The sequence below is a fragment of the Triturus cristatus genome, chromosome 10 (assembly GCF_964204655.1).
Source record: "Triturus cristatus chromosome 10, aTriCri1.1, whole genome shotgun sequence".
Classification (NCBI taxonomy): domain Eukaryota; kingdom Metazoa; phylum Chordata; class Amphibia; order Caudata; family Salamandridae; genus Triturus; species Triturus cristatus.
Window position 1 is genome coordinate 769,787,276 of NC_140593.1, and position 72,089 is coordinate 769,859,364.

General features: G+C 43.6%; 1 pseudogene; it reads right to left on the minus strand.

The window, feature by feature from the left end:
- Positions 1–38,249: 38,249 nt before the first annotated feature.
- LOC146789986 (28S ribosomal RNA) lies at positions 38,250–45,202 on the minus strand (annotated as a pseudogene).
- Positions 45,203–72,089: the final 26,887 nt, after the last annotated feature.

Sequence of the window (72,089 nt, forward strand, 5' to 3'; positions counted from 1 at the left end):
AGATATGTCGCACCAATGTTAGGCGATAAAGAGATTGCCCTTGATGCACCCACCGGGCCAGAAGGCCTGCATCAGGCCCCGGTCAGCCGCAATACATACTCACTAGCCTCCACTCCTGCAAGCAGAAAGAAATCATTAGGAACGCTCATTTGAGGGTCTGCAGGTGGGCAGTCATCAAGACCTCTCCCCACTCATTCTACAACAATGTAAGGCCCTGAAGCCGGCCACCGCCTATCTTCGAGCAAAAGGGGTTCGCTACCGCTGGGGACACCCCATTTGGCTGATCTTTTTCTGGAATAAGGAGATGCAGGCAGTGCAATCCCTGAAAGAAGCACAAGAAGTGCTGGTAACTGACTTCAAAGAAGGGAAGAACCTGGACCACCCACCTGGAGAAACAATGACATTGAGGAATCTGAAACCAGGAAAGAGACACAGGACTGGGAAGGATGCACGCTTACGGCTTCTGAACTGCAAAGGCAGAAGGAAAGAGAGGCTCTCCTCTGACAGCTGCAAGGCCGAGATGATAGTGGGGAGACATCCAAGGAATGACCCCAGGGCTGCACGACTCAGACCGTGTTCTCCCCTAGCTGATCGTTGCCTGTAACCACTGGGATGGAACACGAGCCCGGCCATGGTGGGTGGAGTTCACCCCTATGCCACTATCCCTTGACCAAGATGATACTTAACCATCGGCCTCATGGACTCTTGCACCATGGTGATCTTGGCGCCCGTTGGTGGGCTGTTTTTTTGTTGCTCATGTCTATCTTGCTGTACTATTGCCACCGTGATCCCTTTCTCTTTTCTATCTTGTGTCTCTTTGACGCACTCTTTCTACAGATAAGGAACGGGAGCCATCTGACCTTTCCGGTGCAATGGGGGAGGATGCATTGTGCAGTAGCTACAGAACGCACAGAGGGCATTTAGAGGGGTACTCTGGAACTTAAATTTATTATTGGGCAGACTTCACCTGTGGGAGGTCCCGGAGGCTCTGCTGGGGCTCAACATGGGGCTCTGCTCACTTGGGAATACTACAGAGACCACTGGTGGACCCAATCCTTTTCAACATACATTACATTTTTGGATCTTACAGGGTGGAAACGCGTTAGGCATCCCCCTTTTTCCTTTTTTTCCTTTCTAGTAGATATTGCTGTCCATTAATGGAGTGGGACACGATCAGTTATGATTTGATCCTCCCATTGAGAAGGCCTGACACACTGCATGGCCATATCCCGCCCTTCTTTTATGGCTTCCCTTAAGGTCGTGTTACTGAGCCTCAATGTACAAGGCTTGAACTCACCTACTAAAAGGAGTGTGCTCCTCACTCTGCTTAGGGATTTCCATTGTGACATTTGCCTCCTACAGGAGACACACTTAATGTGGGCTGATTGGAAACGCATTCGGTCAAGATGGTTTGACCGCCAATACTTCTCTTCCATGGCAGGGAAGAGGGTGGGGTGGTCATTCGACTCGCAACGCACTTCCCTGGAAAGGTGCTAGATACTCATGCAGAGATACCTGGGAGAATAATTGCGCTGCGGGTGGCTATGGGAGGGGGGCATACCTACACACTTGCATCCTTATATAGCCCAAATGAGCACAAGGAGACATTCCTTAGAGAGGCACTGAACCCTATTCTTGAATCCCAAGATGAGGACCTTATACTTGGAGGAGATTTCAACATAGTGCCCGACACCCAGCAGGACAGATCGATCCAAAGGGTGGGACACTCTGGGGCACTCTCGGAATCCATGAAGCAGCAGCTGATAGAGGTGGGCTTGGTGGATGTCTGGTGGCAGCGCAATCTCACAGCTTGGGAATACATATTTTTCTCTGCAGCTCACCAACCTTATGCCCATATAACTCTCTTTTTGACAGCCTCTCGGGCCGCATTGGCAACACGAGAGATTGTGATAGAGGTGGTGGCGTTTTCGGATCACTGCAGTTGCAGTTGCCTGGAAGCCATGAAGGCCGATCACAAATTACTCACATACAACACAAACATTAAAGAGATACAGGGGACCATACAAAGCTATTTAGAAACCAATGATGATGGCCTTACTCATGCTTCCTTGCTGTGTGACACTCTGAAAGCAGTTATTCTGGGTCAGGTTCTACGTTATGTCAGTGGCGACTTCCTGTCATAGTCCTGCAAAACTCCTCTCTCAGTAGGGGCTGGTCAGGGCCACTCATGTCAGCTCTCCTGGTTCCTGGCTTTTTCAGGAGGTCTGATCCTGGCCAAACTGCAGCATCTCCTGGTGGACTTCATTAGGGGTGGGAAGAGGGCCTGTATGGCATGCCACCAGATATATTTGAAACAGGAAGATGGAGGGCTGGGTGTTCCACATCTGGAACAATACTTGCAAGCAGCCCAACTGTGCTATATGATCGAATGGTACAGACCTACATCAGAGAAACACTGGTGCTTAATCAATCGCGCATTCGCTGGCATACATGTTTGGAAAGTACGTTGGCTACCTAAACAATAGCATCCACTCGGGGTCTACATCTCACCAGTTCTGAGGGCCGCACTAAATGCATGGGACAAGGTGCAACAATCCCGTCGCCTCTCAATCCCCACGTCCCTACTGACCCCCTTCATTGGTCACCCAGGGTTCCCTCCAGCTAGAGAGGGAAAGAGCTACATCAAATGGCAGGAGGCTAACTGCAAGAGAATAGGCAACCTCTTTGATGTTGAGGGGATACTGGAATTTCCCCAACCTTCTTCTGACTTTGGCCTACCCAGAGAATCATACTGGCAGTACCTTGCCTTGCGGCATTGGGTCACACAAGCTCATATGGGTCCACATGCAAGTCGCCCCCATACAAAATGTGAGAAATGGTACATAACTCGACAATCGGACAAAACCCTGCTTTCAGATATATATTCCTTCCTACTTACACCCACACATTGACCTAAGTCCCCTGCACAGCATCGATGGGAGTCTGAATTTGAATGCAAATTTTCCCCCAAAGAGTGGCAACATATAATACTCCAGCCAGGGTAGCACATTGGAAGCCCTGGGGAGGAGGGGGGGAACTTATGCTGGCACCGCTGCGGAAAAGTAGGCACTCTTACAGATGTGTTGTGGCACTGTCTGAAGATAAAAAATACTCAATACTGCCCAATATAAATGCCACCTATCACACAGATATACCCAGATTCCCTAGCTACATACTATTGGGTCTTACAAATCTTTAACCTACCCCCTCAAGTCTTGCCGGGCGAGGGCCATCACACTGGAACTGGATGCTGCTTTCTAAGTGAGGAACGGACGGGGTCCCAACAAGGCTGGAATGGCTGCACAAGCTGTGGGAAGTGATTGGCATGGAGAAAATAACGGCGGGCATCACTCATAAACTCCACCATTTTGATAAAACATGGGGCTCCACCATAGAATTTGTATCAACGGAGTTCACAGAACTCACTTGCCCGAGATACCTACGGGTACTCCCACTTACTAGGTCACTCCCCACAACAGATGAATACACTCTACCGAGATAAACTCATTCTGCTGAGATAACATTCCCCTTACTGGAATAACTGCCTCCATTAGCTACCAAGTTCCACTCCTTATCTTCCATCTTTCCTTCTCACTACTACGTTCCACTTTGTCCTCGTTTGACTGTCACCATATTGACTTCTCCACCGGCCTTTGGATGTAGATGGTGGCTAATGTTTAACTTGCAAAACTTAATAAAAAGATGTAAAACATATAAGTTACTGTTTCCTGGAAGGGAGCTGATTATTCTCTGGATGGATGTTGCATGCATTTTTGTCTACAAAATGGGGTACTTTCGTAAATACTTGGTTTAATGTGATGAATAGGCGTGAAACCAGCGCTTTGAGGTCCCCCACTTCCCCCTGAGCTCTTTAATGTGCTGGTATAATTGAACTATCTCTCCTGAGGTGCAAGGAGTGTAGGAGCAGGCTCTGTATCTGTTTCTGTGCACTGTGGCCTAAATTAGCTCTGACAGGGGCGAATAACGATTACTACAGGAAATGGAGGTAGGGGAAGGCAGCTGTCTAGGCGTATCAATACTGGGTTCTTCAACACAATTAGGAGGGGAATTAAGGCTGCCTTTGGTGATGGATTGCCAAATAAAATATTTAGAGAGTGGGTTGATTTGTTTCCCTGTTGAGGTGATATTCATATTTTGTCCTGGTTTCCCAAGAGTCCTCTTTTTAGGGACTGTTTCTGAGGTAGAATGTGGCTTAACTACATGTTTAGTTTGTGTGCCATCCCTGGGTTCAATAGAAGTGGGAGGATCAGTGCCAATTAAGGATTCAACTTCTTCAATTAAGTGATTAATTTCTTTAAGGGTACAATCATCAGGTTTTGTTGAATTTTTGGGATGTTTAGCGATACCCTGGGCCTGGTCCAGTGCCTTATGTTTACCCATAGTACAAGGAGCCAATCCCCACTGGCACACAAAACAATTGCACACAAATGTGGGGCAAAATACAGAACAACAACACAAAGTACCCCAACTTCCAGTCCAATGTCACGGGCAAGGGGGCCACAGCAGCACAGTTGTAAGAAAATGTCTTGCTGCCAGCCTCTAAATTGTGTGTATACACATCAGCAGAACCATATCATTGATTTGATGGATATAACAGTACCTTAAAGTATCTGGGTGTTCGAGACAAAAGGAGGAGCCGAGACTGCCCTCCTCCGGGATTTGACGGGCTTTGCCAGGGCATATCCAGTGCACCTGCCACGCAGCATGCTAAAGAATCGCCCAATAGATAAATGGCAGGTGAGGTCCCGGCACAGGTTTGTGGGATGAGTAGTTCCCAGTGGCGGTCAGCTGCGATGGCTCCCCGGTGCAGGAATGATGACAACAGCAGAATGTTAATGCCCTTACATGACAGGGCTTCCTGAATGCAGAAGCGACTCCCCCAAAAGTGAGCGGTCAGATCAAAGCTCAGCAGTTCCCCAGTCAATGGGACTGCAGTGTGATAAAGTGCCACCCAACAGATGAATGGCAGGTGAGGGTTGTTGGACTAGAAGTCCCGAGTGGCAGCAGTGGTCAGCTGCGGCAGCTCCCCCAGTTCAGGAAGGGTGACAACAGCAGAATGTTACGGCCATCACATGACAGGGCTTCCTGGAAGTAGAAGATGCTCCCCCAAAAGTGAGCAGCCAGATCAAAAGCTCAGCAGTTCCCCTGGTCCATGGGACTGCAGCTCACTAAAGTTGCGCCGAACAGATGAATGGCAGGTGAGGGCCCGGCATTGTGTTGTGGGGCAAGTAGTGCCCAGCCGCAGAGGTGTTCAGTGGCGGCGGTCAGCTGCTGTGGTTCCCCCAGTGCAGGCTTTCCGGATGCAGAAGCGACTCCCCGAACAGTGACCGGCCAGATCAAAGCTCAGCAGTTCCCTCCACTTAGTTTTGCTGATCTTGTTTTTGCTGGCCTTTGAACTCTGCACACTTTACCACTACAAATCAGTGCTAAAGTGCATGTTCTCACTTAAATCATGGTAACATTGGCATATCTGCAATTGGCATATTTAATTTACTTGTAAGTCCCTAGTAAAAGTGATACTACATGTACTCGGGCCTGTAAATGAAATGCTACTAGTGGGCCTGCAGCTCTGATCGTGCCACCCACTTGGGTAGCGCTTTAAAAAGGTCTCAGGTCTACAATTGCAGCCTGTGTAGGTAGGTTTTAAACTGCCATTTTGACCTGGCAAAAGAAACCTTTTGCCAGGCCCAAATCTTCCTTTATAATACATAGTATAGGCTCTGGACAGCCCAGAGGGCAGGGTGCCATGTATGTAAAAAGTTGGACATGTACCTTTAAACTTGACATGTCCTGGTAGTTAAAAACTCTTATATTTGTTTTTCACTACTGCAAGGCCAGCCTCTCCCATATGCTAACATTGGAGTTACCTTATTACATTTAATAAGTCATAATTTCTAAATGGTAGCAAGTAACCAGTTAATGTTAGGTGTCTTTGGAATTGTAATTAAAACTCCTTTCTTATGGTGCAGTAGGATTTTAAATTACAATTTTGAAAATGCTACTTTTAGAAAGCTTATCATATCCAAAAGTGGGGTACCTGACTCCTTCATGAAGGAGTCAGGTACCCCATTTTTGGATTTGATAAGTATTATGGCCCTACCTGACCCTTGTCCCATGGGCCTAACCCCTCTAGTGGTTACTTTGAAAAAGCTGGCATTTTCCCGCCTTAGCCATTTGGTGCCTGTAGCCCGTCCTTGGGTCACATGATTGGGTGTAGCCAGGGCCGGTTGTAGCGCTGTTGACGCCCGGTGCGACAATCACTCTTGGCACCCCCACGTCCCATGACACCTCCTTGGATTCTCTTACTACCACCTACAAAAGTGCCCCTCCCCTCGCCTATCATAAGATATTGTTTAACACAGCACCCCCCTTAGGTCACAGCGCCCCCCTCCACAGGTCAGCGCCTACTGCCACCGCACCAGTCGCACTACCCTAAAGCTGGCCCCAGGTGTAGCTGATAGCGTGGCATTCTGTATTCCATTTAGATAGCCACATACAATAGAGAGCTTAGGTGTGCTTGGATGTGCCATCAGGATGAGAGGGCGGAGCTGAGCACAGACCTTCTTGCACTTGAATAGGCTGTGTACTGCCTCCACACAAAGGGCTGCATATCGCCTGTAGTCTGGAGCCCGGGCATGGAAGTCAGGAAGTCTGTGGACTTTCAAAGAGAATTTCTAGTAGCTTCTCCTACCTTCTAAAGGAAGGGCACCAGCTATAAATATTGGATACCACATACCACCTTGTCGGTAGACTTCTGGATTTGTGGCTCCTCTGCAAGGAAGAAGGAATTCTGCCCTGATTAAAGGACTGCCAATCTGCCTGACTGCTGTCCTGCTGTACTGCTGCCTTACTGGACTGCTGTCTTGCTGTGCTGATCTGCTACCCTTTTTCCATGGCTGAGTAGGACTGGACCTGCTTCTTTTGAACCCAGGACCAAAAAGTGACACGTGGGCTAGTTGGCTGGCCTCCTGACTAGCGCCTCATGGACAGAAAGCTCCGACAACCTTAAACCCAGCACCTGGACTCTGCCATCTGTGAGTTCTATGCTGTCAAGTGGTGCCACCCATTACTGGACTTTTGGAAATGGGACTGAAGTTGCTCTGCCAGCCCTATGGACCCAGCAAAACCAACGCATCTCCTCTGCTGTGCAGTGCAAACCTGAGCAGAACCAATGCATCGCCTCTGCTGCAAGGCTCCACCCGATGCAAAGGAGTCTGCATCGAACCCACCGCCGCATCGGAAACGCCGCCTGTGTATAGCGTTCCTGACACAGGCTCTCGCATTGCAAATCTCTCATCGCCTGCAGCCTCAATGACAACACTGGTTCTCGCCTGCATCTCCGCAGCTTATTGGAACTGATGTATTGCCTTGATTGCATGACAAATCGTCAACACCGGGCTTTCCATCGCAAGCCCCTGTCAGCGGGATTCTCGATGAGGAGGCAGAATCTTGCATTGCAGTTCAGCAACACATTGGCACCAATTCATCCTGGAACCTCGCAACGCTCTGCAACAAGGATCTAAGGTACTCTGTTCAGTGAGCCTAACTGGGCCCCTGTAGCTACCCGTGCTCCATCTTGATCATCCTGAACTTGGGACTTTGTCTCAGCCTTGTGTGACCAGATATCCACAGTTGACGCTTTGTGCTTATTGGCGCTATTTCCACTGTAATCTTCAAAATTGCATATCCCTGGTTCCTCTGATTGGATGTTTGTCGTTTTGGTCTTGTTTTATTTATTAAAGAATATCTAGTTTTCTAAATTTGGTGCAGGATCCTTTTGTGATGTGTTTTAATTGTGTTACTGTTTGAAGTGTTGCATAAATACTTTACACATTTCATATAAATTAAGCATGTCAGCTCTGTGCCAAGCTACCAGGGGTTTGAGGACAGGTTAATTTGGAGTGACTTGTGTGTTCACCCTGACAAGTATTGTGGTTTCTGTTTGAGTAGGGTTTCCCCCCTCAACTAGCAACCACATTTCTTACACTCTGAAAGGTCAGGGAAACATCGATTACAACGCAGTCATTACATCACACTGCTTTTACAACGCAGCTGTTACAATGCAACTACCTTTACATTGCATGGCATTATAATGCATGCATTACAATGCATGTCACTACAACGCATGCCATTACAACGCATACCATTACAGCGCATGCCATTACAACGCATTATGAGGTAAGTAATGGAGATTTTTTAGTTTTAGGGTGGGTATGGGTTTTGGAGTAGATGGGAATAGGAATTTGTACCCCTACACTATCCAACACTTTCCCTACTGTTGCACTCACTGGAGTGGAAATAGTAATTTTTACCCCTACACTATCCAACACTTACCCTACTGTTGCACTCACTGGAGTGGGAATAGTGATTTTTACCCCTACACTATCCAACACTCATCCTACTGTTGCCCTAAAAGTATTATGCATTGTAATGGTATGCTTTGTAATCGTATGCATTGTAATGGAATGCGTTGTGAAGGTGGTTTTTAAAAATGGCATGCGTTGTAAAATCATGGGATGAAAAAAACGCGTAGTAAAAGCATGCATTGTAATTGTTTATGTCATGTATTAGAAAGATCAACTTTAAAGTACGTCAAAATTAATCAAAAATTGAACATCAACCTTTATCTTCAAGCACACCTATCTTGCTCTGGATGCTCTTTATTGACCACGTTAAGACTTAATACATTATAGATGAACTACCTAAAGCTGAGATAGATTCAAGTTCTGTCTTTCTGCTCATGTATGGCTACTTACCCTAACCTGTTCTTAAGTCTGGCTAAAGGCAGTTTTACCTTTCTGCCAGAGTTTTGCAACAAGACAAATATTTCATAGTATGGACGTCCATTCATGACAATCAGCTTTATGCTGATCCTTATCTTTAAGCAGTGAATCTGTAGGATCGCAGCACAACAGAGACAGCCACTTGTCCAACGGTGATGTGGAGTGGCCAACAATTCAATGAGCTTGTTACTCTGATGGTTAGTCAGTGTAGGACAGTGGGCTGCTGGCAGCCGTGGACGGGAATTACATCTGGTGGCAATCTGAAAATCTGTCGCTAATATTTTAAGATGGCCACACATTCGCCTGATCAATGGCAGGCAAAGGCACACTGAAAAAGAGGAAAGTAAAGAGTGGCAGACCTAGAAGCAGTGCCAGATATGACAGAGCACCTCTGCTAGAGCTGAAAGCCTGTAGCTACTGTGGTGGCCATATTGGAAAAGTACATTACCATGTTAAGAGGGCCACCATTTCCTTGCTCCAACACCCTGCCCTTGTCCCTTCATTCATTCATGCACCCACTCAATCATCCATCAATGCATACACTCACTCACCTAGCCATTGCTTAATTGTTTTCACAATTACCTACTCACCCGTCCACACAACCAAACATGCAACAATAAACAAAGGAGCAGTTCACCGCCAAGATTAAAGGATGTAAGCATGGTGGATTGGGGGTCTTCTCTAAATGGATAATTCTGATAATCCTCACCTCCAAAAACAGGATGGTTCCGAAAATATGCTAATTTAAGACAAACAGCTTGCGCTGATAATTTTGAGAAAAGGTTTGATTATAAGAGAGGTCAATTCATGCTCTAGCTGTTGATGTTTATTTGGCAGCTGAACTAATGTAAATACTGAATTGTAGCATAGAGAATGCTCAAAAACTGCACACATTAATACATAATTTGACATGCTATGAATATTCTCTATAGCGTGTTGTAATGTTTTGGTGCATGGAGTTAGTAGGCATGTATCTGTAATTTGTTATGTTTTGTAGGCTGCTTCTTGAATAGCAGTATTTGACTAGTACCTTGTGGTATGTGCTCCACTGTGAAGCAACAGAAACATATTAGCAGGCACTAAACGAAAAAAAAGTTATAACTATTATTATGGAACTTAGATAATTATATCTTTGCCTATATGGAGACGAATGGCAGTGTTGTGACGTTGGAATCAAATTATTCCTTCATTAAGAAACCTGGAGCACAGCTGATGATCTGGTATCACCATATAAAGTTCATTTGAAGAGGTCGATGGTAAGCGAAAAAGAGAGAGTGACCGAGAGAGAGAGTGAGAGAGAGAGACCGAGAGAGAGAGAGACCGAGCGAGGGATAGAGAGAGAGAAGGAGAGAGAGAGAGACCGAGAGACCGAGAGAGAGGCAGAGAGAGAGAGACCGAGAGAGGGATAGAGAGAGAGGGATAGAGAGAGAGCGACCGAGAGAGAGAGAGAGCCGAGAGAGAAGGAGAGAGAGAGCGAGAGAGAGAGAGAGAGAGAGAGAGAGAGAATGGCCGAGAGAGAGAGAGAGATTGTTAAACGTGATGCCTTCTGAGGAGAAAATCTCTCTCTCGCTCTCTCTCTCTCTCTCGGTCTCTCTTTCTCTCTCTCTCGGCCATTCGCTCTCTCTCTCTCTCTCTCTCTCTCTCTCTCTATCTCCTTCTCTCTCTAGGCTCTCTCTCTCTCTCTCTCTCTCGGTCGCTCTCTCTCTCCTCAGAAGGCATCACGTTTAACATTTTGACAACAGGGGAAATTGCTGAAGAAGAGCTATTGTGGAACAATGCTTTTGTTGTAGACAGTGGCCAGTTGAGAGTAAACACCCTGATCCAGCGATGCTGCAATTCTGATGGTTGGTAGAAGTCAAAGAGAAGCACAACGTGTGCCAGCATGCTCTGCTCACCACCCTGTATCTATTTTCTCATTTTCAAAAAAAGATTCCTTGTTTCCCGAAGGGGAGCTCAAATGAAAGTGGTATGTGGAGCCAAGAGAAAGGGATACATTGTGTCAGTAGGCCAAGCGTCGGTCTCTGTTTCCTTTTTTTCATTTGACAAAACATTGCTCGCTGAAATCCAGTCTGCATTCTACGTGATGCTTTCTGATGAAGGCAGATCAGGAGGCAGCAGAGTTTATTTGTTTCTACACCTGGGATGAAATGCAGAGACTGAAAAGAAGGGGGGAGTTTGGGCTAGGGCAGCATGCCCTGCAATCTCTTTACTGAAACAAAGTAATCTTGGTATTTAGCAAATACATCTATACTATTATCATAAAATGCTCTTGTGTGGACAGTAACTTGTTTATTCATTAATAATTTTTCAGTAGTGTCCTCTGGTGCGCTCTTATACATGAGATGTGGTAGAGTTAAGAATTTGTATTTCTTTTTGTTGCAGTTTATTTATATAGCGCTAACTCGACCCCGATGGTATTGAAGCGCTTTATATGAGCACCAGTTATGTTACACAAGGACACATTGATTTATTATGGTAGGCATGGGGAGATAAAGTGATATACCCAGAATCACAGGATGTTGAGTCAACGCCGTGGCTCGAGCCTGGTTCCCCAGCGCCAAAGTCAGCAGGTGTGGTCGTTACGCCACATCCTCTCCTCCAATTGATCCATGATAAGTGAGCCAAGGGTACCTTGAGGGGGCCTTAGACATGCATGTGTTTCCAAATTACTGGATGTAGATGTATGTTATGGGAACTCAGATAAAGCACTCAGCCTCTAGCCCCTCTCTCATACCTGTCAGCTTCTCACATCCTTCTCCGCATGTAGCAACCAGAGAGATTATTTCTACTGGAGTGCAAGTCCCAGTGTATAAAATAAGTCCCAAAAGCTTTGTGAAGAGTTCCAAACTGTGTTTGAATGTTACAAACCTAATTGGGCTGGTTTTAATCAATTGGTGCATGCTATTATGCTGACTGAAGTGAGAGCTCAGCTATTAGACAAATCCAATTGGACAGGTCAAGGACCCATTAATGTGGCTACATTTCTCCTTCTAGCGATGCATTATTGGATGTTGTTATTGAAGCTTGTCTGGTCAAAACGGACTGGATTGAGATTAACAATTGTAAGCAAAAAAAGGTGATTATCTTGATCATTCGAAAGACACGTTTGATCGCTATTCTAGTATTGCTAATGGGACTGCTTCCTAAACTACAGGTTTTATAGGAAAAAAAATGGTTCCTGTGGAATAATATACTATGAGATTATGATACATAAGCACAATCGTGATATTGAGGGTTAGATAATGGCAGAGCGCGAAGGAACCACTAACACACCGATTACAGTGTAGTATATTTTATGGATTTTTTAAACAATAAAGTTAGGAGTAAACATTATACATCAAAACAACATTTGTGCATAGTGTCCCAAGTGACAAAGGGAACCTAAACCTAAGTGACGATGTGAATATTAAATAGAAGGTTTCCACAGTTTGTACAAGTCGACCATTATCATAGAAATTCCATGTGAACAGCAGCTATATACAGTGATATGTGCTGGGGAAATGGTTCGCTTCTTCTGTATGTCGACGGCGTTTCGACCCTCAAAACAATGTGGGGTCTCTTCAGGACTATTGATGAAGGGACATCTAAATGAGATTGAAATAAAAAGAGAGCATAAGGCCCATAAACCGGCACAAATAGGGAAAATAAATAGAATAAGGCCGTTAGATAAAAGGTACCTGAATATATGGTTGCGCAGCCTTGTGAAAATGATGTGCCACACGTGAAGAAAAGAGGAAAAAGGTTTACTCACATGAGGACCCGTCCGGGTACTGTGATTGTGAGAAAAGAAGTAAAGAAGAATGTTGCAATTACTGATAGTTGGACAATGCGCTATGTATAATCAATTTCGAGTTTCACTAAACTACAGGAGCAACTTTATTCCAGATGCATAGGGTGACAGACTAACGGAGGTTTTGAGTTAGTTTCTATTGCAATCCATTGTGTTCTTGAGCAGCAAAGAAGGAAGGAATCAACCCCATCCAAGCTAATGTATTTGCAAATGCAGTCCTTCCAACAAACCTCCAGAGGATGAAGCAAAAAGAAATGGGGATACAGAATGACCACAGTTGTCAGGGAGGAGGAAGATTTTAATGAAGCCCAGAGCAAGGAAGGGCAGATTCTGCTCCACCAAGGGGGTCCTAATGTTACAATTATGGGTAACTGGGGCACTGGACAATTGATTGTTCTAACCTTCCTAAGTGTTCACACGAACAACTAATGAAACCACAATTTACTCATATTCCCCCAAAACAACGCCTTACCTTTTAGTATAGCCCAAGAAGGGCCGACTGCTCTGTGAATGCCTTAAACCTTGTGTAAGGGGCCATACTTTACATTAACAGGAAGCCCACCTCGTGCCGTATTGCAGTATTGATTCTGGTACTAGAAGGTCTGCGCTGAAAACCCCTGAATTACCTTCACTACCTCTCTAGGGTGAAACTATTCATACAGCTGCTGTTAACACGTGTTCCTAAATTTGTGATGAACCCAGTGTCTTTCTTTCTCGCTCCCATCACTGAACAACACACTTCCTTTTAAGTCCCACATCACCTGCGAACCATCTAGAAGGGGATCTTTCATGCAATTTAGAATGTATGGTGGATTGTGCCAGAGATGGTGTCTATTTGAATAGGCAAACGAAAAATGTAAATTATTTTTTTCAGTCTTGTGTACAAATAGTGACTTATGTGAAACTGATGACTCTAAAGTCCATGTCAGTCAGTGTTTGATGTCCTTGATGAACTTCCACCATTTGGTGTGAACATGCTATCTATGTGGGTTTGGTTCTCACTGCTGAACCAGTAACGATAAGGGTAAACCCCATGAAAAAGCTCCAGTGCATTCGTGATTCATTTTTGTGTCTTGGGGTCTGCCCAGTTATTGGTGCTGTGCTGTGCTGAAACAAGGAATTGTTGTACCCAATGTATCTGTTTGTAACACTCCTGTTCTACCTATCAAAAAGCTTGGTAAGGAAACCTATCAGCTTGTGCAGGTTTTATGTGCAATTAATGCTATTGTACAGTTGACTATCACTGTCATGCCTAATCATGCTGCTATTCTGTCTTGTATACCATCAACCGCATAGTGCACTGTTGTGGACTTTAACCAGTCTAGTACCGCCCATAGTCAGTCACTTGTCACCTTCACATTCCTGTGGACTAAATCATGTGGTCTCGTCTCCCTCAAGGGCATGAAAAATCACTTCTCTGCATAAAAAAGACCCGGACGCCATCAATATTCCTGATGAAACTACACTGGTTCAATATGGTGATGATTTGTTGGTTGCTTATAGAGCATTGATTCAATGCAAGGTTGTCTCCTTGTCTCTGCTTACCAAATTAGATAAGAAGAGGCACAGATCATCTAAAGAGAAGACACAGTTCTATTTACCCTCTGCTCATTACTTAGGTCATGATGTCTTTGCGGAGGAGCGACTCCTGTCTGCAGACCGTATTGAAGCTAGCTGTAAGCTACCCACACCCATTGCTATTTCCCCAGGTAAACACTCTTTTTGGGAGAAGCTGGTACCAATGGCAGATTTGGGGTTATGCTAGCAGTGTCAATCACTGCAAGATTTAATGTCAAATAATATCCCTGAATCTATCATTGTGAACCCATGGCAAGATTTTGTAAGAACCGATAACCCTGAGCCTTGGCCTTGGTCCAATGTAGAACAGGCATTCATATTCCTGAAACAAGCATTCACATCTGCACCTGCTTTAGGTTTGCCACATTACTCCATACCTCTCTCACAGTATTGTCATGAAAAGGAAAGTTTCTTGTAGGTATTCTGGTTCAGGATGAGGGTGATACAAATAACCAGATTGCCTACTATTCCTGTGCTCTTTATGCCATTGCACAGTGCCTGTGGTTGCCCATCCAGTTAAGACTTCTAAGTATATATTGTGCTATGGCCCCAGCTTACTACTGCTTTACCTTGTGATGTTGCAGCCTTGTTATTGGACATATTTTGATTTTGCACATGAAATACTGGTATTGTCTTTATTGTCTTCAATTCATACTAAATGCCTATATTTTCCTGTGCTGAATCCTGCTTCCCTTTATCCTGCAGCTTTTGATGGATAACACCATGACAGCCCACCTAAGCAAACCTCACTGATTCATCTATGCTAAAATGAGATCTTGTGACGTTACATCTCTCAGAAATGATAAAGGTACTCTGGTTGCAGGCTATGACAGCGAGAGCTGTTATTTACCAAGTGCTCGTTGAGCCCAAATGGGAGAATTGATTGCTTTTACGTGTATTTGTATACCATCAAATGGGAAACTGTAGCAATCTTCGCTGATTCAAAGTATGCTTTTGGGGTAGCTCATTATTTTGGGCTCATCTGGAAGCAACATAGATTCCTCACCACAGCAGGAGGTCTTATTAAAAGGGATATACACATTTTCTTTATGTTCTTCAACTGGATACTAAAACTACTATTGTTAAATGTACTGCTCATCATACTGCAGGATGTAGTTTCTAGAGAAAACAGCCTAGCTGACCAAGCTGGCAAAAGATTTGCTCTTTCTTCCAATTCTGAAGTTACTCTGTATGTATCTCATGTTATTCAGCTCCTCATGCCCTAAATTTAAAAAACTTGACAAACAACAAGAATGCGCCTCTGTTGTTGAAAACGATGTTTGGTCAAAATAAGACTGTAAATTGAACTGAGATAGACTGTGAAGGGACATGCGCGTAAGAATAGTTACCCCAAAAGCACTACTTCCAAATCTTTTCTTACTATATCATAATGTTGTTCACGAAAGAACAGATGGCATGATCCATACTGTGAATGCCCCCTCATTCTCCTCCATTACCCAATAGTATTGTCCCTCCTGTGCCACTTGCCAAGCTCACAAAATAGTGAAAGGTGTCAAAACCACTACCACTGGCCATCTACTGCCATGAGGGCCTTTTGTCTACATTCAAATCAATGTAATTCAAATGCCTCAATGTTTCTATTATGTTCTGTTTGTAGTTTGCCTGTTTTCTGGATCTATTGCAGTCTACCCATTTGCCACAACTAACCAAATAAGTAAGTCTACACAAAATAGTTAAGGGTCGTCCTAAGGTGCTTTCGACTTCCCCTCTAATTTCTCTAGCTTTGCTTGACTTGCACCTGAGTGATGGCTTAACTTTGCAGTATTGGAAGAACTGATTCCTGTCTCAGTTACCTCTGTTCACAGGTACTGCCCACCTGTCTGACTAAATCCTGCCATTTCCTACATTCCGGCAACTGAGCCCATGTAATGATTACTTCAGTGGACATCAGCACTCCAACCCCATTGGATAGGTCCCTACTAGATCCTGCTCATCATGAATACTACTGTGAAGTGCCATGGACTGCCTGCCTGGATCCTTACATCACACTGCGAGTGGCCACTGAATTAAAAGACTCCGGACCTACTGACCAAGTGACCCTTGCATCTGCTACTGCCAGTTGAGGAGGTTCTGTGGCTTCTGCATGAGCTACTGCTGCCTCAGCTGATCGTTGTACCCTAGCCCCAATACTTGGAAGAGCTCATGTTGCTGGTGCACACCTATTCAAATCTCATCACAAAGCAGCCTACACCTACAGCTTATGTACTCCTTAGTGGGAAGCCTCCCAGCTACCTGATCCCTAGGTTGGTCTGGCAAAGTCTTCTTTGCAGTGAGTCTACTTGGTTGGGTCAATGTGTGGCTATCTACAGAGGGACAGGTGGCAGGCTGAAAGCAATCAACTATACTGAGCGTGCCACCCACCTCCAGGACAAATGCTCACTCTATTGTAACAACAATTTACCATATTCCTTGGAGCACTGCAGGCAGAACCTCAACCTTTCTTTGTGTTGTATTTCAGCGCACTTGCGTACTTATTCTAACGAAGACCATGCATTGTTCCTGTCCTTTTGAATGGAGATGAACAGTTCCTTAAAAAATACCTGAATGGGCACTTCCCAATCAAATGTGACTATGCAACTGTCCACATTCTTAAGTTGCAACAACCCAATTTCCTGCCCATGTCATCAGGGGGCTTCCATTTTCCTGATTAAAAATTCTCAACCCCTGCTATTGGTCTTGGTGACTCCACCTTACTGAGGAAACATTTAGGTTTGTTAACTATAACTGCAAAATAGTTTTTGTGGATAAAACTACCACCCCACTCAGGAGTATAGCAGCAATGTGTGCGATGCAGACGTTAAAGCCTGGAACACCATATTGCAAAAATATTAATGTGTTTTCTTTTAATAATTCTTCATCGTCTGTTTACAAACAAAAGCCGACTTACATTAAAAATGACATGGAACTGAAGCTAGCATGTATACATGGAGACTAGCAGAACATTGTTAATCACAGACACTTAGGGCCATATGTACTAAAGCCTTTTCCCACAGACATAGAATGGGTAAAACCCTTTGATGCATTTGGCCCTTCGTAACATAGCATATCACAACCAGATGCATGTCAATTTTCTACAGCCTGCATTACGTATCCTACTCTAATCAAAAGTCCTTATAATGCAGACGGTTTCATAAATAACAGCAGAAAGTATGTCTATGTGACCCTCTACAGGACAGTCTAGCATTCCTGATTTCTGCCTTCTACATTGCTTTTCTAAACACAAAGTCTTACACACATTACAGAGATGGTAAGTAACACCCAACTGAGTAGATTAAATGTGCAGAAATACCAGACAGTATTGTTTCATTGCCAAAACCATGTCAGTTACATCCAGGCAGAGTGTCTCCAAATTCACTTTTAACAAATTCTCAGACAATGACTCATCTGGCTGCCAGAAATCACACTGCTCTCAGGTGGAGCAGAAATAATGAACTATATTTCATCCAATGCACAAATCAGCCAGACATTTTATGTCAGCCCTCAACATAACAGCATAATTTTTTCATTTATTGTTGCTATGTTGATACTTAAAACGTGTAAGAAAAAACAAGGTGATGGCAGAAATGTTTGAATTAATGTCAACCACTGACGTTTTCTTGGGCAGCTCTGCAGTCCATATAAAATGTCTGGCTGGTTTGAGCACTAATAAAACCATGCAACTTCCATCGGAAACCTGTTTATTAAATTCTATAGATTTGTTTCATGTCATTGTCTAGTATCGCTCACTGCATTACAGGTAGAAATGTTATGGAGTTTCATATTTCCACAGATTTGTAACACTTTTCTTATATCTGTAAGGTTTCTAGACAGTTTTAAACACATTTCATGCTTTGGTGAGTATATTTGGATTGTTGTATGGATGTTTATATATTTTGTAAAATGTGTCATTTTTTTGATACAATAGGATATTTTTGAATTCATTTTTGGGATTATTGGATTGTTTGGAAGCAATCTTTTAATGGATATTCCACCTCAGCAAGATTAATTGTATGTTAGCGAATATTTATTTATTTAATTTGTAGTAAAACTTATATGTTCAGAAATGATTGGTTCATTAAAGTTCGATATGTTTCAAATTACTTAAATATTGATGTTTTGTAATGTATGCTCTGCAGATGTTTAAAATGTATTGTAAAGTTTATTTGATATATTATGCAATTACTTTTTTGTTCTTAGTTAGGTGAGATAGCTCTTAAGATTTTAATTAATCACGTTTTGGTAAATATGTTGCATTTGCATTTCCAATGCATTATTTATATTTTAGAATTCTATTATGTTCATGTATGTTTTTTACTGAGTTAAGGTATATAATGGGTGTTTAATTTTGGTGTCACTTTAATTCATCTTCTTTTCACTGGTGGTACTTAGAATCACTATTGAGTCATAGTAGTCCATACCTGAATGTTCTCACACATAAGAACATTTTCAGATAGCATGGCATGCATTTGTTTTGTTGCCTTTGATATTATACGATTGTTGGACTTGGACGTTCATGAAGGGTCATGCGCAGTCTTTTTGCCTTCACCCTCCTGTTTTCAGAACCGATTTTGTTGGCTTTTAGGTCTCTGTGCACTTTACCACTATTAACCAGTACTAAAGTGCTGGCACCCTCTCCTTTAAACATGGTAAAATTTACTTACAACCAATTGCCATTTTTAAATTACTTATAAGTCCCTAGCAAAGTAGTACTACATGTTCCTGTAAAGGAAATGCTGCTAGTGGGCTGTTAGCACTATTTGTGGCACCCACTTAAGTAGCCCTTTAAACATGTCTCAGGCCTGCCATTGCAGCATGTGTACAGTTTTAAACTGCCATCTTGACTTGCCAAAATAAACCCTTTTGCCAGGCCCAAACATTCCTTTTTAATACATATAAGTCACAGCTAGGGTAGGCCTTAAACAGCCGATAGGACAGGGTGCAGCGTTTTTGAAAAGTTGGACATGTACTTTAAACTTTTGCATGTCCTGGTAGTGAAAAACTCTTAAAGTCATTTTTCACTACTGCACGGCCTACCTCTCCCTTAGGATAGCATTGGGTTACCTTATTAGATTTAATAAGTCATAACTTTCCATTGGGAGCAGGTGCGAATGTAGAGTTTGGTTTTTAAAGAATTGTAATTTAAAAACTTTTAATGGTAAAGTAACATTTTAAGACACAAATCTGAAAATGCCACTTTTAGAAAGTTGGCATTGTCTTGTTGCAACCATTTGGTGCTCAATCACCTAAGCAGGGCAGCCCGTAAAGTTGGTATTGATTAGTCTCCCCTGACATTTTGCCGGAGGGGGTCATTTTGGACTTGCCCCTCTCTGCAGGGTCACACGCAAACATTTTGCCTTCACCCTTCCTATTTTTACTGAATTTGTTTGTGTTGGCTTTAGGACTCTCTGCATTTTACTCCTGCTAACCAGTGATAAAGTACCTGTCCCTGCCTTCACACAAAGGAATTTACACTACCTGATTGTTCATGCAGACAGACAGGAACCAGGGCAGGGTAGGTAGGAAACTGCAAGCACTTCAAAGAGATGTCTCTGGAAACGTGTCCTACTTCAAAGAAATCACCATGTATAAAAATAGGACCCACAGACCCATTCTTCAGTTCACTTTCTGGACCTGCTGAAGGACTTTCAGAGGACTGCCTGCTGCTGTGTCCTATTGTGTACTTCAGATGATTGTTTTGCTGTACCTGGAAGGACTGCCCTGCTGCCTGCATTCTGCCTTGAACCCTCAGAGGTCTGCCTGAGCCCTGTTCTACTTCCTAAACCTAGGACTACAAGGGCTAGTTGGCTGACCTACTGATTCAGAGCCTCATGGGCACAAAAGCCTCCAACCATCTTGAACCCACACCTGGATCCAGCCTGAGTGAGTCCCAACCCTCCAAGTGGTGCCTCCCCAGGCCTGGACCATTTTGAATGGTGCTAAAGGTGCCCAAATAGCCAAAATGTAAAACTTGGGACTTACACAAAATGTTGGCTAAAAACTGCTGTACGAGACCTAGACCAACATGCTTGTCTATCCGCCCAAGGCGCATCGCCAGTTGGCCTGACTTTGTGCCAGCTCCCACTATGTTCTTCTCCACAGCAGCAAATCCTGTTCTGCGGTACTTCACAGAATGGGTATCTGGCCTCGTGGAGCCCCTGTTGGCTACAGTCTCAAGTCTCGTCTGGTGGAATTTTTGACTTCCAAAACAGAGACTAAATCCGAATGTGGAAATCTTCACCACAAGTTTGTCCAGCAATTTGCTGAAGAAGATGCCTCCTCCTCGACACTGCCTGGAGCCTTACCCCACTGAGCTTCTACCTTCTCTGTCCATTTTTAGTGAAATTTCTTCTGAGTCCAAATGTAAGTGCTGACCGGGCTCAATCCACTCTTTTAACGCGACTCATGCTCCATCGCGGCCTGCAATAGTTTTCAACTTTTGATCCAGTCCCGCGCAACTCGATGTCTGCGGTTGGTGCTTTATGTTTTTAGGCGCCAGTTTTAACCTTAAACTTAAAAGAATTCATTACTCTGGTTCTATTGCTTGGATTTTTATCATTTTGGAGTCAAAATAGTTATTTTATTTTACACCATTTCCGAGATTTTCTTGTCTTGAGTTTTCACTTTCTTGCTGTCTGTGCACTGCATAAATACTTTGCCTCTAAGTTAAGCCTGACTGCTTTTGTGCCAGTGTTATGCACAGGTTAATAAGTGACTTTAGTGGTTCAGCTTGACAGGGATTGTGGCTGTTGCTTGAGCAAGGTTAACACCCCACTCAACCAGTAACCAAATTTCTCACAGCACCGCTCGAGGCTCACTGGTCATGTGAGACTGGGTGAAAGTCACAAATTTAGGCCAACCACAATGGAATATGGGCTGGAAACAGGGATTGGGTTAGTCCTACTGAAAAAGTTACCTTCTAAAGTCTAGCGTGAAGAGTCCAGTTTCCTGCTGGAGGAGGGCTGCGAAGAGCAGAGAGAGTGTTGTGGAGGGTCATAATTGTAGCGCGAAAAGCAGGCTGTGTATCTCGTATGATCGTCAGATCTGGCATTGCTGGTCACCAGTGGCAGTTACTGTAGTGCAAAGAGTTGGGTTCACTGGAATTTCACATTGGCTTCAGCACAGGCGGCAAGATCTTGGCACGAATGGGCCGATTCATGATCGTGAAGAGCCCCAAACTCCAGAATTTTGCCTTCTCTTCTAGGAGAAGCTCAACTGATGCCACAACAAGGGTCAAGGACCTGGGAGGCACATCTTGGGGATCAGGGACTCACTCTAGCAGAGGCCAGCAGGGCTCAGGCAGGCCCAGTTGCAGGTCTAGGCAGGTTCTGTTGCAGCAGGCCAGCTGTGCAATTGCAGAGGGGGCTCTGGAACTTTTTGTCTCCCTGTTGTTCTGTAGCTTAGAACAGGGGGTTAATCATCTGGCCTTGGAGCCACTTCAGCCAGGAATGAAGGGTGCAGGCGTAGTCTTCCTTCTCTGACAGCAGGGCAGGCCTCAAGCAGCAGGGCAGCGGAAGAGCCCTTCTTTTGTAGTATTCACAGATCCAGGAGTGTACTAAAGAGTGGATCTAAGGGTCGTATTATATCTGGTGTCTCCTTTGAAGTGTGAGAATCATGTAATTGTTTTCCCCTACAGAGGTATCGGGAACTTCCTGCCTCCCTGCCCTGGTCCCAGTCTGTCTGGGACACAATAGGCTAGTGTGAAGTACTCTGTGTGTGAGCTGAGCCAGTGCCTTTGAAGTGAAAGTGTGGTAGGTGACATCGCTGCCCCCTATCAAGTCAGGATGGCCTATCCTGCCAACACCCAGACCCTCTATTGTGATACTGTCTGGTAGAACATACAAAGATCAATTGCCAACTACACCTAGTCAGGTAACCCAGGATACAGGCTGCAGACACCCACTGTTTAGGACCAGAAAACGCCAACTTTCTAAAAGTGGCATTTTCAGAATTGTGACTTTACCATAAAAATAATTTTAAATTACAATTTCTTAGACACCAAACTTGACTCCTCTACCTGCTCCCAATATAAAGTTATCACCTATTAAATGTAATCGATAATCCAATGTTATCTTATAAAATAGATAAGCCTTGCAATAGCAAAAAACGAATTTGAGAGTTTTTCACTATCAGGGCATATAAACTTAAAAGTACACGTCCTACTATTGAAATACAATGCACCCTGCCCTAAGGGCAAGTTAATGCCTACCCAAGGGGTGACATACATGTAAAAAAAAGAAATGTTTAGGCCTGGCAAAAAGTCTATTTTTCCAGGTCGAAATGGCAGTTTAAACTGCACAAGCAACGCTGCCATGGCAGGCTTGGGTCATGTTCTCAGAAGTCTACTTAAGTGGCTGGCATGAACAGTGCTGCACGACTACTAGTAGCATTTAATTTACTGGCCCTGGGTACCTGTAGTACCAATTTACTAGGGGCTTACAAGTAAATTAAGGGGCATATGTATCAAGCCCTTTTCCCGTTCGCAAACTCAGAATCGGCCCGTTTGCGAACAGGAAAAGGCCTTTTGGGATGTATCATCCCAAAAGGGCATCGCAAATTGGAGAATCACAAAATTTTGCGATTGCATTTAAGGAATCGCAAATTGCGATTCCTTAAATGCAATGTATGAAGCACAGAAAAAGTGTGATTTGGCCTTAAGGAGTCGCAAATTACCACCAACTGGTGGTAATTTGCGATTACTTTGAAAAATGCACTTTTTTGTATTTTTCAAAGTGACATGCGGCGCACATATATGCCCTTAGGGCATGTATGTGAGCCATATGTGCACACATACATATTTCAGGGTTGCAAAAGGGTGTCCTTTTGACACCCTGGTACTCTTGAAATTGCATTCTCATTTTGCGATTCTATAATTGCGAATCGCAAATTGAGAATGTCTTCCCATTCATTCCTCTGGGCCTCCTGGCCCATAGGAATGAATGGGAAGGTATTCCTTAATTGCGATTCACAATTTGCTAATCGCAATTAAGGAATGCCAAGGAATCGCAAAATATTTGCGAATTTTTTAATCCATCCCGTTTTGCGATTCTCAAACAGCTAATTTCTAAAAATCGCTATCTGAGAATTGCAATAATTGTATCTGATACATATGCCCCTAAATGTGCCAATAGGTGTAAGCCTATTTCCCCCTGTTTAAAGGAGAGCACAAAAGTACTTTAGCCCTGGTTAGCAGTGGTAAAGTGTACAGCGTACCAAGGCCAACTAAAACAAATTCAGCAAAAACAGAGGAATGATAGCCAAATGCTTGGGGGAAGATGACCCTAAGCCTGACAGGTCTAACAGGGATACTGAATCCGACATGGTCTGTTCAGGTGATCGCGGATGGGTTATTGACTACAGTGTTGTTGAAGGAGCTGAAAATCAGGTCCAGGAGGTGTCTGGTAGAGTGTTTGGGTTCAGTCACTCATTGAGTGAAGGTGAGGTTTCTGAGATTTTCTGGAAGAGCTGTTGAGTTTGGGTCTACATGGTCTTTCAGGTGGAAATTCAGGTCTCTGAGGAGGATGATGGTGCTGGGGTTCAGTCACACATTGGGTGAGGAGAAGGTTTCTGAGGTTTTCTAGAAGAGCTGTTTAGGTCAGATCTGTGCAGTCTGCCGGATATAAATTCAGTTCTCTAAGGAGGATGAAGGTGAAGGAGTTGATTATGAGCGGCTTGCAAAAGTCTGTGAGTGTGCTGATGAAGTTGGTGCATGGTCCTGGTGGTCTGTAGAGGAGGGTTATGCTCAGGGTGAAGTTGGCTGTGATGTTCAGTTTGAACATGAGGCGCTCCATGTTGCGGGCACCAACAGCTAAAAGTAAAATAAATGGGCAGAAAAAGAGCAACCAAGGTAAGAAAAATGGGCCGAAAGAACAAAAAGCCACAGAAAGGTAGACAAACCAGATCAAAAGAAGCTAAAACTGGGCACAAAGAACTTAAGTGGCAAAGAGAGAGGGCATAAAAGTAGCAAGGGAGGTAAGAGAAAGGAGCAGAAGGGGTACAGAGGGAAAGAAAACAGACGGGAATGGGCCAGAGTGTGATAATTCCCAAAATCTTGTAAGTCCCAAATGTCCCAAGAGTAGTAGGTCCCAAAATCCAGTAAGGTCAAAGAGCATTTCAATAATTTAAATTTGTGTTCAATCCCTGGTGGCTATGGCACAGAGCAGACAGATTTAACTTAGGAAAATGTGCAAAGTATTTAGCAACACTCAAGTCAAAAAGTCAAAATATCCCACAATAAAAAAAATCCATAAGCTATGTCTAACAAAAAAGAATAATGCCATAAGAAAAAATATAACAAAACAACCAAAATCCAATAAGCGGGACCAGAAAAATTAATTTATAAAGTTTAAGGCAAAAAGCTCAAAGAAGAAGTAAATCACTGTTTGTGGTTGAGCAGGAGCTAGGCACCATTTCAGATGAATTGTGATGGAGCGAAGAAAGGATTATCAAGCAATTTATCCCTCTCAAAGACGTTTTTACCCTTTGACTTAACCTTGGTATATGGCAGTCGAAATTCTCCAGTGCATGAAGTTTAAAGGCTGTTTCCAACTAAGTTATGTCAAACATGGAAAACCACTGAACAAAGTCCTGCTGAAGCTGTTGATTTTGGTGGTAATGGCTCATAGGGAGAACATTCAACTTTCTCCCTTCTGTGGGGCAGAGGGATAGGTGCTATTTTTATGCAATTCACTAGCCCATGGGTAGGGTGTGACTCCTGTACACTCCTCATCAATGAGCACAAAGTTCCCAATGGTAAACTTTCTCACTTTTGCCTCACATCCTGTTTGTCCACTGCAATATTTTGCATAGTGCACTATTTTCAGTAAAATCCAAGATGGTAAAATATTTCTGCCTCTGGAGGGGTCTTGGGGCACCCAGGAGAATGTTTAAAGCAATGAGCAGTTCCCACCACCTCAGCCGCTCTAAAATGGTTCTGGGGTCTACACCCCCATTCACTGAAACTGAAGTCAGGGGGCAAAGTGTATATTGGGATCAAAGACACCACTTCTCCATGTTTCCCGTCTCACTAAATGTAGGTCTGTTCCTAGTTCCTTTTAAGTTAGTGAAGTTCCTGGACATTTCTAAACTACCCTTCTTGGATGAAGCTGGGGACCCGTCCTCCCAGAAACGATCCTACCAGGCCCAAGCCATTTTCTCTGCTATGACAGCAGTATTTCACACCTCATTAAAGCAGCACTGACATGCCACATGTATTCAGACCAATGCTAACTAGCCAGTAGGAGCTTCCAGCAAGAAAAGTATAACTTTATAAAAGTTATTTTCCTTATATTGATGTATCAAAATTCCAACTTCACCGTTGAATTGGATTTGAATGTAAATTTAAAACCACATCTGTAGCAGATTCCAAACCCAAGATATGGGATGATATGTTTTAATAAATATTAAAAACCTAATCTGTAGCCTATTAAAAACCAGGATACGGGATTAACACATTAATTGCACTTTCGATTTTTCTTCCTAGAACCAGCTCTGGCCATAACAGTGAAAAGAGGCGCGGGTGGCACAGGTAAGAGCGGTGAGGCAGGGGTGGGGGAAGTCGGCAGCCGACGCGATAGTTCAAATTAAATACAAAAATAATAAAACCACTTACCTTGCGCTCCCCGCAATCGCCGAATACTGAAATAGATGGATTTTTGATTTGTTTGTGCCAATGTTTTCATTCTAGCCACATAGTTGGAACAGTAATTTGACAGGGATTCCAATTACGGATGTTTTAAATAAAGTTCTAATTAGGCGGCATTGCCCACCAGAAACTGAAAGCGTGATCTGTTCTCACCTTGCCTTTTGACTAGCACTCCAATTAGTAAGCAAAGTGCGTGAGCGTTCAAAATGTTGATGACATGTCAATAATAAGCACCGTGTGCATTCCCTTCCAAGCTCTGCCTCTCATGTCATGCCCTTTTATTGTTAATTATGTTTTCAAGTGTATTGTGTGTTACAGGGAACTCTGCCCACACCATTGACTGCCTGATTAGGATCTGAGAGGGTTCCTTCCGGGAGCCACCTGTTGTGCTGTATAATTCTACATTCTTTTATTTTTGAATTTGTATTGAATGTAGAGGCGTAAGCATTATTAGAACTATTATCCATTTTCACATTAACATGTGCTTTTATATGTGACTCACTAGGGGGCACATCATCAACAACCGGCAATAATTATCGCTAAGCGCACTTAGCGCTAGGATAATTATCGCCAACTATCACTTGTTTTTATCGCGGAGATAGCGCGCTATCAGCGACGCTTATCTCCAGAGCGGTAAAAATAACCGAGTTAGCTGCCAAATGTGCAATTATCGCTGGGATTCCAGCGATTAACGCACAACATTTGGTGCTACGTTGTTGATAGGGCAGGGCAGACTTAACCATGATATCCACCTTCCATTGGATATCATGGCCAAGTCAAACTAAAAAGCAGGCGTATGGAAAGCAGCGATAACCGCGGTTAGCGCTACTTTTCTTACCTCTATGCTTGTTAGCGTGCCCATTGATAATTGGAGAAATGTCGGTTAACGACATTTCTCCAGTTATTTTCAGAAGGAACGCCCACTTTGCATCTCATTAGCGATGCAAAGCTGGGCGTTGTTGTAACAGGCGCTAAGTCAGCAAAACACGCGATAGCGTGTGTTTGCTGATAAGGCGATGAAATTATCACTGCTTTTCGCCCAAAAATAGACGCAAAAGCGGCGACAATTTTATAGTTACCGCCTTGATGATATGCCCCTAAAAAGGGTGAGCTCTGACGCAAGTTTGCTCAGGCACCAGTAATTGAATGCATTGGCTTCTGCCTTGATGAACTTGTGCAAAAGGATGTTATATTTACTTAAGAGCCACACAGAGCAGCAATACCTAACCTATTAAAGATCATGTTTTCTTAATACATGTGTAGGCATATAATTATTTTTCAAGCTTCCATACACCCGAAGGCTTCTCTATGCTAAACTCTAGGTCAAATAAGAAGCTGTAAGAAGACTAGCAACGGAAAATAGAATGAAGGTATGAAGTTTTTTTAAAGTAAAGAAGATATAGTTCTTCGCTGTAGCTCAAATTTTATTTGTATAAGGGGTGTGCAAAATTAGAATGATTTGTGTTTGCGTAAATATATTAAATTTCAGAAAATGACGCGAAAGCACGTGTAATTACACAAAATACCAAAACTGCCATTTGCCGCTATATTTTAGCAGAGTGCTTCCTTGTGTCCATTTTGCACAAAAAAAAAATCACGAAACACACAACTGCCCCAAATGGCAGCCTCTCGCATTCTGATTGTTTGCGTTGTTTCTGTAGCTAAATTTTGGATCGTATGGTGCAAAATGTTGCAACATAGTACATTTGCGTAATTTGGGGATTTTCGCATAACAAGCATAATGTGAAATTACTTACATTATGCAAGATTACACCTTCATAACTGACATTTCAGTCTGGCCTACAGTTAATGCGTAATGGTGGAGAGACTGTTATCGCTATTTTACTCTTTAGACCTTGATAGTGTGCGTTGGCAGTTTATACACTGTGGTGAATAAGGTGTGGAAGCAGACTCTAAGTTTCCTGGGTGTGTTAAGTGACGACTCAATTCTCTGTCCAGGAGTCTACACAATTTGACAACAATATGGCTGGCAACAAGACAGTTTAATATATTTTGGGGAATCTCACAGCCTGTAATTTCACATATGAAACATATTGGATGGGGTAGGGGTGTCATTTTCTCCCCTCAAACAAGCAAGACACCAAAAACATTGAAAGAAAACTCTTACTCCATTACACAGTTCTCTAATGTAAATGGTTATTTGGGCTGTACCTGAATATTGCCTTCTACATCCACGGATAACAAATAAGGGTTTCTTAAACCAGAATTGTATTTATTCTATAAATGCTCAGACACCATGTGCAGCTGAACAACTCTATTCTCAAGTGTGCAAAATGTCTGGAGTTACCTCAAAACTTTATGATTTTGAGGAATGGGTATCTTCAACGAGTGTTTTTATCAAAGTCAACAGTGGTTATTGGGCAGGTATGACCTTATATTTATTTGATTAGATGTTTACTTTGTACATCCAGTTGAGTGAGCTTTACAGAAATGGTTGTTCTCTTTACAGGTGATTCTTGGTACCCATTGAATCCTTGAACCCTTTCGCCAAACAAGAAATTTGTTAAATTCAAGCACAACAGTGTGAGAAATGGGGGTCTCTAGTTGGCAGAGGTAGGTACCTTTATCCAAATTGGGACCCTTGCTTCTAGTCAGGGGAAGGAGGATACACTTCTAAAATAACCCCTGCTCACCCCCTTCGTAGCATGGCACGAGCAGACAGGCTTATCTTAGAGGCAGCGTGTAAAGCATTTGTGAACACATACAGTAATACAGTGAAAACACTACAAATGAACACCACACCAGTTTAGAAAAATAGGTAATCTTTATCTAAAGCAAACAAGACCAAAACGACAAAAAGCCACAATACAGTAAAAAAAAAAAAGACTTTTAAATGGCAGAAATGGGTCATTTCAAAGCAAATTGCAGATGCGACACTTTTCACACAAAGTACCTTGAATGTGTCGCACACACAAACAAAAAGGGTCCCAAGGAAGGTGATGCATCAGTTCCTTGCTCCTGGGGAGGTGATGCGTTGGTTCCTTACTGCTGCGCAGGGGAGGTGATGTGTCGGTTCCTTACCAGAGAGGAGGTGACGCGTCGGTTTCTTTCTGCGTGGGGAGGTGATGTGTCGGGTTCTTACAGCGTCCCCCAACGATGCGACAGACCTGGCGCTGCGATGCGATGCGACGATCCATAATGATGTATGAGTTCTTGCAACCCCACAGCAGGGCTTACGTCGGAATCGGTGCAGTGATCTCGGACTTCGGGGATTGGTGCATCTGATGTGGCATGCAGCGATTTCTCGAGCCGCGGGCAGGAACTGCATCAGTTTCTTCAGCGATGCGTCGGAAACAGGCACTGATGCGTCGCGCTTCTTGTCATTGCATTGCTTTTCCAGCTCCCAACAGCCTGAACAACCTCCAGAGGCCCAGAACAGCTACAGGCACCTCTTGGCAGGTCAGCACTCCCAGCAAGGAAGTTCAGAGGAGCTGGGGGTGAAGTCTTTGTGACCCTGAGACTTCAGAACAGGAGACAAGCTCTTCCTCAAGCCCTTGGAGATCTTCCTAAAGCAGGGGACACAACAAACAGCAAAGTCCTTATCCCTTTCCTTCGTAGAAAGTAGCCACTGCAGGCCAACCCCAGACAGCAAACAGCACGGGGCAGTATTCCTCCTCAGTTTCTCCAGCTCTTCTCCTTGGCAAAGGTTCCTCTTGATTCCCAGAACTGATCCAAAAGTCTGGGGTCTGGGCCCCTCTTTTTATACAGTGAATCTCTTTGTTCTCTGTGGCAGAGAAGCTCTTTGCCCAGCCAAAACCAGTTCTGTGCTCTCTGGTGCAGCTTCCTGGCAGGAGTTGGAGACAGCATTGTCCTTTGCAGGCCTGGCCCATTCAGTTGTGAAAGAAATCTCCTCCTCCTACTCTGAATGCAGCCTAAGTCTATTCAGCCCAGCCCTGACTCACCCTGGAAAGGCAGGACACACCTCACCCCCCCAAGTGGCTGTCTGAAGAGAATGCATATCCCCAGCCCCTGCCACTCCAAAGCCAGACAGTCAATACACAACCTAGCAGAGGCACACTTGTTCCCATGGGCAGTTATACTTATAAGATGTTATAAGCAAACTCCCCGTTCTATCCTCTGGGGACAGATAGCCTTACAATAGTGAAAAACAAAATTGGCAATATTTTACTATCAGTACATGCCACACATATCAGGGCATTTCTTACCTTTTACATACATTGCACCCTGCCCACAGGGGTACCTTGGGCCTAATTAGGGGTGACTAACATGTAAGAAAAAGGAAGGTAAGGGCCTGGCAAGTGGGGGCACTTGCCAAGTCGACATGGCAGTACCAAACAACAAGATAGTACCAGACTGCACACAGGCTCAGCAATGGCAGGCCTGAGTTACATTTACAGGCTGCTTATGTGTGTGGCACTATCAGTGCTGCAGGTCCACTAGCTGCATTTGATTTACAGACCCTGGGCACACACAGTGCACTGTACTAGGGACTGACTAGTAAATCAAATATGCCAATCATGGAATCACCAATCCATAACAACAATTGACAAAGGGAGCACTTGCACTTTGGCACTGAACAGCCGTGTCATAGTGCCCAAAGCATCTAGACAAGCAAAATGAAGTCCAACACATAGCAAAATAACAGGAGGCAAAGGGAAAAATACAAGGGAAACCCACACCAATGATGCCAAGTCTAACAAACAGCATGCACGATCTTGTCTTGCTCTTCCTAAATTTTGCTCGGTATCAAAACTCCTACCCAAATTACATTGGCGGCCATTTGATAAGAGAATATATACTTTGCTCATAAAATTCTCACTAAGCAAGCCCCTTCTATTCTCTATGGCCTGCTTGTGCCATACTCACCTCGATGCGCGTTGCGCTCAGTGGAGCTGCACTTAGCATGCATCCCCCGAGTCAATAGAGCACGAGCCGGGGGTGGCTCTTTCAATGCGCTAGCAGCTACTCTCTGGAACTCCCCACCTGTGTCCATCAGAAATATTGACAACTATCTGGCCTATAGAAATTCTTGTAAAGTGTTACATTTTTCACAACATTGGCATCAAAGATTAATTCCCATAGAAAAAGGGGGAAATTCTTATGACGACGATGATGATAAATTGATCCAAAGGATACCAACCATTAAAAAGGTGATGGATGACTAACAAGAGGTGGCAGCACCTTAGGAACTACATCAGCCAGCTCTTAATTTCGATTGGCAGACCACCGACCACTGTCTGAATGCTAGGGTTGCCATGTATCACAGCAGAAAATCTTGATTCCACTTTGGACATCGTTCTACCTCCACCCTACATGTAACTGTCTCATTCTATCACTTTTGGTGGCTTTTTCATCTTTGCTTTCATTCTTTGCCCCTATTTTAATGTCTTTCACTTCCTGCTTCTTTCTTCTTGCTCTACCCCTTGCTGCAGGTCTGATGATGAAAGCTGAGTCCTAGCCTCCAAAGAGTGCCTGGACTGACCACCTGCACACATTCAGCATTGCCACCTGCATAGGAGAGACTCACATCAGGAAAGACAATCCCAATAAAGTAAGCGAAAGCTTGTGGCATAAGAGACTGTGCCTGCTCAGTTGAAACTGTCCTTAGGTAGAGGGGTGTGTACCTAGGCCTAATATATTACACATGGGCATTTGAAGCTCTGCACTGGCATTTACAGCTAACCATGGTCATATTAGAGATGTGCCAGAGTCGCTTAGGGTAGATCTGGACAACTGAACCTCTGCCTTGGTATTTGAGGTTGTGTTTATATGATGGGGATGCCTCATGATGTGAGGTGTTGACATGTCAATTGACTTTGAGTCTGTGCCCTGGTGTATGTTGGCTGCAGCTGGATATCTAATTGCCATACCTTGATACTTAAAGCTGCACTCAAGCATTTAAGGCAGTAATTGTGGCATATGATGTCTGAGCTAGGATCACGTCATCGCCTATAGTGATGTCGTCTGGGTAGAGCTCATGTGTCGTCTCTTCCTTTAATATCATTGATAAGCAATATGTGAAGTATGTCACTTCCAATGACTTGTTAGTGATTCATTGCACAGGTCTGTGCCTCACATTGGTATTGTAGCAACTGAGGCACCCCCTTTATTAGCTCGCCTGGTCTTATGTGCCCTATCTGACACCGAAATACTGAATAATTCTCTCTTTTAGCTAGCGAATTAGAAATTCAGTAGTTTCATTTCTGTTGTTCATGCATTCAGCAGCACAGTATTTGTTCATTTGATGTTTTATTTAAATTTGTTTTCAACAGCGTTCATTATCTTTAAAGTCAGTCAGACATCTATAGCCACCCAGCCAAAATCAGTATTACCTTGTTTCAATCATAATATCAAATAGTGTTGGTTCCTTAGATTCATCGTGCTACCTATATATTTAGTATGACATTGCAGTCACTTAAGCCGTTCTTGGCTCGGTTACCTCAGAGACAAAGTGTTTACCCGCTGGTAAGGTAATGTATGTATCTCATTTCATTATTCCAAAGCTGTACATTCAGCGAAGCCAACTCTCCCCAGTCTCTGGCATTCCCAGAGAGAAGTGTTGATAAAGTCTGTTAATTGAGTTGAACAGATGCTCCTCCCACAGTCCCAGCAGGCACACACTGGCTGTACAAAGCAGCCCAGCTTGTGTCAGTTCCTTTGCAGTCTTAATCTCTTCAATCGTCACCAGAACAATATAAAAAAAAATGCTAGGATGTTATTTGAGCATAGCTTAATCGACTGCATTTAAGTTAATTGGCATGTGTTCCTTGTAGATAATATTGGCCATTGTGTAATAAATTATAGGTGTGTATTCAGCGTTCAATTCTCTGACTCACATTTCTCCCTAATATTCACCAATAAGTACAAAGTACTTCTAAATACTGGATGCTAAACATAATATGCATTGGCAAAGCCTACAAGTCTGGCTATTTCCTAAGTGAGAGTTCTTCTTCATTGATTGGCAGGTTAGGTTGTGTGTTTGTTTGAAAGCATGAACGGGTGAATTTTGACTCTATAAACACCTGGACTAATTGGTGAGTGTGTAGATTGATGATCGAATATGTATGTGTGTTGATGAATGGTTCAATAAGTGAGTAAATGAATGGATGGTCGAATGAGTGAGTGCATGGATGAATGAAGACAGGTAACACTAATCATACAGGTAAAACAAGCATGCGACAAAAGCGCCTTCCAATCCTTGTCCCTCTTCTCATTCCAGCACATCAGACACAAAGCAGTAGGAATAAGCAAACGTTTCACCTACATCAAGGGCTGTGTTAAGATAATGTTAAGTGGTGGCTGGCAGGGAATGGGGGTGGTGGGGGGAGGGGGTGAAAAAATCAAACTCTTACCTCTTCGGACAGCAGTGACTCTCCTCCGCTTCCCTTCTGACGAGTTGCAGAACCGAAGCAAGAAGCACACAGGCTCCCCTAAGCCAAACACAACGCTGCAATGCAGTATTGTAATTGTCTATGAGCCTGTGCATGTTCCCCACCAGGCTGTGCATTACAGCCTGGTGGGGAACATGCAAAGTGCGCATGACTGTTTGGCCGGCTCAAGACAGCCGGCCCAAACCATCATGCTCACTTAGAGTGTGCCCACCACTCCTCCCCCTGTGACCCTAGCCCCTCCCTAAACTAGCCCAATAGCTAAGAGAAATAAAATGCTAATAACAATGTTATTATCATTTTATATTTTCTTTTTTCTCTGCTCTAAGATCAGTGGAGTGACGCTCCTTCGCTTTAGCAGATGAGCCGCCCCATGTCATACGGCATGGTTGTTGCGCCTCTTAAATAGTCACAAGGTAATTCAATATGGGTATTTCTCTTTAGTTTTTTGTTTATAAACCATGTATACAAGTATTTGCAATCCATTTCATTAAGAATTTTCAAACTACGTTATTTATAAAATTAGTTTCCATTACAGTTCTTGCAATAAATACCAATCTCATAGGCAGAGGCATCGGCAGAAGTCATAATAGTATTAGAATGCGAAGAATCAGCAATACTATGCCAATGAAAGCATTGCACCAGGGCTGGGCAACATCATATAAACAATTTCTACAATATATAAAGCATTACCATCACAATGCCAGTGCAAATATTACACATGGTAGGCACCATCAGTCCATGAGTGTCAACAGAATGTCAAGAATTGCAGCCAGCATCCCATGGACAGCAGTATGCAATGGAGGGCCCATTCTGTCAAGAATTGCCACTCTTATGCCAGAACATGACACCATAATGCAAGGGCAGGTGTAGGAATTTGCCCTTTTTGGACATTCACCCTCCACGGTTTCCTCGGGATTCTGTGGCAATAGAACTAAAAGTGCACTGGGACCTGCTAACCGGGCCCAAGTGCCTGTTCTCTTTTCCTTGGTACCTAATTGGCAAGATGCTTCAACCGCCCCTGTAAGTCCCTAGTATATGGTACCAGTGGTACAGGAAGATTAAGGGGCCGCCAGGCCTACAGCAGGGAGACACTCCAGGAAGGACCTGTGCCAAGAGCAAAAGAGATGCCCTACTCCTGAAGGCCTAAGACAGCAAGCTGCCAGGCATGAGGAAGGAGATGCAAGTGATACTCACATGGTTTATTGGAAGGATGGGCTCCTGTATACTGGGACCAAGGACTTCAAACCAGGGGCATCAGGGAGAGTGGTGGTCCCCCAGGTATACAGAAATGTAATCATAACTTTAGCCCATGAAATTCCCCTTGCTGGACATCTGGGACAAACAAATTACTGGGACAGGTTGGTTGCCCATTTCTATTGAGATGTCTGAGAAAATAAAGAAGTTTTGTGGCTCCTGTGTGACCTTTCAAGCAAGTGGCAAGACAGGCACACAACCAAAGGCTCCCTTAATCCCATTGCCAATGGTTGGGATTCTCTTTGAAAGGGTAGGGATCAATATGATTGGTCCCCTTGACCCTCCTCCTGCATCTGGAAACAGATTTATTCTAGTGGTAGTGGACCATGCCACTAGGTATCCAGAGGCAGTGCACCCCAGGACTGCAACTGCTGCTGCAGTGTCAAAGTCCCTCCATCGAACCTTCAGCAGGGAGGGTTTCCTAAGGAGGCGGTCAGTTATAGAGGGACAAAGTTACCTAAAATATATGTGGGATGAATGTGGTATAGGTTACAAATTAACCACCCCATCACCCCCAGAATAATGACTTGGTGGAGAGATTCAACAAGACCACTAAGGGCACAGCTATGGGTCTCCCAGGTTAACTCAGAAGGAGAAGGGATGTCCTTTTACCATGCCTCTTATTTGTATACAGAGAGGTGGCGCAGAAGGGGGTTGGCTTTAGCCCCTTTGAACTTCTGTTTGGCCATCCTGTAATGGGTCCTCTAAGTTTGGTAAGGGAAGGATGGGAGAAGCCTCTCAAACAACTCAAGCAAGACATAGTGGACTATGCCTTGGGCCTGCGTTCATGTATGACTGAGTACATGAAGAAAGCAAGCAAGAATCTGCAGGTCAGCCAGGAAGTTCTGAAGTACCGGTATGACCAAAAATCAGCTCTGGTTGAGTACCAACCAGGTCAGTTAGTGTGGGTGTTGGAGCCTGTGGCTCCCAGGGCCCTCTAGGACAAGTGGACTGGGCTCTACCCCATTTTGGAGAAGGAGAGGTTACTTATCTGGTGCACCTCGGCAAAGAGTACTCCATGTAAATCGTCTCAAGCCACACCAAGATAGGGCTGATATGATCACGCTGCTGATCACTGATGCAGGAAAGGAGGAGGAAAGTGATCCCCTCCCTGACCTGTTATCAACCAACCCATAAGAAGGTACTGTGGAGGGTGTAGCCCTGTCTGACACTCTCACTGTACAGCAGCAGACTAACTGCAGACAAGTCCTAAGCCAGTTTGCAAAGTTCTCTTTGACCCCTGGACAGGCAACCTGGTGTACCCATGATGTAGACACTGAGGACAGCCTCCCTGTTAAGAGCAAGATTTATCAACTGTCTGACCAAGTTAAAGCATGTATCAAAGCTGAAGTAAACAAGATGCTATAGTTAGGGGTGTTAGAACCATCTGGCAGTCTTGGGCCGGCCCAGTGGTACTGGTCCCCAAACCTCACTCAAAAGGTGCGAAACCTCAAATTAGATTTTTCGTGGATTATAGAGGGTTGAATGCAGTGACAAAGACTGGTGCACACTTGATACTAGGAGTAGATGAGCTTATTGATAGCCTAGGGGCAGCCAAATTTCTCAGTACCTTTGATTTGACATCAGGGTAGTGGCAGATTGGCCTGACGCCGGGAGCCAAGGAGAGATCCACATTGTCCACCCCCAGGGAAACTTTCAACTTAAAGTGATGCCTTTTCGATTAAAGAAAAAACCTGTCATTTTTCAAAGGTTGGTGAACCAAGTTCTGTCAGGACTGGATGACTTTAGTTCAACATATTTGGATAAATTGCTGTCTTTAGCGCCACCTGGGCTTACCCGGTCCACCTGGGAGACATTTTGCAGGCCCTGCTGCAGACAGGCCTCACTATCAAGGCTGGTAAGTGCCAGATTAGGCAGGGTTCTGTTGTCTACTTGGGCCACTTTGTTGGTGGCATCCAAGTGAAACCTCTCTAACCCAAGATCCAAACTATTCTAGACTGGGAGCCTCCCAAGACCCAGACTCAGGTATGGGCATTCCTTGGCCTGATCGGATATTATAAGAGGTTTTTAAAGGGGTATGGTTCTATTGTGTCCGCTCTCACTGAGTTTACTTTTAAGAAACAGCCAAAGAAGGTCATTTGGACCACAGGTTGTCAAAATGCCTTTGACACCCTGTCTTAAAAGCACCAGAATATGGAAAACAGTTCATTGTTCAAACAGACACTTCTAAACATGGGATTGGGGTAATGTTGTCACAAATAGGGGTAGGCAGAGAACTACGCTCTGCCACTGGAGCAGAGTTAGCCAGCCACCCCCGCCTCCTGACCCGGTCCCTGCTTCTGAACCCAGCCAGGTCAGGTGAGCCTGCCCTGGCCCCGAGGACCCCCGTCCCCAGTGCCCGCACCCTCGGATGGGTTGCAGGACCGGGAAGCTCGCGCACTCTGGGGCCCGCCAGACGGAGCTCAAGCTCCGGGCCTGGTCCGAGCTTCCGAACCCTAGCCAGACCTGGGAAAGCTACCCCGGGGGACCCCTGTGCCCAGCGCCCGGACCCTCGGTTGGCTTGCAGGTTGGGGGGCTCCCGCACCCTGTGGCCTGCTGGATGGAGCTCAAGCCCTGGGCCCATCCCAGCTTCTGAAACCTAACCAGGCTGGGGAGAGCCTCCCTGGTCCCTGATGAACCCCCGTCCCCAGCGCCTGGACCCTCGGATGGCTTGCAAGGCAGGGGGTCTCCAGCTACCCGGGGCCCGCTGGACGGAGCTCGAGCCACAGGCCCCGTCCCAGCTTTCGAACCCTAGCCAGGCCAGGGAGAGTCTCCCCAGGCCCCGGTGGACCCCTGTCCCCAGCGCCTGGACCCTCGTCCCACTTGCAGGATGAGGGGCACCCACACCCTGCACCCCGGGGCCCACCGGACGTAGCTTAAACCCTGGGCCCGGTCCCAGCTTCTGAACCCTAGCCAGGCTGGGGAGAGCCTCCCTAGGCCCCGATGAACCCCCTTCCCCAGTGCCCGGACCCTCGTTTGGCTTTCAGGTCGGGGGACTCCCGCACCCTGGGGCCCACCAGACGGAGCACAAGCCCCTGGCCCGGTCCCAACTTCCGAACCCTTGCCGGGCCGGGCCGGGGACAGCCTCCCCAGTCCCCAATGGACCCCCTGTCCCCAGTGCCCAGACCCTCGGATGGAACCAAGGAAGGTTAGGCCCAGGCCATGTCCTCTCCCCGCCAGCCTGCCTGGGGAGCCCATTTTCCTCGACTATACAGAACCCTGTGGCAGGACAAAAGTTGGTGTTAGCCCGGACCAGCTGGTAGGCCGGCCATCTAGTCACCCAGCCGCAGGGCCATCTGGTCGCCCGGCCCGCAGGGCCATCTGGTCGCCCAGCCCACAGGGCCATCTGGTCACCCAGCCCACAGGGCCATCTGGTCGCGCAGCCAGGCAACTGGATAGCCCGGAAAGACCCAGCGCCCGGACGGCCTGAGACAGCCAGACCCAGTCGCCCTTGCAGTCCCATTACGGCGAGGGTGGCCAGGCACTCCAAGGCCACTGCTCAGGAGGCTCCTTGCCCGGGGCTGCTACCCTCCCTGCTAGACTTGTTTGGGAGCAGAGGGAAGGGGGGGCGGCTGGCCCAGGCCATCTGGTCACCCTGCTGAGCCGCAAGGGATGGTGGCCCCCATCCCTGCACCCTGGTGGCACAGGGACAGGAGGGAGAGGCCCCCGTGCCAGAGGGCACGTGGTGGAGGTGGCCTCCAGCAGGCCCGCATTGCCCCCTCTGCATCCCTCCTGCCGTCCTGGCGACAGAGGGACCCACCCCTGGGTGTGGTGAAAGAGGGCATCTGTGGGCGCCCACGCATAGAAAGACAACAGCTTGGCCCAGAGGATGGCTTTCAATAGATCGCAGCGAGGTAGCTGCTCTGCTACTTACGAAACCCTGACCCAGAATCAGGTGGTCTACGAATGATTTAGCAACAGGTGCCCCACGAACATGCGGTGCACTAAGCACGATGGAGGCGCCCCCCTTCCGTCTGTGCTACGGTCCCCAAGCGAGCGGCTCTATGCACCGGCCCCCCGAGAGAGGCTGGCTATCACAGGCCGACCAAGGCTCTACTGCACTGTGGTATCATTACGGTTTAGGGATGATTCTGACTTTGAGGCGTTCAGTCATAATCCCACAGATGGTAGCTTCCCCCAATGGCTCCTCAGCCAAGCACATACACCAAATGTCTGAACCTGCGGTTCCTCTCGTAGTGAACAGGATTACTATTGCAACAACACATAATCAGTAGGGTAAAACTAACGTGTCTCATGACGGTCTAAACCCAGCTCACGTTCCCTATTAGTGGGTGAACAATCCAACGCTTGGTGAATTCTGCTTCACAATGATAGGAAGAGCCGACATCGAAGGATCAAAAGGCGATGTCGCTATGAACGCTTGACTGCCACAAGCCAGTTATCCCTGTGGTAACTTTTCTGACACCTCCTGCTTGAAACCTAAAAAGTCAGAAGGATCGTGAGGCCCCACTTTCACGGTCTGTATGGATACTGAAAATCGAGATCAAGCGAGCTTTTGCCCTTCTGCTCCATGGGAGGATTCTGTCCTCTCTGAGTTCGCATTAGGATACCTGTATTATCGTTTGACAGGTGTACCGCTCCAGTCAAACTTCCCACCTGCCACTGTCCCCAGAGCGGGTCACGCCAGGCAGACGCCGGGTGCTTGGAGCCAGGAGCGAGAGCCCCACAGGGTTCGCCCACCCACCTCACCGGGTAAGTGAAAAAACAAAAAGAGTAGTGGTATTTCACTGGCAGCCCGAGGACCTCTCACTTATCTTACACCTCTAATGTCTCTTCACAGTGACAGACTAGAGCCAAGCTCAACAAAGTCATCTTTCCCTTAGCTGTGGTTTCGCTAGATAGTAGGTAGGGACAGTGGGAATCTCATTCATGCGCGTCACTAATTAGATGACAAGGCATTTGGCTATTTCTGTACCACCTCGCGGTGGCTCATTCTGGGTTATTATGCTGCTCATCAGCATCAAATCGGTTTTGCTTCCAAAAATACAACATTCTTTCGCTCCGGAGTACAGCCACACTGAACGCTGTCCTCACTGGAACTGGGATCACATATAGGCCAGAGATAGTACACCCTTCAGTACTATTCCAACAATTTAAAATTGTCTACGAACAGTCCTGAGAAATTAAAGTGTGATTAGCAGGACATCAATAATCAATGTGTGGTAATTATATCTATGTAATTATTTGAGACCTATTCATCATTCAAGACATTTCAATAAGTATGATGTACACAATTGTATCTAAATTGTTATAAGCACACATCCATAAAAAAATACACATCAACAAATTGCACATCTAAATAGAAAATCCACATCTATAAAATTCTAAAAAAAATTCACATCTATAAAATTCACATCTATACTAAATCTTGTGTCAACTATAAACTAATATGTAACTGTATAACCACATTTAAATATTGAAGGATCAACAGTTTAAAACAATATCCTTTATAAGGGTGACATGTGATCTACAAGAAAGTGTACATCTCAGTATAAGCTTGATATTTCATTGTCCATGAACACTTGGCACATTTTAAGAGTGTCCTTTAAAGTAGTCAGACAAACATTTTTCTTGAATGGGAATGACATTTTCAGACCTAGATCAGCCAGAACAACATAATTACATTGAGGCCAAATACCACGACATCCAACAATAAAGTCATGACATTTTACAGTGTTACATTTGGTGAGATCTTTGATTTGTTATGGCAGATCCTGATAGTATTTAACTTTACTCTCAAACGCTAATTCAAGGGAATTCTGTGAGTTTTCATAACAAATTGAAACCTCAATCACTACAGATCTACCATTTTTGGTAAACATTACATCTGGTTTTCGTAGTTCACCTTGATTATTCTTAACATGAGGTTCCCTATATGCCACCCAACCACACCTTTTTGCTCTATCAATGAGCAATTCCAGAATTTTATTATGTCTTTTTATCCTAATGTCCTTGGTTTTAGGACATGCACCTGAAATATGTTAAATTGTTTCGGAAACATCTTTACAGTGCCTACATGTAGCAAATGTACGATTTCTTCCCCTAGTGATGGTTTCTCTAGTATATAAAACATTTGCTCTTAACATCAGCGCAGCTATGTACTGATTTTCTTTCATTTTGTCATGCTTGCTGAGCAAGAAGTTTGAGGTTGGATTACTTCCTAAGTATTTTATACCATCATCTTGGACAGGGAGATTTAACCATTTCTCAAATTCTTCTTTTCTCCAATCATATGTTGCTAACAAATTCAAATTATAACTCAGAAACCTACTGTCTAAAATGTTGAGTTTGTGCGTTTTGATGATGTTATCAATTTTTTCATTTATTACTTCTCCTGCGTACATGAATGAATAAGCTATGTACAGATCTGGAGCTGCCCTGAGATACAATAAACTATTGACTTTATTTAGACCAATTTTTGTAAATTTTTTTGGTATACTGAGGCCCCCAAATGATCTTTTCGAATATAGGAGACCCTCACATGTGTATGCAGGAAGGTGTAGAAAATGTTTGACATACTTTTTTATTGTTTGATCCAGAACATTTAAAGTTTTAGCTTCTGTTTCTGTCATTTCCAATTTAAATGACAGTGTAGGGACCAAGTACTGACACAAAATGTTTATTTTCTGCGTGGGCTTAAGTGGTAGATTATCAAGTTTAGCGCCAAGAAACCGCATGGTGAACGTTGCGCTTTACAAGTTTCTTTTACATTACATTACATTACATTACAACCCAATTAACAAGAACCTCATTCATTTTGTTGTTGCTTGTATGGCCAATGTGTGGATCAAAGTTCAATCCGAGATATCTCTCACTTTCTCCTGGATGAATGTTTTCAATGTTTTCTTTTTCAAACAGCCATGGTTTACTGTTCTTAATCAGGATTTTAACTTTATGGTGACTGATATAAAACCCATGTGTCTTTTTCATGTTAAGTTTTAATCCTGTTGTTTTACTGAACTTTTCCATGATTTTCAGATTTCTACTCATTCCTTCCCAGGTGCTGCTGAGTACTGTGATGTCATCGGCAAAGGCGAGAGCGGTGATTTGCTCAATAAGACCATCTGATCCGAATGTGAAGCCCTTGTAGTTTTTCTGAAGATCACAGATCAGAGGATCTATGGCAATGTTAAATAGCAGTGGGGATAAAGGGTCACCTTGTTTAACCCCAGATTTCATTGTTATTTCAGGAGTTGCTTCGTTGTTCTTACCCTTGAAAATTGTTGTTGAGTCACTGTATAAGTCTTTTATTATGTCTCTGATGTATGATGGAACTCTGTGCCTTGCGAGACTCTGTATAATGTGACCATGGCTGACAGAGTCGAAGGCTTTTGAGATATCCATGAACACTACTGCTAATGAGTGATTGTTTTTTCGTGCCCCTTTTATGATATTTTGCAGAAGAGTCAGTTTCTCGAGACAACCTCTCACCTTCATGAAGCCTTTTTGTCTCATATTCAATTCAACAAAAAATGAGAGTCTTTGAGTTAGTATTTTTGTGAATAACATCATGAATGCAATACCGATGGTAATTGGACGCCAATTACTGATTTTGTTAAGTTCACTAATCGGTACATTCTTGGGTATTAGTATTGACCGGTTCTTTTTGATACTTTCTGGTACTCTTCTCATCGATAACCAAGACGATAAAATTCTGGGCAGCAGTCTTGGTTGCCTGCTATGCACTTTATTCAAGTCATTCAGACCAATCTTATCAGGCCCCACTGCTTTCTTTAAATCGGAGTCATCGAAGGCATTAGTTATTTCGAGCAGTGTAATTTCTTTACATACATTTCTAATTTCCTAATCATCCGGTATCCGATCAATTGGCATGAATTTAGGGTTTTTCTTGTTTTCTTTTTCAATTATGCTTTTGTAGTATTGGAAAATTTCATCAGCACTGATTTGGCAAGTGGCATCTTCTGCCCCATCAGTGATAATCCTGGCAATTTTCTTTTTGTCTTTTTTAAACATTGCCTGGTATTTTTTATAGCTGCCCTTTGCTTTTGCATAATTTTTCTTGTGTGTCCGTTTAAGCCTTCCGTTTTTCTTGTCTTTTTTTTGTTATTTTGTTTTCCACTGAGGCATTCTGGGGATCATCTTGAGCAGAGTTCATAGGCTCATTATTGAGTTCACTTGCTGGTTCACTACGATTTGCTGGTACAGGACTTATATCAGTGGTGTTTTCTGAGATATAAGTCACTATCTCATCCATCAGATCCATAGCAGCATCGTGTTGCTCTATGTTTTGGGTGTACTTCTCGACTTCTGTGATTCTATCCTCCAGCTCATCAAAGTTCTTGAGTGTTTGCGCACATTTGCAATTGATAAAGTCTCTGCGCTTTTCTGTTGTTACTTCCACTGTAACCTCTGGTTCATCGCAAGAGTCATTTTCAGAAACATTTGATGCTTGCAGTACATCTTTTACTGATTTTTTACTCTTACTTCTTCTATCTCTTCTTTTTTCTGCAATTTGTTTTCTGTTTTTATTGTCAAAATGTGGAACCATTAGCGCATTAATATTTCTCTTGTTTTCATACACTTTTTCCAATTCTGCTAATAGTAGTATTTCTTCCTGTGACCATAATTTTGATGGTTTGCTGCTTGCTAGAGCTGCTAGTCTAGCCTCGATGGATTTGCTGAGGTCTACTGATATGTCTTCTTCTGCAACGGAGGGTGAACTAGGGCCTATATCGTGATCTGAATCGTTGTTGCTTGTTGCATTGTTTGAAGCAGGTGCTGGTTTGTCAAATTCGGTGAGAAGGTTAATGATTTCTGGAAAAGACAGCACCTCCTTATGCCATCTTAACAGGGTTTTTAATCTCCAGGAACTACCCCATCTGGAATTGTGTTTGTTTGCTTTTCCATTTCTCACTATCACGCACGCTGCCATGATAGAACCTTGTTTGGCCTGTCTCTATAGACTTTTCTACGCAGAGTCTAGCACTATAGAGGCAGTTACCGGCAGGACCACTGGGAGGAAAGGCCACTACAACTGAGAATAGGTTAAGAGAGTCATAGCTACTCCCGCCGTTTACCCACGCTTCATTGAATTTCTTCACTTTGACATTCAGAGCACTGGGCAGAAATCCCATTGCGTCAACACCCGCCTCGGGCCTTCGCGAAGCTTTGTTTTAATTAAACAGTTGGATTCCCCTGGTCCACACCAGTTCTAAGTAAAGCTGCTAGGCGCCAGCCGAGGCAGAACGCCGTACCCCCACCCCTGGGGAGGGGGCATGGGGAGAGGCGATCACCGCATTTGGGGTGATCCCCAGGAAGGGCCCAGCTCGCGTCCAGAGTCACCGCCGCCCTGGATTTTGAAAGACCAGCGAGAGCTCACCAGACACCGCCGGAACCGCAACGCTTTCCATGGCTCGGGCCATGGAACCCTTCTCCACTTCGGCATTTAAAGTTCTCTTTTGAATATTTGCTACTACCGCGCAGTGTTTGATTGGTTCTGATGCTCCGTCCATCACCACCCCCTTTTGTACCTTTTTGCTACTACCACCAAGATTTGCACCTGCAGCGTCTCCACCCAGGCACTCGCTCCGGGCTTCCGTGTGCACCGCAGCAGCCTTCCTACTCATCGCGGCTTAGCCCCAGCGGCTCTCAGTGCAGGCGACGGCCGGGTATGGATCCGACGCTCCAGTGCCATACATTTTCAGGGCTAGTTGATTCAGCAGGTGAGTTGTTACACACTCCTTAGAGGATTACGACTTCCATGGCCACCGTCCTGCTGGCATAGTTTACCATCTTTTGGGTCCTACCACGCAGGCTCATGCTCCACCTCCCCGATGGAGTGGGCGAGACGGGCTGGTGGTGCGCCTGCCGCTGGAAGTGCGGCGGGATCCCACCTCAGTTGGCGTGCACCAGCCCTCACCTTCATTGCACCACAGGGTATTGCTCAACCCTTCGACTCGGCGCAACGTGGTCAGGGTGCACTGAGCACAGTCCGCCCCACTTGACAGTCATGCCGGGAGCAGGGGGCCCATCCCCCCTTCCCTTCCCCCGCGTGCCCCAAGGGGCAGCCGGGAGCGGATGCCTTGGGGAGGGCGCGGAGGCGGTCGAATCTCCCTCAGCCCTGCGGACACGGCATAGCTTCCTTCTGCCGGAGTGGAGGGCCACCTGCCACCCCATAGCCCTCCCAGCCAACCCGGAGCCAGTAGCAGTGCACCGCCGCGGAGGAAATGCACCCTGCGGGGGCTGGCTAAGGCCCAGACGCTGGTCCCGCGGAGGGGACCAGGAACTTTCGGGTCACCGACCTTCCTGCTGTGTTGAATCCTCCGGGCGGACTGCACGGACCCCACCCATTTACCTCTCGACGGTTTCATGCCTTCTTGAACTCTCTCTTCAAAGTTCTTTTCAACTTTCCCTTACATTACTTGTTGGCTATCGGTCTTGCGCCCATATTTAGCCTTAGATGTAGTTTACCACCTGCTTTGGGCTGCATTCCCAAGCAACCAGACTCCGAGAAGACCCGATCCTGGCGCGCTGGGGGCCGCTACCGCCCTTACACCGTGTGCGGGGTGAGCCTGGATCAGAAGGACTTGGGCCCCCTGAGCGACGCAGGGGAGTCGGTCTTCTGTATGCCACATTACCCGCACCAGCTGCCGGGCGGGGATTCGGCGCTGGGCTCTACCCTATTCACTCGCCGTTTCTGGGGGAATCCTGGTTAGTTTTTTTTCCTCCGATTAGTAATATGCTTGAAATTCAGCGGGTCACCACGTCTGATCTGAGGTCGTAGTTGGAAAAAACGCCAAAGAGTTGGGGGGAGCCACCAGGGAAGGCCAGGACCCTGCCAGAGCAGCGGCCTGGGGTCACGGCAGCACGCGCTCTCTTTCCCCGGATCAGATCTGGAGGGGTTTCGCCCTCCTCGGGAAGCTGGCCGTAGAGGTGGGCCCCCAAGGCACGTGCACGCCGGCAGCCGGTGGGTCACCACAGACAGCCATGCACGGCACGCAGCCAGGTGCCCCGGGATGGGCCTGGAGTGGACCGGTCGCCGCACCCCCCTCCCCAACGAGGCGGGGAAGCAGGGCTAGGCATGCCGGTGGCGTACCTCCCCGGCAGGACCTGGTGAGGGACCCTGCCACTGGCGATCGGGGGGTCTTATCTTGTGGGGGGACGAAGGGAAGCAAAGCTAACCCTGCGATGGCCCTAGCCACATGCCGGGGAAGCTCCGGGGCGATTGACGATCGAGCGATCCTCAGACAGATATAGCCTTGGGAGGAACCCGGGGCCGCAAGGTGCATTCGAAGTGTCGATGATCAATGTGTCCTGCAATTCACACTAATTCTTTCCACCTGTGATCAAGCCTTGAAAGAGGTGAAACGCGTTGGGTGTACATGACCTGTGTGGCTTCGCGTATGGAATAAAAGGATTTCTACCTATTACATCTGGTGTCAGCGTGCCTTTCTGAGAAGAAGGGAGGTAGTGTGTGGATTTGAATGCGGATGGCTCCGGTGCCGCAAGGCTGACCCGCCCTGCAGGGTCTGATGCTCATCGATTGGAGCACTTTCGGCGCATCACTGTCTCTGTACAGGCGCATCAGTTAATAATGGTCACCAATAAACTCCAGCCCTACCTAAGCAAGTTTACAAGAGAGCATGACAGATTTTTGTTGACCCGTCTGAGATTGAACATTTTTCAGAGGCTTGTCTCTTTTCCCACTGAAAACAATTGGTCAAAGGAGCTATGTAAATGCCCATGTGACGATGTGTCTGTTCAATCAACTATTCATATTCTATTCTTTTGTAAATTTTACTCTTATAATAGGCACAGGTGGATTTTGCTAATTTTAAAAAATAAGGGACTAAGACAACGTCGTCCAGCTTTTCTGTTTTTACAAACATTAGGAGAAGAACAATTGTCCTTCTTTATTGGCAGGTTGCAGGGACATACAGCATCACCTCCACAGCTAAGATCTTAACCAAACATGTTTCAAACTTACAAGCCCGTGTTCACTGGTGTCCAGAGAGGCACAGCTGCAACGATCTTGCGCCGCACTCCCAGCGCTGAAATATAGTCCCGCCCTATGGGCGTGAGTTCTCACAGCATTATGGTCTTGGTAGTGTGCTTGCTTGATATATTTCCACTGTGGATGGCAGCTGAGCCCCTCAATAGGTTTAAAATCCCTTCGTGGGTTGCTGTGCGAGGCAAAACTGGGTCCCTGTAAGTGAACCAAACCAATTTGGTCACGTCGTTCCTTTGCACGCTGCAAACTTCTTAGCATGCTGGAGCTGCTCATCCGCTGCGGGGCACCTCGCGACCAGAGCAGGGCCGCCACATATCCAATCGAGAAGAGCTCAAACAGTTGAAGTGCCACACACAGACGTGTCATTCACCTTCTTTATTGGCAGGTTACAGGGACAGACAGCATCACCTCCGCAGATAAGATCTCAACCAAACATGTTTCGGGCTTACGAGCCCTTCTTCACTGGTGTCTAGAGAGGCACAGCTGCAGCGATCTTGCCCCGCACTCCCAGCGCTGAAATATAGTCCCGCCCTGTGGACGTGTGTTCTGATAGCATTATGGTCTTTGTAGTGTGGTTGATATATTTCCACTGTGGATAACAGCTGAGCCCCTCAATAAGTTTAAAATCCCTTTGTGGGTTGCTGTGCGAGGCAAAACTGGGTCCCTGTAAGTGAACCAAACCAATTTGGTCACGTCGTTCCTTTGCACGCTGCAAACTTCTTAACACGCTGGAGCTGCTCATCAGCAGCGGGGCACCTCGCGACCCGAGCAGTGCCACCACATATCCAATCGAGAAGAGCCCAAACAGTTGAAGTGCCACACACAGACGTGTCATTCACCTTCTTTATTGGCAGGTTACAGGGACAGACAGCATCACCTCCGCAGATAAGATCTCAACCAAACTTGTTTCGGGCTTACGAGACCTTGTTCACTGGTGTCTAGAGAGGCACAGCTGCAACGATCTTCTGCCGCACTCCCAGCGCTGAAATATAGTCCCGCCCTATGAGCGTGTGTTCTCACAGCATTATGGTCTTGGTAGTGTGCTTGATATATTTCCACTGAGGATAACAGCTGAGCCCCTCAATAAGTTTAAAATCCCTTTGTGGGTTGCTGTGCGAGGCAAAACTGGGTCCCTGTAAGTGAACCAAACCAATTTGGTCACGTCGTTCCTTTGTGCGCTGCAAACTTCTTAGCATGCTGGAGCTGCTCATCCACAGCGGGGCACCTCGCGACTTGAGCAAGGCCGCCACATATCCAATCGAGAAGAGCCCAAACAGTTGAAGCGCCACACACAGATGTGTCATTCACCTTCTTTATTGGCAGGTTACAGGGACAGACAGCATCACCTCCATACCTAAGATCTCAACCAAACATGTTTCGGGCTTACGAGCCCTTCTTCACTGGTGTCTAGAGAGGCACAGCTGCAGCGATCTTGCGCCGCACTCCCAGCGCTGAAATATAGTCCCGCCCTGTGGACGTGTGTTCTTACAGCATTATGGTCTTGGTAGTGTGGTTGATATATTTCCACTGTTGATAACAGCTGAACCCCTCAATAAGTTTAAAATCCCTTTGTGGGTTGCTGTGCGAGGCAAAACTGGGTCCCTGTAAGTGAACCAAACCAATTTGGTCACGTCGTTCCTTTGCACGCTGCAAACTTCTTAACACCTGGAGCTGCTCATCTGCAGCGGGGCACCTCGCGACCCGAGCTGTGCCGCCACATATCCAATCGAGAAGAGCCCAAACAGTTGAAGCACCACACACAGACGTGTCATTCACCTTCTTTATTGGCAGGTTACAGGGACAGACAGCATCACCTCCTCAGCTAAGATCTCAACCAAACATGTTTCGGGCTTATATATATATATTCACTGAAAAAACCAGAGGTAAGCTGCTGCATGGGTTGGTGAGTAGCTACATGAGTGTCCATATGGGTTATTGATTGGTTGCCTGAGTATCTGTATGGGTGCCTGAGTGTTTGTGTGGGTGACTTTGTGCATAGATGTGTGAGTGGGTGATTCACTGGGTATATGGGTTCAAGAGTGTGTCTGTGAAGGGCTGCATGGGGGAGTGAGTGTGCGTATGGCTTTGTTGGTGAGTGAATGGATGTCTCAGTGGTATATGTGTGAGTAACTACATATGTAAAAGGCAGTATATGTGAGTGTTGGAGTATATAAATGACTATATGTGAGAGTGAGTGATATTGAGAGTGGCTGTATGAATGAGTGTGTGCTTGTGTCAACGATTGTATAAGAAAGTAAGTATGTGTTAGTATCTGTATGAATAGGTGAGGTGGTGTGTGTTTAACTGTATAAGCGAGTAAATAGGAGTGTGATTGATTCTTTACATGACTGACTAGGTGTGTAAGTAACTGTATGGGTGAGTGGCGGTGTGTGAGTGTCTGTATCAGTGTATGAGTGCATATAATAGTGCTGTATTGATGAGTGAGTATGTAGTGACTGATGTTGGTGTGTCTATGGTTTTGAAAATGGTACACTGCATTTTAGAGTGGGTGTATCAAAGGTTATATTCGGGTGTGAGGAGGGGCATCAGATTATCACGTGGATGATGTAATCAGTGATGTCATCAGTGAAGTCATTTGAGATGTCATCAGTGATGTCACTGACCATGTCATGAATGATGTAATATGTGACGTCATCAGCAGTGCATTGCGGGGGCGCGAGTTATAGTTAGCTGAACTAACTATAATGGCCGAATTTCACTGGTTTTGTACGGGTGAAATGTGCAACTAACTATAACGTCCCTGAAAAATCTGTTTCTTTCAGTGAATTTCTAAGGTTTTTTAAATGCTAATTTCTAACTATGATCTGCTTGAAAACTATGTTTTTTTCAGTGAATTTCAAAGGTTTTTTAAATCCTAATTTCTAACTATAACGTCCCTGAAACCTATGGTTTTTTCAGTGAATTTCAAAGGTTTTTTAAATGCTAATTTCTAACTATGCCTACAGAGGTAGGACATGTGAAGAAAGAGGAACAAAGGCACAGAAAGAAGCAAGACAAATGCAGAAAGAGGCAACAGAAGTCCAGAAAGACGAAGAAAAGTGCAGGAAGAAGCAAGAGATGTGCAGAAAAAACCAACAGATGAGCAGAAAGTCCTTCTGTGCCCCCAACGTTTTGCTGGTGGGTTCTGGTGGTAATTGACTCTCACTAACCGGGCCTAGAGCCAGTGCTATGCTAAAAGACACTTAGAATACAGTGAAAACACCTACATACACTAGGGGACACTATGAGTTGGGGTACCCCTGTCATTAGCATGATCTCCTCTGTAAAGTCCTAGGACATAATAGGGCAGGGGGATTAAAACCACCTCTAAGTCAGAGGTGCAGAAAGATGCTTCTTTAAGTAGTAGTCACGTTTGCAGAGTGGTGGAGAAAGGGTGTTGATCCTCCGACCAGCGCTTAGGAATTCCGCTGCGTAGGACTTACAGGAGGTACCAGGAGGGCTTCTTGGCCCACAAACTCCCTCAGGTCTAAATTGGACTTCATCCCCCTCCCGTAGTCTGCCAGGAGGTGCGTTTGCAGAGCGGTGGAGAAAGGGGTCATGGCCTCCGAAGACGTCTTAGCAATCCCACTGTGTGGGACTTATTGAAGGTAACAAGAGGGTTAGTTGGTCCCCAAGGACATCCTTCGGGGCCAAATTCCCCTCCGATTACCTCCAGTAAGTCCCACACAGCAGCACTGGTAAGTACTCGTACCAGGCCATGCCCCCTTTGTCCACCGCTCCCTGGCATTCTCTTGGATGGGGATTGAAGTCCCCTTCGCTGCTCGGGGTCCTTTAGGGGCCAACCAGCCTATCTCTTACCTCCAGTAAGCCCCACGCAGTGGGATTGCTGAGAGGCAAACAAAGGCCATGCCCCCTTTCTCCACCACTCTGCAAATGCATCTCCTGGTGCATTGTTAGTTGGGGAATTAATTCTCCTTGAATACTGAGGGTCCCTGGGGGCCAACTAGTCCACCAGGTACTGCCAAAATGTGCCACAGAGAGGTGGTCCGAGACCACGCCCCCTTTTTACACCACTCTGCGAAAGCACCTCTTGGCGCACTGATGCTCGGGGGATGAAGTCCACTTGTGTCCTGAGGTCCTCAAGACACAAGAGGACCTCATCTTTCCACCAACAGTGTGCCAAGAAGTGCATTTGCAGAGTGGTTTAAAAAGAGGCATGGCCTCGGACCACGTCTCTCCAACACAGCTCTGTGGCGCATATTGGAGGTACCTGGTGGGCTAGTTGGCCCCCAGGGATCCTCAGTATTCAAGGGGAATTAATTCCCCGTCTAACAACGCGCCAGGAGGCGCGTTGTAGGAGAGTAGGGTCTGCAATCCTATGATCACCCAGATTCTTTTGCTTTTGCTTCATTGGTTTACGACTTTCTCCGGCTGTGGGCCTGCCAATCAGACCCACAGCCTAGCTGTTCTCTCTCGAAATTAACACACATGTACGTTAGGTGCATCCACTAATTGGAACTGGGCCGCCTTGTCAGTCCCTGTCTCAGCATACCACAGGTATCCAGGGCATCGGTGTACCCAGGGCCTACCAGGGGCTGAAGCATGTATTATGCCACCCCTGGAATGGCCGCCCAAATCTGACACAACTGGCTGCACGACAGCTGGGGCCACGTGGTGTAATCACCCGTTGCTGTAGGTGTAGTATTCCTACACCTAAACCCTAAAATGGACACATGGATTCCTATCAGTCACTCCTATAGCAGGCCTTATCAATCCTGAAGGCAGAGTGCAGGGAATCATGTGGGACGGTGCTCTGGCGCGAGCTGAGCCCGTCGACGGCTTGCGGAACCAAGTCCTAATAGCCGTTCCATGGTGACGCGGGCCAACTACTTTTAATGCATTATAATCCTTGCGGTTATTTGCTAACTTTGGCATCGCATCACCTGCACATGTCGAGTAAGGTGTCATACGAATTGGAATACGAACCCCTCGCTAGTTCTGGCGACGGGGTTAGCATTCCCCCCTTCTAGAGGGGCACGACATGGAAGTAACCCTGAACCCCGGTTAAAGTTGACTCAAGCCTCAGCATCACAAAATGGATGCTGCCACCAGACACAAGTCTGACCTCCTGCTGCTGGGAGACCTTCCAGCGAGGGGAGCTTGGACAAAGGGTTTCCTGTCAAGGGCGGTGTTAGCACCGTCCCAGACAGGGGTTGTGTATTCCAGGTAGGCAGGGCTGAAAGGAAGGTGATTGCAAGTGGCACCCCGGTGCTCACGGTGCATAGCCCGGCTCAGACCAGTTTCGGGGGGCCTACCAGCCCCTGAGCTGGCGCGAAGCCGGACAAAGGATAGGGGTGTAACCACCCCCCTCCTGGCTCCACCCATAGGTAGAACCTAGTCACGGGCCAACCCCTTTTTCTTAGAATAAAGGTAGGAGCGAGTCCCCTTCCCAAATTGGATAATCAGATAATCGGATAACTCCGAATCACGAACCACTTTCCACGAAAGGAACTCTTGACTATTTCTGAAGACTCTCCCTTGTGGCTAAGGAGTAGCCACCCTGCACCAGCAGGCACCACCTAAGCGCTTGCGGTTTGCTGTACGTCTCTCCTACGGATCAAGACTGCCCAGCTCGACGAGACCCGAGTCCCTGCCATCTCTGACCTTTTACCTGCCTCATCAGCCCAGCTGAGAGTCGTAGGTGTGACGAGACTGCGGGACCGGCCATCTTCAGAACCTGCACGACGCTTATCTAGCACGCCCACCGAGGGACCCTCGAGTGAGTGCACCTAGGGTTTGAGAAGCCCTAACCCTGAGCAGCTCCAGCATCGAAGTCTGCCTCCCCAGCATCCCCGAGATCTGCGTGGGGGCCCTTCCGCTCCTTGTTGTTCACCGCGTTGTTCGACCACTTGCCGACCGGCTTGTGGCCCTCTTCACGACGCACCACGATTGTTTCATCACCGGTCTGGTTGCTCCAGACTGGCTCTTGCTTCCCTCCAACAGAGGAGTACCACGGACCCTCCTGGTCCACTCCCGACGCCATCGGGACTTCCCCGCTTGGGTTGCCACTGCCAAGATCCGCTGCCCCTTCCTGGGCTCAGCATCATCGACAGCAGACACCTTCGTGGGACAGCTCGCCCTCCATCCTGGTCGCCGCCGCGCCTCCTGGTCCGAGGAACAGCCGAGTCCGACGTCACCCACTCACCTGGTCGAGGTGACTTCAGCCGGTACCCTCCTGGTACCCACACGATCGCTGGCTAGCGGTTAAGAACTGAGTCCCCTCTGCTTTCAGGTTTCCCTTCATCACCGATCCAGGCTTGGATCTCGCTGAATATCGACACTGGTCGCCTGCCAGCAACTTCTTCTTTCAGGCTCCTGAGACTACACGAGGACTCCCGACATCTTGCCGAACTTCACGCAGCCGCAGCCGCTGGGCTAGGTAACTTGAGCATTTCAGTGCTCTATCGCAGGTTCGCTCTACAAGTGTCTAGTTCCTTTGTCGTTTAGTCCCACTGATCGGAACACTCCGGAATCAGTACCTCCAGACTCTATCCATTCGCATTTCCCTGTAAGTGTAGATGGTTTCCCGTGCCCCTCGGGCATTTGTGTAAATTGTGCAACCAGTAGTATTTTCCTAAGAGTTTTGTATTGTGCTTAGCTCCCTGACTCATAAAGAGCCAGGGTAGTCTTGTTATAAATAAATATCCTTTATTTTCATAACAACTTGTGTGGTGTCCTTTCACTTGATGTTCAAGGGGGTGAGTAGACAAAATATCGGAAATGTAATATCGATATACAGAAATATCGAAGTCAAAATATCGATGGAACAATATATCTCTGTCAACAATATCGATGTAAAAAATGTCGAGATTGTGATGTGTAGTAAAATATCGAGGTATAGTATATCGAAAGACATAATATCGTGTAGTAAAAATATCGAAAAAGTATAGTATTAAGTTACTTTGTGATTTGTAAAAAATTATTGTTTAGAAGTGTCAGCAAATGTTTATTTAAGTGTATTAAAAATAACAATTTTCTTTCTATTAATATAATTTTTTAAATTTTGATATATAATTTTAGGAGCGGGATGTTGGGTTTATAGGGGATAAGGGTGGGGAGTGTTTTAAAAAAATATATTTGAAATAAAATATTTTAATAAATTTTTGTAGAATTTAAATTTAAATTTTGAACAAAATTCAATTATTTAAAATTTAATTGTGAAAAAAAATTTTTTTAGTGGGATGTTGTGTATATAGGGGTTAAGGGTGGGGAGTATTTTGGAAATAAATATTATATTTAATATTTTAGGATATAATTATTGAACTATTATTAATATAATTTTTTTAATTTGGATATATAATTTTAGGAGCGGGATGTTGGGTTTATAGGGGATAAGGGTGGGGAGTGTTTTAAAAATATATATTAGAAATAAAATATTTTAATAAATATTTGTATAATTTGAATTTAAATTTTGAACAAAATAGTAATATTTAAATTTTAATAATGAAAAAAAATATTGTTAGTGGGATGTTGTGTATATAGGGGTTAAGGGTGGGGAGTGTTTTGGAAATAAATATTAAATTTAATATTTTAGGATATAAATTTAGAAATATTATATTTAAAAAAAAATAAAAAAATTCAAATGTGTTTTTAAATTTTAAATGTGAAAATTGTAATAATAAAATAAATGTAATCAGTGGGATTTTGGGGTTATAGGGGATAAGGGTGGGGAGTGTATTAGATATATATTTAATATTTAATATTTAATTAAAAAAAAAATTTCAAATTTGGTATGAACATTTAAAATTAAAAATTTTAGTAATAAAATTTAATAATTTATGATATAAATTTTGAAATATTATATTTAGAAATAAAAAGATTTCAAATTAGTTTTAAAATTTTAAATGTGAAAATTGTAATAAGAAAATAAATGTAATACGTGGGATTTTGGGGTTAAAGGGGATAAGGGTGGGGAGTGTTTTAGATATATATTTATTATTTAATATTGAATTCAAAAAAATTTAAATTTAAAATTTTGTATTAAAATTTACAATTAAACATTTTACTAATAAAATACATTTAATAAGTGGGATTTTGGGGTTATAGGGGATAAGGGTGGGGAGTGTTTTTGAGAAATATTTAATATTTTATAAAAAAAAAATAGAAATTTAATTTTTGGGTTTAAAAATTACAATAAAATAAATTACTAATACAATAAATTTCATAAGTGGGAATTGGGGGTTATAGGGGATAAGGGTGGGGAGTGCATTCAAAATATATGTAATATTTTATTTTTGAAAAATATAATGCAAAGTTCTAATTTCTTAATAAAAGTAAATTTTAATATTTTTAATAATAAAAAAAATTTCATAAGTGGTATTTTGGGGTTATAGGGGATAAGGGTGGGGAGTGTTTTATAAATATATAAAAAATTTATTATTCATAAAAAATTATTTCCATTTAGAAATGTTATTTTAATTAACATTTAACAATTTTAAGAAGATAATTCATTTAATAAGAGTGATGTAGGATTTATAGGGGATAAGGGTGGGTAGTGTTTACAAATTAGTAATTGTTTGAAAAAATCTAACATATATAGTAATCCTAATTCAATATAGATTGGAGTGGGAATAGTAAATTATTTATGGTCACTGTCCAGCACCTACTGTAATTTTTTATAGACTGTAGTGGGAATAGTAAATTATTTATGGTCACTGTCCAGCACCTACTCAAATGTATTATAGACTGGAGTGGGAATAGTAAATTATTTATGGTCAGTGTCCAGCACCTACTCTAATTTATTATAGACTGGAGTGGGAATAGTAAATTATTTATGGTCAGTGTCCAGCACATACTCTAATTTATTGTAGACTGGAGTGGGAATAGTACATTTTTTATGGTTAGTGTCCAGCACCTACTCTAATTTATTATAGACTGGAGTGGGAATAGTAAATTATTTATGGTCAGTGTCCAGCACATACTCTAATTTATTATAGACTGGAGTGGGAATAGTAAATTAGTTATGGTCAGTGTACAGCACCTACTCTAATTTATTATAGACTGGAGTGGGAATAGTAAATTAGTTATGGTTAGTGTCCAGCACCTACTCTAATTTATTATAGACTGGATTGGGAATAGTAAATTATTTATGGTCACTGTCCAGCACCCACTGTAATTTTTTATAGACTGGAGTGGGAATAGTAAATTATTTATGGTCACTGTCCAGCACCTACTCTAATTTATTATAGACTGGAGTGGGAATAGTAAATTATTTATGGTCACTGTCCAGCACCTACTGTAATTTTTTATAGACTGGAGTGGGAATAGTAAATTATTTATGGTCACTGTCCAGCACCTACTCTAATTTATTATAGACTGGAGTGGGAATAGTAAATTATTTATGGTCACTGTCCAGCACCTACTGTAATTTTTTATAGACTGGAGTGGGAATAGTAAATTATTTATGGTCACTGTCCAGCACCTACTGTAATTTTTTATAGACTGGAGTGGGAATAGTAAATTATTTATGGTCACTGTCCAGCACCTTCTCAAATTTATTATAGACTGGAGTGGGAATATGAATTTATTTATGGTCAGTGTCCAGCACCTACTCTAATTTATTATAGACTGGAGTGGGAATAGTAAATTATTTATGGTCAGTGTCCAGCACATACTCTAATTTATTGTAGACTGGAGTGGGAATAGTAAATTTTTTATGGTTAGTGTCCAGCACCTACTCTAATTCATTATAGACTGGAGTGGGAATAGTAAATTATTTATGGTCAGTGTCCAGCACCTACTCTAATTTATTATAGATTGGAGTGGGAATAGTAAATTAGTTATGGTTAGTGTCCTGCACCTACTCTAATTTATTATAGACTGGAGTGGGAATAGTAAATTAGTTATGGTCACTGTCCAGCACCTACTCTAATTTATTATAGACTGGAGTGGGAATAGTAAATTATTTATGGTCACTGTCCAGCACCTACTGTAATTTTTTATAGACTGGAGTGGGAATAGTAAATTATTTATGGTCACTGTCCAGCACCTACTCTAATTTATTATAGACTGGAGTGGGAATAGTAAATTAGTTATGGTCAGTGTCCAGCACCTACTCTAATTTATTATAGACTGGAGTGGGAATAGTAAATTATTTATGGTCACTGTCCAGCACCTACTCTAATTTTTTATAGACTGGAGTGGGAATAGTACATTATTTATGGTCAGTGTCCAGCACATACTCTAATTTATTATAGACTGGAGTGGGAATAGTAAATTTTTTATGGTTAGTGTCCAGCACCTACTCTATTTTATTATAGACTGGAGTGGGAATAGTAAATTATTGATGGTCACTGTCCAGCACCTACTCTAATTTTTTATAGACTGGAGTGGGAATAGTAAATTATTTATGGTCAGTGTCCAGCACCTACTCTAATTTATTATAGATTGGAGTGGGAATAGTAAATTATTTATGGTTAGTGTCCAGCACCTACTCTAATTTATTATAGACTGGAGTGGGAATAGTAAATTATTTATGGTCACTGTCCAGCACCTACTCTAATTTTTTATATACTGGAGTGGGAATAGTAAATTATTTATGGTTAGTGTCCAGCACCTACTCTAATTTATTATAGACTGGAGTGGGAATAGTAAATTATTTATGGTCAGTGTCAAGCATCTACTTTTATTTATTATAGAGTGGAGTGGGAATAGTAAATTGTTTATGGTCAGTGTCCAGCAACTACTCTAATCTGTCTGGTATTTAATTTAATTAAATTACATTGATATAGTAGTTATAAAAATATATTTAAGTGAATATTATTTGTATTGTATTTTTATATATTGGATTTGTAGTAATTAATTCTATATTTATAGTTTAGGATAATATATACATGTAACCTTTTAATTTGATATGTTTGGAATATTTAATATTATTATTAGGAAAAATATATGAATATTTTGTATTGGAATAATGGGTAATGGCATTCTGTAATTTTATAATATTGATTGATTTGTATTTTTTTATAAAATAATTATTCTATATGTTAAATATTCATAATAGAAGATTAATATTAATAATCAGAGAAACACAATTCATAAGACAAGAACATGGTTTTTATTGTAGTTTTTTAAATTTGTTATTGTTTATTCATTTGAGTAAGATCATTCAGAAATAGTATTATTTACATTGTAATTACATTCAAACATATTGAATATAGGTCAGAACAAATTTTATGTACATTAAGTATATTTTCAAACATTTTTAAGTAAATTATAAAGATTATTAATAATGTTGTACAATGTAGTGTTTTAAATTAAAATTAACATAGCAATAGGTTTTGTAAATCTTTATACAAAACTTTTAACAAATATTTTCATATATAAACATTTTAATATTTGTAGTACAAACATGTTATACCTTTTTTATTAATATTAATATGTAAAATATTAATATTAATTATTTTTACAATGTTTTCGAAACAAACATCTTTTTAACATAAATAAAATTTTAGCATTTATGCAAAAAAAAATTTAACAATTTTTCATACATTGTTCTGTAGTATTATCTTTTTAGAAATTATAATAATAAATATTTTACATTTTAAAATATTTATTTATATAATTTTACAAATTAGGAACATTTGTTGACAATTTGTAGGTAAATTAAAAAAATAGGTATATTTTTACTAAATAATATAAAATATTTGTGTGTGAATTTACTGTTTTACCTGATTTATTTAGGGCTTTTTAGTATAGTTAAATGTTTAATTATGTTTTGGACACTCTATTTTGTAACCGGGTAATGTTGTTTTGGGTCATTTGGTTTGAAGGGAAGCTCGCGGTTGGGAGTTACTTCGCGTCGTGAAAGGTAAGGTTTGTTTTATGTGTTTTAGATGGTTTTAAATTTACTTTTGAGCCTAGTTAGATAATGTTTAGTGTAGCTGTACATATATTAGTTATATTTGGAAATGTTATGTGTTAGAGTTGCGTGTTGTGTTTTTACGTGTTTTTAACGATGTGTGGGCATGTTTCGAAAGTTAGGTTTAAGGTGTTTAATGTATATTTAGAAGTGTTTTAAATCTAGTATTATTGTTAGTACGTGTTTATGTGTTGTTTTATGTGGGTGGGAATGTCAGTTGCTTTGTTTTTACTATTTCTTTTCTAGGTTATTCGTTTCGGATGGACTCTTTTTTTTTTTTTAAAGAAGTGTGTGTTCGTTTTATTGAACAATATGGTTTTTACACTACTTTAAATGTTTCGGTTTTCATGGATCGTTTTTTAATATTTTTAGCTATTTTCGGGTTTTTCATGGATTTTCGAAGGATATTTGGTGAATGGCTTATGGATTTAATCGCCAGTTGTATTTTTGCATTTTTTTTTGGGAACCTTTTTTTTAATGTTTGGATTGTGTAAGCAGGAAATGGATTTTTCAGACTTTGGAATAAACGTGGTAAGTTAATTTATTATTATTTCTTGTGGGTGGGTATTGTTTAATATTATTGTTCATTTTTATTTTATTACAAATATTATTAATGTGTGTTAATATATTTTTGACAATATGTATAAATATGTTACACACAGTAATTATTTTTGTAATAAGATACATATATTTTATGTGTTTGATATTATTGAAAATGGGTAATTAGTCATTTATTTGTATTTGTACTTTAAAGAAGTGTTTTAGCTATGATGTTTAGGTATTCTAGGCCTTTGGTAGTAGGGTACAATTTTACTTGTTGCTCTAGATATTTATACATTTGTTTAGTTTGTTTTGAGGTTTTTGGAGTTAGCTGAGTTATGGATTGTTCCATTCGGAACTCTTGATAACTCTGTTCTTTTTGTAGGCATGATATAAATCTTTCTAGTGTTGGTTTTGTTCTGCCTGTTGATTGTAGGAAGGCGTTATGCCATCCTTCAACTGCGTTATTAGTTTTGGATTCTCCATTTAAGGTGCTTCTGTATACGTTCCACCAGGGAATTAAGAATTTAGGGTTTCTTCTGTGGCCAGATCTATGTAGTCTGCCGACCCATGTATCTTCGAAATAGTCCAATAGTGAACTTAGTTTTTCTTCATTTTGTTTGTAGAAGGCGCTGTCTATTAAAATGTTGTAATGTTCTGTTACGTCTGTGTCAGGTACATAAGCTAGTGCTATGAGTTTTTTTATTTGATATGCAAAAGATGAATTAGTTGCATATTCAATGCTTAGGGCTGATTTTTGCATGTGTCTCCATAGGCATTGATTAAAATGATAGTAACAGCCTTGTATGGAGGTATGGGGGTGTGTTTTTAATATAGAATTAATCATTGCATGTTCAAAATCTAGGATTATTTTTTGTGGGGAAAAGTCATTTGTTTTTTGTTTTATTATATTTAATAGTTCAGTGTATGTGGAGTTATGTTTGTTTGGTAATAATGTGTAAATTAATGGTATATTGCAATTGTGATATATGACATGTATTGTATATAGTTGGAAAAATGGTTTGGGACATATGGTAAAAGTCCCATCCATCATCCAGTTATGTGATTCTTGTAGTTTACAGAGATTATTAGCTGTTCCAAATATTATTATTCTTTTGTCATTGTTTTTATTATCAAAAATGACAAATGGTTCTTTGTTTAAAGTTATACTTTGTTCTGGACTTAGAATAACTTCACTGTATGTGTGAGGAATTGGGGTTGAAGTAGTAGTGGTTTTTTTAGTACGTGCAATAGTTCTTTTGAGTGAAGTTACAGATGGCATTTGTGTAGTAGCAGTTTTAGGAATTTTGGGAAGCTGCTCTTTTAAAATTACACTGGTAGGTTTTTGAGAACTTGTGCTAGCTTCCTTTATAGTTTCTAAAGCAGATCTGACTTCGATTTCAGTAATGTTTGGTGGGTGGTTATGTTCTCTAGTGTATAGTACTGTTGTTTGTCGTGTTGTAGCACGCCCATAGCACTTATTAGAGTAGTATTTAGTGCATTTCCAGTTAACTTTTAAACCATACACTTTTTCCTGTGTGTAAGTGTACCCCATATAGCATAGTAACATTTTTCCCTTCTGGCTTGTTATGAATTCAGCTCCTTCAGTCATTTTGATGTAGCTTTATCTATGAAAAATATATATTATAGTTATTATATATGATGTTATATTAATTTTCAGTAGAAAAAAACAAGATTTAGTTACTATATACTTACAAAGTTGGTTTTGATGTGTTTGAGTAGAATGCTCCTGATTCTTTATTCGTGGGATTTTCCTCTAGTATTTTCTTTGTCTGGAAAAGAAAAGGAAATGTGTTGTAATAATTGTTTCTATATTTTTATAGGGAATGGTTAGGGGATTTGCAATTGGGATTTAATTAGGGTGGTATTTTAATCTATTAGTTGATTTTTGGTTGTGAAATACTTACTTTTTAGTTGTATCTTTTTTGGTGCTGTTCTGTATTTTCTTAGTTTCTTTTGGAGTTTCCTGTAGTGAAAACATGAAATAGAAAGAAGACATTAATTTATTTATAGTGTATGTATATTGTAATTACAATTTATTCTATTTGAGTCTTCATGAGAATAATATAGTTAACTTACTTTTGATAGTTTAAACATTTCCTGTATGTTGATTTTCTTATATCTGTAGTTGCAATCCAGTCGATTTTCCTCTTCATTCAATTTCTTTTTTTTGGTTTTGGACTGTGAATGAAGTTGAACTTCTTTTTATAGTGCTTTGGATGTTGTAATATGTGTTTTATTGGTCAGTTTGAATTCGGAGTGTTTTTATTGGTTAGTTCGAATTTTTTTATTTTTTTTCTGGTAGTTAGTTTCCTAATAAGGAAAACGCTAATTAGTGGTTTTGTGGTGTATTATTCTATATGTATTTTTCTAAACATTATATTATGTATTGGATGCATGAATTGATAAAGTATAATTTAATAATATAGTTGTTTAATGTAGGAATGTTGTTAATAATGTTTTAGTAAAGAGTTAATTATTTAAATCCATTTTTAAATGTAGTAAATATATAATTGTTTAATAATAATTTTGTGTAGAGATAAAAGACATTATTTGGTGTTTATGTAGTTTGATTTTAGGTTTTCATTAAATGTTATATAGTCGATATTAGTAAAATGGAGATATTTTAGTGGTCGATATTTTAGTTTACGATATTTTGTTATGAAGTATATGTATATTATTGAGCATCGATATTTTAGGATTTCGATATTTGTGTTGCCGATATTTTGTGTACCTATATTTCTGTAGTTCGAAATTGTGTGTTCGATATTTTTGTAATGTTTTAAATAAGTATATGATGTCGATAATAATGTGATCGATTATTTTGTATCGATATATTTGTAGGTCGATTTTTAGTCTTTCGATATTGTGTCAGTGATTCTTTCAAGGGGTATATGTGATGGTAAACAGCTGGCTTAACACGCCCTCTAGAGTTTAGCCTAAGACTGCTCGTATCCACGCTACTAGGATAGCTGGTCTATAAGGTTGACTTACAACCAATCATCAATAAGGGTCGTTTGGAATGATACACAGTGATCACTAGAATAGTGCGCACTACATATCAGGCCAACTTCTCACACGCGTTTGCAGAGTGGTGGAGAAAGGGGGTGTGGCATCTGGCGAGATGCTGTTTTTTATTTTTTACAAGGGGGGCTGTGTGGCCCCCCTTCTTTTACATTTTTCTGGTCCCTGTGGACCCCATCCCACAGGGCCTGACCCCTAGTTATTGAAAAAAAAAAAAAATAGGAAGGGGCCGCGTGGCCCCCCTACTGAGGCCAATTTCAACCCCGGGGACCGCATCCCCCGGGGCAGGCCTTTTTGTTTTTTAATTTTTTTCTATTAGAGGGGCGGGGGCCGCGTGGCCCCCCTCCCGGGCCACTTTTGTCCCCGGGATCCCGGGGTCTGGCCTCTGTGGTGGGGACCGTGGGGGGAGCCCCAATGCCCCCACGGGCCCGCCGGCCCGCCGCCTCCTGCGGGAGCCAGCATTGCTTTTTAGCAAGGGGAGCTGCTGACATGCCCCGGGAGGTGGTGGTCCACAGGCCTTGGGGGTCTGTAATGGACCCCCAATTTCAATATTTAGTGCCCCGGGGAGGTGGTGGTCCCTGGGGCGTGTGCGGGGGCTCGAACCCCCCACACATTTATTTAGTTTTTAAAAACAGAGCCCCAGGGAGGTGGCGGTCCCCGGGGCTTGGGGTGCCCATGAGGCCCCCCACCCTAATTGTGAGGCCCCCCACACTTTTAGCATAATGCCCCAGGAAGGTGGCAGTCCCCGGGGCTGCGGGGGAGCAGTGTGCCCCCCACACATCATAAATAAATCCCCAGGGAGCTGGCAGTCCCCAGGGCTGTGGGGGCCCTGTGGGCCCCTGCCACTTAATTGGCATGGCCTGGCCCACCCAGGGGCTTTAATACAACACAGCAAGGGAGCTTTGGGAGAAAAAACATTGCCACGCTTCACAGGATGTAGCCAGAGAACAGGGCAGCAGCCAGGACAACAACCCCAACAATCTCAGCATCAGCCAGGATGTCCAGATGGACTCCCAGGAGAGTCTATCTGGTGTGAACCTGGGCTTCTATGGGAATTTACAAGGGCATATAATCAACCCCTTATCGTCGCTTTAGCAGCAGTTTCCTGTCGCTAAAGTGGTGATAATGTTATCTCCGTTGTTTGATAATATAGTCCTACATTATTAGCTACAGGAAAATCGCTTGCATGCACCTGTGCACCCAGGGTGCTGCACCCCAACCCCTTCCCCCGCACTGTGCTCAATTGTAGGTCTTGCACACCGAGGCTTCACTGCTCACCTGCCACCACTGGTGTGTCCCACAACGTGTTGGTGCAAGCTCCTAGTCCGGGGTATGTTTGTCCGATAGACCAGGTCTCCGGTCGGGGACAGTGTCTTGATACCACGATGGAAGGTGTCAGAATGCCAGGGCATCATTGCGGGGTCAGCTCCCGCTATGCCCTTCTTGTGGCAATCAATGGAATGTCTGAAAAGGGAGAAATAATTTAATGGTGGAAACGTCTGGAGGTAAATGAAGATTTATTTCAAGCTTGATAGAAAATAGGAGTTGAGTGCATCCTTCGTTTTTGAAGTACGATCTACCAACTGTTAGTGGTAATCGTGGTTCAAAGAGGAGTTGGAGTGCACGAGAATACACAAGGTTAAATAATAATAAGTTATGCCAGCGTTCACATACAAAGGAACAGAGCGCATGCTAGAAGCATAATGTGCGCGTGTAATGCAGTGGCGGGAGCCTGTGTGCATGTATACTTAATAAGGAGCTCACTACAGTGTCCTAAAAGACAACGCCACGTGTCTGTAGGGCAGCGCTGCCCGCTGGCTCAGGCCTACAGTACAGTCCAGCAGGTCTTTAAAATGAGACAGAGATGTGACTGAATGAGGTCAAAGATCACATCATAACACATGGCAATATCGTTTGCTCGGACCTGCGCAGCTAGGCTGAAGCCCCCCCTTCCTCTTGCCGCAGCACACTCAATTGGAGGCCCTGTGCACTCAGGCCGCTCTGCTTACCTGCTGTCATTGTTGTGTAAGCAAACACTACGGGCAGCAGTGCTCACAATTCAGATGGAGTGTTGATTGTAGGAGAGTGTACACCTCATGGATCCCTTTTGTAGACGACGGGCAGTAGGGCTCACAATTTAGAGCCCGTGTTGATTGCCAGGATGGAGTACACCTCATGGATCCATTTCTTTTTTTATTGCACATTGTGATATGCGAGGTGGATGCGGCAAATCATTTGAGGTAGTGTGGAAGAAGAGGGACGTCTGGCGTCATGGTTATCCTATTTAAACATATGCAAAGTGGGCTGGGATTGCGTACGCCAGGCCAGCGTAGGGGTGTGAATAATTATTCCGGGGACTTGGGCGTTGTTCAGTTCCTGCCTGGCCAGGAAGTGTACTTATGTGTGTTTCTTTTGTAGTTTTGACCTCGCAGAGTGTGCAATTTAGATTAGTGTAGCATGTGTCGGGAGGGCGGAAACTATTGTTAATGAGATGGCATGCGATCTAGGTTGTGCAGTCTGCCCATGGCTGTTGATGCTCCTTAGAGCCAGCAATACCCAGGCCGAAAGACAGCACAATAATGTGCAGACACACACACCAGGGGCATCGTGTAACACATATTTGTTTTTTGATGTAATATTTGAGATGCATGGCAATCACACGTGGAAGGCTAATGTACAGAGCATGAATATTGATCAAGATGATCGTTGCATGTTGTGTGTAGTATAAGATATGTGTATACAGGAAAACACTTTTCAAGAAAGCTTTCTAAGCAGAAGAGGTGTCTCTCATCAAACGCTGTAGAGAGAATGAGTAAAATGGGTGGGGTCGTCCAACTGTTACAATGGGAAATGTTATGAACCAATGAAATGGTTTTTTTTAAGGTCACATGGCAATCGCGCACGGAGCGCGCAAGGAGGCCGCACCCGACACGATTTTGAAAAAATATATTTATCATAATATAAGTTTATTACAGTAGAAATATATAAATGTTTAAAATAATTTAGATTTTTGTGTGCTCTCATATACTCTTTAAAGTTATTTAGATATACTTTTGAGACAAAAAAAAAGGGAATGGCGTACCCGGTGTGATACTATACGTCTGTGCCGTAACACAGGTCCTGGCAGCGTTTACTCGTCGAATACGCAACGCGCAGCAGGCGCGACCCCATACGTACATGACGTAACGCGTGGCTTGGTACTGCATACCCGTCGTATACCAAAGTAGTACCTGGCATGACTTCATGCGTATATGATGGTGCGTGGGATGCGGTGCCACAAACTCGGCAGATACGAAATGCGCATAATTTACGAGTTTAGCAATATGGCGGATAGGATTCGTGTGGTGATGGAGCTTGGTACGCTACTGGTATGGGAGTGCAGTTTCCCCCCCCCCAAAAAAAATATACATATTTTTTGGGCAATATATAAAACATTACTTGATTTTTAAAGTTAAAAACTTGAAGTATAATAGAGTTCCAAAATATTTAAAATATAATAGAAAAAATATAGGTTTTATAAAAATTAAAATATGAAATTAACATTCAAAAAACCTTCGAAATTCACTGGATGATGTCATGAGTGATGCCATCAGTGATGTCATTTGAGAAGTCATCAGTGATGTCATCAGTGATGTCACTGACCATGTCATGAGTGATGCAATATGTGACATCATCAACAGTGTATTGCGGGCGAGCGAGTTAGAGTTGCTCAACTAACTATAACAGGCAAATTTCTCTGGTTTTATATGAGTCAAATGTTCAACTAACTATAACGTCCTTGAAACCTATGTTTTTTTTACTGATATTATATACATACATACACACCCACCCCTATACTCACTATTAATGTTATAAAATTCCTTTCCACCCCAAAAACCTACACACACCCCAAACCTTAAAAATTCCCTATCCACCTAAAAACCTATTGCCACCCTAAACTCTAAAAATACCCTTGCAATCCCTAAAAACCTATACCAACCCTAAACCCTAAAATTACCCTTGCCATTCAAAAAGCCATGCCCACCCTAAAATTACCCTTGCCACCCAAAAACCTATACCCACCCTAAAATTACCCTTGCCACCCAAAATCCCATACCCACCAAAAACCCTAACATTACTCTTGCCATCTAAAAAACCTACACCAACCCTAAACCCTAAAAAATCCCTTTCCACCCAAAAACCCATACCTACCCTAAACACTAAAAATACCCCTGCAATCTCAAAAACCCATAGCCAAACTTAATCCTAAAATTACCCTTGCCACCCAAAAACCATGCCCACCTTAACCTCTTCGATGCCGATGACGGAACGGTTCCGTCATGCACGCCGGTTGGGCTGTGCTTATGACGGAACCGTTCCGTCATGGCCCCGCCCGCGCTCAGATCTTTCAGCCCTGCGCGGGAATCCGCGCAGCGCTGAAGAGGTTAAACGTTAAAATTACCCTTGCACTCCCAAAATCTCATACCCACCCTAAACCATAACATTTCCCTTGCCACCCAAAAACCCTTCCCCATCCTAAACCCTAACAATTACCCTTGCCACCCAAAAACCCGTACCCACCATAAACGCTAAAATTACCCTTGCCACCCAAAAACCCATAGCCACCCTAAACCCTAAACTTACCCTTGCCACCCAAAAACCCATACCCACCCACAACCCTAAAATTACTCTTGCCACTCAAAAACATACCAACCCTAAACCCTAAATTTACGCTTGCCACCAAAAAACGCACACCCACCATGAAAATTACCCTTGCCACCCAAAAACCCATACCCACCCTAAAATTACCCTTGCCACCCAAAACCCTAAAATTACTCTTGTCATCTAAAAACCCACACCTACCCTAAACCCTAAAAAAAATCCCTTACCACCCAAAAACCCATACCTACCATCATACCCACCCTAAATCCTAAAATTACCCTTGCCACCCAAAAACTCATACCCACCCTAAACCATAAAATTACCCTTGCCACCCAAAAACCCATACCCACCCTAAACCCTAACAAATACCCTTTCCACCCAAAAACCCATACACACCCATAACCCTGCAAGTATGCCTTTACCTTTAATGCATTGACAACGAAATTCAAACACGTTTTCACATTCTAAAGACTATTTTCCCATTTTCTTAACTTATTTTGTAACAAAAAAAATCCACTCTACCAAACCATATAAAATACGGCTGTCCACCATTTTATCAACAGTAATACATCTGTCATATACAATCCAAGAGTGCCATCTACTGGCCAGAGGTTATTGTAAATGTATTAGTGTTTAAAAGACTTGAGATTAAGGTTCAGGTCATTGTTAAGGACTCGTGGTTCAGGTCCTTCATTGTCAATGAGTCGTTGCAAAGGCCGTTTCCCGAAGCTGACGCATCGGGAGCAAAAGTGACGCAAGGCTGGTTAGTGGCACGTAAAGTGACGCTAACCATCCTAGCGTCACTTTTCAGTGTGTCAAGCGTCAGAATACAAATAAACAAGCATTGGCATAGGCAACAGGTCTCGCTTTTGGGACCTTATAAGTGTTTAGCCATGCAACAGTTGCATAACTAAATACTTATAAGGTCCCAAAAGCGACACCTATTGGCTATGCCAATGCTTGTTTCTGTTTATTACTGCTCTGTAGTAATGGCGGCGCACAGGTGCCACCATTACTACCTAGAAGTAATAAACTGGGGGAAAAAGATGGCTGACGGAGAACATCAAAGCGGCGTGCGGCCGCGAAAGTAAAAGTGATCATGATCAAACATCAAAGTGGCTGTGCGGCCGCGAAAGTGATGCGCGCGCCCGTGCACATGCACTGTAGCTCTAGGCTACAGTGGTAGCACTTTTTTGAGCCCTCACAAAAAGTCTCGCCTGACCCAGCGCATGCGCTGGGTCAGGCGAGACCTAAAAAAGACGCTTTGGGAGAAAAAAACATTGCCACGCTTCACAGAATGCAGCCAGAGAACAGGGCAGCAGCCAGGACAACAACCCTAACAACCCCAGCATCAGCCAGGATGTCCAGATTGACTCCCAGGAGAAAAGAAAGAGGGAGTGCAATTTCAGAGAGGAGGAATGACATTCTGATCACTATGGTGACAGAGCACCAACATCAGCTATTTGTCAACTCAAAATTGTCATTAGGAAAGAAAGAGGCCATTTGGAAGCCATAGTGGCCAATATCAACAGCATGCCAAGAGGACAGTCACTGGCTGCAAGAAGCTCTGGCCCGAGTATAAGCGCAGGACAAAGGAGAAACTGGCCAACAACTTGAAGGTAGTCATACAGACCGGAGGTGGAGCCTAGGCACCATAGGAGGAGCTGGATGCCTTGGAGGAGCGGGTGGCAGCTGTCATTCCAGAGGAGCTAGTGGCAAGATAGTAGAGCCCACAAGAAACAACAAGACCTACAAAGTAAGTCACTGCAAGGGACAATGTGGGCAAAAAGGTCATGTTGTGCAGCACAGCAAGCTAGGTACCAGTGCTGCACTGCGCTATGTGCAGGGCAAAGGGCAGGAATCTGGGTCATGCACCTTTAAACATCACATAAGTGTAAGTCACACTGCCCAGTTACATGTGGCACTGCTCAGTCTAGCTCCCTCCCATTTATCCCTTTCATGTGTGAAGTGCAGAGCCAGTCAAGGTACACCTTTGTATACCACCACTTGTACTGGAATGTATATCATAAGTTACCAGAACTATAAGTCTCATAATACAAAGCGAAAAACATGGAATGGAACAACACATCATGCTTGGGCACATTAACCCTGCCCAACCTGCCTGTTACGATGCAGGCCACCTTGCACCATGAGGCCACTGTGTCTAACGTTGGCCCATGTACACAAATATGGACTCCAATGGAATGTCAGAGGAGAAACTGCACACCTGAGAGGAGGGGTCACGTGTGGAGTACATGAAGGAATAACACTTAGGAACATGCCAAGTGTCATGTGTTTAGTAAACTGCATGAAACTACATTGCAGTAAGCTTGTCCTGACATGTAGGGTGAGATCACACAGGTGTCAGCTTCCATGGTAGGGACCTGCCAAACTCCTGTCATTAACAAAATCAGTCTAGGTGTGGGGGTGAATGCAAGTGTCGCACATCTGAGGACCATGCTTGTTGGTTTTTTTTTGTCCTCATTTATCAACTTATGCTAGGGTGTCAAAAGGATTTAGAAGACTGTGGCTAGGAGTGCACGGTCTCTCCATCAGGGAGGGATGTAAGAACATCCCGGGCCAAAAAGAACCTACTGCCCAATCAAAAGATCTGGCTTCTCTGTACAGGTGCAATAGATGTCAAGAAGACCAAAGACCTCTGGGCCATGCAACTTCTACAGCATATCACTAATCATTGGACCAGTAGATTTTACACCAAGAAAGGAAGAGAAACAAGAGAAAAAGAAATTAGGAATATTTAGGGGATCATACCAGTAACGTGAAACTTAAACCAATCATCCCAGAGTTCCCATAGCTTTGTTCTCTTAGTGTGAAAGGTGGCCCAATCAAGTTTAGATATTTTTTGTACTGATGGCATAACATTCTACCTCTATAGGGGAGCAAGGGAGAATCCACTTGATACACGGCTCTCTACATGCAAGAAGAATTAAAACAAAAATGAGTGCTTTTTAATCTTATGGAGACACGTTTTACCCTCCCCTCCAGGAGCCACACCAAAGATTACCATAGCCAGGTTCATCCTAATTCCCGAAAGGATCTTACCCACTTTATACCAAAAGATCTGGATTGATGGGCACTGCCAGAACATGATGACATCGTTTGCATTATCTTCTCCACACTTAGGACACTTCTTCACGTCCCTACTTCCCAACTTCGAGAGTTTTTGTGGCATCCAGTTGGCCTTATGAACAGTAAAAAGATGGTTCTTTCTGAGTGGTGCAGACTTCACAGATGACCACATGTAGGACATAGATACTTGCCAAAGTAGTTTGTGGTCTTATTCTGGCAGTTCCCTCTTCCAAATCTCCGTCAGCAAAGCTTGTACTTCTTCCACGGCCTGGATTAGCATCCAGTACTATTCTGTAACTTCTTTCTGCAAAAGCGTCCGCAACCGTATCCTGTCCTCCCAATACTGGTTTCCCTTTGCCGTCCTTTCGCAAGGTTTTTGCCCAGCTTGCTAATTGATAATATTAATATTTGAAGACAGAACTCTCAGAGATCTCCAGCAAACCCTGCCAAGAAATGTGTTGGTTATCATCTATTAATTGTCCCCATCTATGAATACCACATTTGCGCAAAGGAGTTGCGAGTGAATCAAGGAGACAGGCTGGGGTTCCAGGAGAATCCCAGATTGGAGCTGAGTTGCTGTAGTAAGGCATTTGTAGGGAGAGTCTTATCTTACATGCACCCACTAAGATCTTTAGCCTGACTTTTTTGAAAAATTAAGGGTGGCAGAATTTGAGGAGAAAAAATCTATTTGCTCTGAAAAACCTGCAGTGAGAGCTCTAAAAAGATGGGACAAAAAAGAGCTGCCCATCAGTAGCTGCCAGAAATTCTTTAAGGGAAAAGCATGATAATACTGGTAAGATCTGGACTGGCGATGCTGCCATGTTCCTTTTTTCTACGAAGCTTCCTCCAGGCGATTTTAGCCCTTTTATCCCCCCAAATAAAACTGCTGAATTCCCCTTGTTCCTAAACCACTCTTTCTTAAATTCTAAGGGGATTGCGTTAAACAGAAAGGTAAATTTAGGAAGAATAAACATTTTCAGTAGATTGGATCTACCTAATAGACAATGGAGTCATTTTCTGACACCGGAAGCTATCTTTTCAAAGTTTAGTTGAGCTAGTTTCTCCAGGTTATGCACTACTTGGACTCCCAGATACCTTATTTCTTGCCTTGTTAGGTTACTCGTGTAGTGGGTGCTCCACTTCATTAACTCCGTCTGTTGCTGATTAATAAAGTATCCGGACACCCTTCCAAAGCCTTCCAAAATCTCCCAAATTGGAGGGAGGGACTTAGGCAAATTTCCTGTATAGATCATCAAGTCATTGGCATACAAACCAACTTTTTTCTCCCAACCACTACATGCAAAGGGAAAAATATTCCCGCATGCCCTTAGTTTACACGCCAATGACTCGATATAAAGGTTAAAAAGAAGAGGGGAAAGGAGGCATGCCTGTCTGGTCCCCCTACCGATCTTCATTAATTTAGTGAGATTCCCGTTAACCAAAATCCTGGCCAAGGGGTTTTTATACAGAGAACTAGCTGCTACTAGAAAGACCTCTCCTAGGTTGTACTGCTGGATCATCCTATACAGAAAGGGCCAACTGACCCTGTCGAAGGCCTTTGCAGCTTCGAAGGTCAATACTGTTAAAGGGCTCCCATATGCCCCAGCCAGGTCAATTGCTCCTAATAAATCATGAGTTAACTCATAAAGTTGTCTTCCTTTCATAAAACCTTTCTGGTCAGTATAGATCAAAGTTCCCACCATCTTATCCAGACGCTTTGTTAAAATCTGAGTGTATTTTTTATTAGAAGAAAGATGAGTCTGTAGGACTCACAGGCCCTGGGATTCTTATTTTGTTTAAGAATAATATTTATAGTGGTGACTTCCCAAGAGGACAGAAGGTCCTGACTATATATGAAAGCAGAGTTAACAATCTGTAACAGAGTAGGCGCCAGATCATCTTTTAATATCATGTAGATCTCGTTGGGAAGGGAATCCGGGCCTGCAACTTTCCCTTTTTTTAAGTTACTAAATATTTTGAGAAATTCCTCAAGACAGATGGGGCTATTCAAATCATCTCTTGAGGCCCACTGTAGAGATGGAAGTTGTAGATCTTGAAGGAAGTTCTCCTTTGATCTCCCCCCACTATCAAGTCTTCTGTATAAAGATCTTGAAAAAACTGGGGAAAGGCATTTTCGATCCCGGCATCGTTGTACATTTTATACCTGAGTTTTGACATCTGACCTTCTTAATCGTATTCCTTGTCTGGTTAGCTTTAGTCTTCCAAGCTAGCAATTTGCCGCAGCCCTCCCCGTATTCGTGATGAGACAGTTTACTGGCTTCCCATTTCCTCCTAACTATCACCTCCAAGTAGTCTGTAAGCTCTGTCTTGTTAATTGTAAATTTTGCTTGATTTGCTTCACAATTGGGCCATTAGAAACCTGTTTGAGGTCTACCTGGAGGGTATGTACAGAGGCTTAAAGTTTTCCAATCTCTTCCCTAACCTTCCTATTTTGTGCAA